The 72089-nt window shown below is 36.7% G+C and overlaps 1 long non-coding RNA gene across 1 annotated transcript; it reads right to left on the reverse strand.

The window, feature by feature from the left end:
• Window positions 1-11431: 11431 nt before the first annotated feature.
• Window positions 11432-42577, reverse strand: LOC121421613. The gene is made up of 3 exons (XR_005971010.1): window positions 42151-42577; window positions 23831-24063; window positions 11432-11514 (listed from the first exon to the last, which is right to left on the reverse strand). It is a non-coding gene; the product is annotated as an uncharacterized LOC121421613 (long non-coding RNA).
• Between the last annotated feature and the right edge of the window lie 29512 nt (window positions 42578-72089).

A 72089-nucleotide genomic window follows, 5' to 3' on the forward strand; every position in this document is an offset into this window, starting at 1 on the left:
TTTTAGCTCCGGGGAAATTGTTTGACTCTGCATGAAAAATAACAGAAAATGTTATACAAGTACAAATATTAAGTGGATCCCCGAGCCAGAAATGGAATGGATATTGTAAATGTCACTATTAAGTAGGATGCAGCACATAAATATCAAAGGGACAACATCTCTAATTGGGTCTCATAGTATGTATTTTCTTTATGTCTGGACCCTTCAGGCATGTTAGGAGGAGAATAACCACTTTTGCCCGATATAACTAATTGATAAAAAGACTGACAGAAATCTAATCCATCATTATATTAACTAAGGGACAATCGCAAATGTCAAATCGAGCAATTTCTTCGACAGATGTATTTTTTTTTTAGATCTGGGCGCCGTTTCATAAAGCTCTTCGTAATTTAAGAGCGACTTTAAGAACAACATGTGAACCTTTCTACGCGCTTAACCATCGCAAATGAATATACCATTTAACACAAGAAATGACCACCAGGAGAAACATTTTATAAGGAGGGGAAGCAAGAGAAAAGAAAGGGGAGCATAAAAAATAGGTAAAGCGCGTTAAATCTACATATTTCCCATGTAATCATATAAGAAAAAAGATTGATGCACCCCGCACACGACTCTATTAAATTACCCTGGCATCGATTTTGTTCGGAAATCTGACACAGCGTTCAGTCATTTTCCGAGAAAAAAATATATTACTGCTGTGGATGCTGCTCATATGAAAAAGAACAAGTAGAAATGGGGGAAGGAGAATAGAAATCGATAATGATGGAGGAGAAACAGACGTCTATAATCACTTGATAATGAACAAACGCTATAAATGACATGAATCAAAACCTGTATTTCTGTTTGATCATTCCGTATAAAATTGAAACGCAAATTTGCTTATTTACGAAAAACAGTAACAATTCTTTGAATGAATAACATAGATTAGATGAAATATAAAGAACATTAAACAACACACATGCACACACATACACACACGTATTATATATTTATATATATATATATATATATATATATATATATCCCGGGGGGGCACTTACATTGACGAGTGGATACCATGCGTGACCAAAAAAAACACGTAAAAAGGATGTCTTTTTCACGATAGGGCACGTTACGTACGTAACGTGATAAGGGTGTCAAAAACACAAAAATAATGAAAAAATGGTATCTATTTCGCTAGGAAAATTACGTGTTTAGGGTCGAATTTGCGGGGATGATAAAACAAAATTAAAATGTTTTATAAAGGATGTCCTTTTTGCCCCAACACTTCGTGTTTAGAGTCCGATTTGCGCGAGGTGTAGAAGGTGGGGTCATACTAAACCAAATAAGGTAAAGCCGACGACCGAAGGACCAGTAACAATAAAACATTCCTGTACTTGTTTAGGGGTTCATTTCAGGGAATATTTGCCAAGAATATCGTTTTGTTTCCAATACTTGTTAAGGGTAGGGTTTCACACGCCAATACTTGTTAAGGGGTGCATTTTCAGAATATGGAAATTACGTGTTTAGGGTGCTTTTCGAGACCCCTTGGTCGCGCAAGGTATCCACTCGTGAATGGAAGTGGCCCCCCGGGATATATATATATATATATATATATATATATATATATATATATATATATATATATATATATATATATATATATATATATATATATACCTGAAGAAGGCCCAATTATGGCCGAAAGCTTGTTGTGAATAAACTTGATGAACTAAACCCCAGAACGTCGATTGCTTTATCCTCGCTGTTTCTACATATAGCATCCTCTCATATATATATATATATATATAAATCTGAGGATGACATTTTCATGTCGAGTGGTACCTTTAAATCTCATTTTCTGACATCCAATACACATAATTCGATAACCTCTGCCAGGTTTCCAAATCAGCACTTGAGGCAGTCGAAAATTACTTTGCTGTAAAGATATAGATAACTCGGGGCTACCTGAAAATTGAAGAATAATTACATGTCGCGAAGGATTCATCGAAACATTAAAACCTCTCCCACGGTAATGAGGTGTGTAACATTGCCTTTCCCGGCGCTGCGACTGCCTCAAAATACAGTTAGAGTTCATAAAACATCTTCACCGTTTATATCCGCTTGGTTCCACATGACATGGGCTAAACCCATTTAGTCTACTGTCAGTTTGGTATAATTGCCTTTGGATCTACACTTTTCCACTTTAGTATTATTCTTATTTTAATAGTGTAACGCCAAGTTAGTTTAATTTCCAATCTATCTTCGTATTATATTTTTACCTTAAAGAAATTGATCCTTAATAGTTCACGAAGCCATAACATGAGCGGTGATAGAACAAGTGAATAATAGGCGAAACGGGTATAGCCTAACTTTAAAAGACAAAACTTGTAAATGGATGATGCTTCTGTTACCAATGTCAATATCCATTACAGCGGGACATTTTATGAGGGTGATTTTTGTCCTACTTTGAATAGGCCTATGCCATTATTTGAAGTAGTGAAATTCTTTATTTTCATTTCCTTTCATTTCTTATACACCTTTAAATTAGAATAGATTCGCGACTCGAGTATCAAAAGTCAAGCATAGATTTTTGTGCACCTTTATGAAATAATACCCTGAGAAAGTCAAGTGCAAACATTGAAAGGGTCGTTTCATAATGATTTCCCAAATGATCGCGGACAAATGGAGATGTATTCTTTCCTTCATGTTCATGTAAATGTACTTCTATCATGTTCGATTCTGGTCTTTCTTGAATTCAGATTATTCCTTTGGGAAATCATTGGCAGGATGTTACATGCAGGTACGTGTACATCTCTGGGATGAAGTGGAGGTGGGGAAATGATTAATACATTTTAAAGTGAGAGAGCGAGGAAAGGATGAGAGCGCGAAGTCTATAAGGGTGGGTGGAGGTAAAAAGGTTAGCCCCCGCCCACAAGCACACACCTTTTTTGCAGCAACCATGTGAAAATTAACATAAAATCATGTTTTTATCCTTGCTCAGCACTCCGCCCTCACAAAACTTTCTACGTAGCTCCTAATTTAACCACCCCTCCCCCCAAAAAAAACCCCGCTACCTTTCGGTGATGGTAAACATTTAGACGTATTTGCGAAGGAACAGAAGGGATACAAAATGATATTGAAAGATTGGTAGAACGCATGAATATGGAAAATATCAAGGAGGAAATTAGTGAAATTATATGTGTATGTGTTTGAATGTGCGAGGGTGAAGGGTCAGCCCCCGCCCAGTCCACAAACACATTTTCTACGAAGCGCGTAACTTTGAAAAAAAAAATCAGCTGCCTCTCGCAATAATGAATAATCTGGGTTGCACGGGCCTAATCACAACTGGCAGGCCATAGATATTCATTCGAGTCAACCAATTGCTCAATTTTTAAATTTGATATTGCTGCTTGACAAAAATGAATGAATATGACTGACACTCTAACACTGATTCTAGGGAGGGTACCTACTGAACTTATTTTTTTCCAAATTGGAAAGATATATCACCACTATGGAACTAATTTTTTTACTGGCGGAAGAATTAGGGTCATTTTACTCTCTCAAGTGATGAATTTGGTCCCGTCAGATGTAGTCTTCGTAAATAATGATTTATTTTCAAAATGAGCGGGTCGAGGTACCCTTTTCTGGTCAGATATGGAATGTCAGACATTTATCCTATCCACTGGTAGTGAACATTCAACCCTCGAATTTCCTCCTTATTTTTTATGAATTCTTATTAAGTGCCACTTTAATACACGAGTCTATGGGAAATGAATTAGGCCTGTGAGCCCTTAGACACATTTTTGAAGGAAAATAAGGGAAACAAAAAGGATAGTAATATATAGATATATTGCATGAATATGGAAATAGAGAAGGAGAAAGATAGAGAAAGTTCTCGTGACCAAGAGAGGAAGAGAGGTAAATTTCCAATTAGTGTATTGCCAACTCGTCCACTCACCACATGGTCTACAGTCTAAATGCCATTCCTTCCATCAACATCTCGTATAAGAACCATTTGGTCCAATCGTCACTACGTCTAATCACCATTTCGTCTCTGCCAATTTTGTCTCATAACTACTTGGTTATTTCATTTTCATTCATTTTCACAATTTAACACTTAGTCCAATTAGACCAACTGTCATATGGACCAAATGGCTATTGGACCGACTGGTTACAAGACGGAATGGTATTAGACTAAATGAAAGTAGACCATGTGGTGAGTGGGCGAACTGATGGTAGACCAAATGATAGTAGATGGGTTGGCAATGAGACGTATTGGCATTAGACGAATTGGAAATAAACCAGAAGGGGGGGGGTAATCTTGATATTATTGCTATTGTCTTGTCTTCAGAAGCGCACTAGATAATGTAGTACCAAGCCTTCAAACAAAATCGATGAAAACATGCCTAAAATTTCCAGACATCAAGCTTTCGGCAATTCTATCCCGCTTGATGAATGTGCCAAATCAATTTAGGGTTCAATTTCGACATAATTCAATTCAAATGAAATAACTGCAGGCAAAGCATGGCCCTGGGCTGATTTTTGAAGACGTATGCTGGCGCGGGGGGGGGGTGGTTCTTTTTTCAAACTAAAAATGACATTGGTCTTAAAATAAAAACAAATTAAAAAAACATGCACATGCACGTGCAAAAAATGAAGAAAAAAGTTCTCGCTCCAGAATATAAGTGCTTGTGGTCTAATTTGGATTGTTTTCATATACCAACCTGATTTCCAGGGGTGCTGAATATAACATACGCAACACCACTTGACAAATCTTGGGCGGCCATGGGCAAATAAAAGATATTTCCATTGTTTTATGGGGGATTTCAGATTTTTTCACTGGGCTGGAGGGTGCATGAATGAAACGCTGTTCTCACAATAACCCGGGCAAAATAAAGTGTGCGTGAGTGATTAAAGTGTGTATGTGGGTAGGCGTGGTTAGCGCTTCACTGCACACATTAAGAAATGTTTGAACCCTAATGAAGCACTTGTACCAACTTTAGGGGTGTCATCTTGCACCCTAAGTGGCAAAAGGTGAAAAATACACCTTTTATCATTAAATGCACCAAGAAATGCTCGCTAATAGGTGCAAATATGAACCTGTTAAGGTGCATAGTACTTGACATTAAAAATGTTTCAAATTAGAACCTTTATCACATTGTTTAATTTCGCACCCTATAGGGTACTTAACAAAGCTATATGCACCCTCAAATGAGCATAACTACTCTCATTAGCACCCCTTTGGGTGCAGCTATTATACCAACGCGGAGGGTTCGAATTTGATCCCCTATTTCTTAGTGTGCAGAAAGTATAAGATTGACCGGTTACCTTAAACAAATATCAAATAACATATAAGGTACTACATGAATATATAACGTTAGATAATCAAGAGACCGAATCCCATCGACTCAAGTCATCTATATTTAAGCAAATCTTTCAACCTGTTCTTTTTCTCCGGACAATTAAAGCAAAATACTTTTCGGAGATGGAGTGATTTATTTATCAGTAATCATGGTAATGATGCAACGAGCATTTTTGTTTTGTCAAACAAGACTAGAAAGACGCCTTCTTTCGTAAAGGAAGAAAAATATCAAATGAATAAGATGGAATGATTAATTATATACGTTAAGACGTTAATGTTTGAGTGATTCGGTTTGAATGCAATGTTCAAGAAAAGAGCCCTTTTAGTATTTTGATAAATAAATATTTCCATGAGCAAAAATAAATGATTTATTACACTCTTTCACAGGTTAATGATAGGTGATTTTGTTTGAAAATACAAACAAAGTATAAACCCATTAAAGTGTCTTTCTTGATTGAGATAAATAGACTGGTCGGATATAATGTGATGCTCGTGTTGGCAGTAAAAACTACAAAATTAATGGAATGTGAACTTGGGGAGTTCGGGAAATTAAAAACAAAAACACATAAGGTCGCGTTCTGAAATCGGTCGAAACTTTCTTGTGGGATGATGTAAAAAAAAATGTGCAATATCAAGGATGGAGGGGGGGGGGGGTAGGGTCGACACCGATTTGTAAATCTGACTACCAATTTTATTTTTCATTGAAAATAAGTGATTGGAATTGCATGTGGGTTCGTTCTATTATTACCTCGACAATGTGCACTTCATCAGGAGGATAATGGTGAATCGGTTTCACCTTATGTCTGGGGACATTGCTTTACAAATTGGCTTTATTGAATACAAATAAGCACTCATCATGATTTCCCTGTGGTCAATTCCACATTAAGAAGCTGTAACAAGAGTTGCATCCCAGAATGTTCCTTTAGAACCTTCTAACCACAATGCCGACTTGCGCCGACGACGTCAGCCACAATCAAAATGGTGATCCACGTGATCAAAGGTGCGCGCGTCGTGTGTGAAAGGAATTCACCGCACGGCAAACTTTTCGCTTGGACGTACCGCGATTAAATATGTTTTCGCTGATTGGGTATGTCAGAGATGGGGAGGTGTGTTGGTTAGGCTAATGGTGCAATCCATTTACCTGTCGTTGCTACGATGAATTCGATATCAAAGGGCTTCCTCCAAATCTTGCGCTCGCTCTGTTGTCATCATATTAACCCCCAATAGAATTGATGCGACGAGAACTGTACTCTCATTTATTAGCACGAAAATACATAGGAAGCAATTTTTCGTGCTTTGAAATTGATGAAAGTTTCTGAACTGCGTTTTTCCGACTTTCGCTACACTCCATTTCCCATCTTCTCGGTTGAGTTTTGGGTTGGTTACGACTTGTTCTGCTCAGTTTTGCATATAATGAGCAAATGAGTATCTGTTTTACATATAATAATAATAATAATTATTATTATAATTATTATTAATATTATTATTCATGTTTTCTTTATGAAAATCAGGATAATAAAACCAATAATGTTTAATGATAATAAAGGTGACTTATTAATCGTCACATCTGCTCTGCAAAGTGCTCAAGGCACATTTTTTTCTTCTTTTCCTATGCCGAAAAACCAGCCAAATTGATAAACAATGGTTTAATCATCACTTGCATATCAAAATAATTTTAATTTGAACAGCATAGCCAAAAGAACAGATGAGTATAATTTCAAGAATGCAAAGGAAAATATACAGATATATGGGGATTTAAAACTATGTTCATAAAATTGTGACATGAAACATTTACAAGGCCTCGGAATGGTTTTCAAAGTGGGGGGGGGGGCTGAGCCAAGAGTGGGGGGACTGACCATGCAAAAAAATGACAATCGTCTGGTCATTTTCACGTTTTTGTACATGGTTTTGGAAAAACGTGAGGGCGCTTCCGCTGCACCTGATTTATGATTACAAATCACGTGGCTACCCCTTGAAGTAAGCTCCCAGCACTGCAGACAGAAACGTGAACCAAATTTATAAGCATCTAATATACATTTCTTGAAAAAAACATCTTTGACACGAACAAATTTACCCAAACGCAATTATATGTACATCGCTCGTTGTAATATGAATTAGGAGCATATCATTTTGATGGCCAGCGTGGCAACGATGACAATGGCGACATTTTTGACGATGACGGCGGGGTTTGCCATATTCATATTCCACGTTCCTTGGAGTTTGAGTATTTGCGAACAGCGATTATTTAAGAACTTTCGTCTAAACTAACCGGGAATCCGGGTTTCGTATTTTTGGGTCACTTTAGATCACGTATAAACTGCCTTTTATATCTACTTAACAATCCATTGAATGCAAGACGAAGATTGCAAGCCGTAATTATCAGCAAATCTGCGTCGAAAGTAACCGAGAATCCGAGCTTCATCTTGTTGCGTCACTTAACGTCGCGTCAAAATTCACTTCATCTTAAAAAAAAACCACTTTTTTAGAGGGAGATTTCTAACCGCAGTGGAGATTGCTAACCGTAATTATCTGCAAAGTTGCATATAGATTAACCGCGAATCCGAATATTTTATAGTTGTTACGTCACTTAAGTCACGTCTGAAATGCCTCTTCCCATCTAATCTATTAAAATTTAATACGAGACGGATATTGCAAACCGCAATTATCCGCAAACTTGGATTCAAGTTAAACGACAATCCGAGTTTCGTCTTTGTTGCGTCACCTCCAAACTACTTCTCCATTTGATCTAACAACTCATTGATTACCACAGGGAGGTTGTATTACATATAAAGTGGCTGTCGGTTTGAAAGCCCGTAGGGTGTGCTCAGAATGGATGATGATGTCTATAATCTACCCCCAAGATGGGTCAAGAAGTTCAATCCATTTGATGTGATGGATGGCACCTCAACATCCTTCCTTCCTTCGATCAATGGGAGAAAAGGACGTCGTCTTCAATTTAGAATTACAATAGAGTGTTTTCGCACCGAGACGCAGAACGCTTTTAAGAACGTACGGTGCAAAATTTAACACCAGCCCGGTATCTATGTCGGTCCACAGCAGAGAGGTGTTGTAGCAACACCGGTTTGGCGTTAGGTTAACGTCAATTTGGCATTTAAACAACACCGATTAGTGTTTACCTAATATCGGTTTGATTGCTAACTGCTGTTGTCTCAACGCTTCCCTGGTGTTGACCGATATGTATACTAGGCCTGAGTTATTAACACCCGCGTTTTTGCAGTGTAGAAATGAAATAATAAGGGCAGGGGCCACCGATTGGTTTCTAAAGTGGGGGAGGGGGAAGCTGGTCATGCAGAAATTAAAAATCAGATTTTGTTTTTACGTTTTTGAACACGTTTTTTTGAGAAAAGTTGGGGGAGGGGCTGAAGCCTACACAGATTCCCCCCCTGTTTTCAAAGTCCCGGAACGTTAAAAATGTTTGTTCTTAAAGTCTGAATACGTCTAGGAACAATACGATTCAAGGTTTTACAAACATTGATCTGATTTCAATCGTAGGATATTAAGGTTTAATAAACAGCCTACCTGCTTGCCCCGCGCTCCTATGTGAATACAACTGACAATCAACTCAGTTTGTCAGTTATTGTGATTATCAATTTCAGCAGAAGACATGAGAGAAAAATATTGTTATAACCTTTTCAATAGGAACACTCTAAAAACACTGAGTAAAATTTTACCCAATATCGGGTAGAAAGGGGACATGCATGTTTGCTGTGTATTTTTTACCCGATATTGGGCTATTTCAACGCAATATTGCGTAAAATTTACAGATATCTTTTTACCCAACCCACGTGTATGTTCCCATTTTACCCAATATTGGGTAAACCTTATAGAGTTATAGAGTGATGAGGTTGGGGCTACCTCACTTAAAGTTTTATTCAAAATCACCCAGAAACGAATAACAGAAGTAACACACGCTATTTTGGTCAGATTTGTACAAATCCCATCATGTTTCGTATGTTGATATTGTAAATAATACACTTGAACTGTACACTGTAAACATGAAGTGCTAATTTAGCACTTACAGTGCTTGTTTAGTGGCTGCACTCCGATTGCTGAATTTCTATGTTCAAATTTAAACTAGAAAATCAGCACTCGTAGTGCAGTAACTATAGAAGCACTGTAAGTGCTCAATTAGCACTTCCTTTATTACAGTGTATAACATCCATTCGCTTAACCCCACCCCCCCCCCCCCCCCACACACACACACACAGACTCCCAAACACAGTATGCATGTAAATGGGCTCTTGGTCTTATCAAACATTCTGTAGGTCGCACGAATTATCAGATTAACTGTGACTGATGGATCGATATTTAATTTCTTTCCATACAATATACATATATCATAAACCATAACACATACTAAATTTACTTTATGCTTAAAAAAATATACAAATATAAAAAATTGTGGCAATAATTCTTCTCGTCAGAGTCAGAATTGTACGCTCCATAATTTGAACGGTTATATCTGATTCGGTCGTTAAAGAAAAACAAAATTTATCGCATGTAACCACAGAATATATCAAATTGAAAATATAGAAAAGACAGGGGCGGATCTGGAATTTTCCAAAGGGGGGGGGGGGCACATTTTTTCCAAAGAAAAATTTGACAACCAAACAAAACAAATTTTTCAACCATAAAATAAGGATATTTCGTGACAAGCAAAACAAAAAGCTTTTCGACCCCAAATTACGGACATTTCGTCCACGAGAAAAATCTGACAAGCAACAAAAAAAATTATAATAAGTATTCAATTTCAGTAGGGGAGGGAGGCACAATTCTGTTTGAACGTTTGAAAGGGGTGAGGGGACGGGCAGTCTGCCCCCCCTGGATCCACCTTCGGGAAAAGAGATACCTTATTGATGAGCTCAAACAATATTTATCTTACAATATCAGAGATGGGATGGGGCGGCTCCCCCCCCCTTTTTTATTTTTGACATGTTCCGAAAACGTTTACATTTTTACTTGTGTTCTGAACGTGTATGTGCAATGTAAAATGGAGTTGCGTGTATACACTGACAACACGTCTTTGAAAAGATGGAACAACATATTAGTTTAAACAACGTTGAATCAAAATGCAACATCCGATTCCATCGCTACTTCTACTAAAGCAACCCCGTAACCTAGTTTTCAGACAGGTGACAAAATCAATGAAAGTTAATAAAAACACTGACCAGCCTACTCGCGATTTCCGTTGTTTCTTTCGTCCTTATCGCAAACACAATTATTCTAAGAGGATAGCGTAGTCTGCTGTGCAGAACCTTTACTCAAGTTAACATGGTTAAGGGTCTGAATGTGCAGTCTATAATGCCTTGCCTATTGAAGTGAAACAGCAAGTTATTATGTGCAAGTCTTAGACTCACTTGTTGATCGAGTTTCAATTGGGGTCTGTGCTTACAGACTAAGGATAGTGCGGTATTAAAGGACAAGTCCACCCAAACAAAAGTTTAATTGAACAAAAAGAGAAAAATCCAACAAGCATAACAGTGCAAAATTCATCAAAATCGGACGTAAAATAAGAAAGTTATGACATATTAAAGTTTCGCCTAATTTCACAAAACAGTTATATGCACATCCTGATCGGTATGCAAATGAGGGTACTAGTGACGTCATCCACTCACTATTTCTTTTGTGTTTCATTATATGAATAAGGAAAGATTGCAATTTTCTCATCATTGTCAAGTAAAAAAAAAACGATGAATTCTTCCCTAAACATGGGAAAGTAGCATTGTTTAATACCATTTTCAGTCAGGTTGTTCCTTATTGTCATATCCGTAATCATAAAATACCGTATAATTTAAACAATAAACACACAAAAAATAGTGAATGAATGACATCATTAATTGCATCAAGACTTGTGCATGTCACTGTTTAGTGAAAAGTAAGCAAACATTTCAATGTCATAACTTTCTTATTTTACTGATTTTTATGAAACTTTCAGCTTTATGCTAGTTTGATTTTTCTCTGTTTATTCAATTCAACATTTTTCAGGGGTGGACTTGACCTTTCTTCTTATTCATCTAGCGATCAATATACAAATTTAAATTTATATAAAAAAAAACAGCAACTGGAAATCGACTCACTGTTGCGACGCTAATGACGATCCCGATGAAGCAGGGGCGGAAATCTCTCCAAAAAGGTAGGGGGACGAGGGGCTGGAAAATGTGACAAGCAAAAAATAAAAAAATAAAATAAATAAGGTTAATATCCCAAAATACATGTTTTATTTAGATTTTGAATGATGCATTTCTTACCATCACAAAGGACCGAAAGTAGTAGAGGGACTATTGATATTGTGTCCCCCTACTATTTTGAGTAGGGAGGACACGCCCCCCTGTCCTCCTGGGATTTCCGCCCATGTGATGGAGAGGCTCTTATAATAATAATATGCAGCATTTATATAGCGCCTTATACAAATGTTTACAAGCGCTGCATACTATTACCCCGGCTTTAGCACGGTTATAAACCCTGATCGGGCGCATCGAGCGTTCAAGGAATTTCTTCCTACCGGGTACCCATTTACTACACCTGGGTCGAGAGTGGCAAATGTAGATAAACGCCTTGCCAAAGGACGCTAGTGCTGCGGTGGGATTTGAACCCCCGCCGGACCTTGTGGTTCACATTCCGTAGACTTATCCACTGAGCCACAACACGTCTACATATAATGTTTGAGATTGAAGCAACAGTGAATCGATTTCCATTTCTTTCTCTTTTTCATTTATATTCGTACACTGTAAAAAAAAAAATTGATAAGATTTTTACCACCACGAGGTAAATTATGTGTCCACCCAATTTTGACAGTATTTTACCCGATGTGGGAAGCATATTGTCCAGTAAGGTTAAAAAAGATAAGCAGCAATTACTTTAGACATGTTAGAATGGGCAAATTATTATCATAGTGGTTAAATAAAAATGCCCCAAAACAATGCCCAATGTTGGTTGGTTGGACCCGTTATTACCCTCATGGAGCACTTTTACCCAATAGTTGTTTGAAGTGTATACTTAACTAAGAATACAGTCATACCAAAGCGACCATAGATTTCACGTTATTACCAATGACATGGCTTCGTAGGTGTGACTGCATCAATCTGGAATCATTTTAAAGAACTGATACCAAAACGGTCCGACCGGATATATTACTGCAGCACTACGCGGAGAGAAGGGGCAACTGCTTATCCATGTTTTCTTTTTTTCAGATTATGCCCCCTCCCGCTCTAAAAATAAAAATGAAAAGAGCCCCCGAAAAATAAGATGGTAAAAATTATGTTTTTAAAAATAAATGAATAGATAAATAAATAAGTCAAAATATTCGAAAATGAGGATCTTAAAATGGAACAAAGATTCATAAATCCTAATTCCCCGGCGAACCCATTGTTTAATATTAAAGTTGATAGGAAGGGAGTGTAGAAATTGAGAAAAGGGAAAATTTAAAGAAAAAAGAGGGAACAGAGAAACTGAAAAAATACTATGGATGGAGATGTGGAAGGGGCGAGGCGGTGGAGAGATTGCAGCCGCCCCGCCCCCTTCGCCATGTCCCCGACACGCACCAATGAATTCGAAATGCGTGTTCCTAGTTCAGCGACACACACACTACCAAACGAAAAAGGTGGAAATAAAAATGCGGTCATCCACGTGATGAAGCTAAAATGGATCGCATAAGCCTCGCATTAACCTATATTGATATCTGTTCTCCGAAACTGCGATTCGCTTTTCACCGATATATCACATTGGGAACCCAATGCGACAAAAGGAGGCCTGCGTCGCGGAAAATGTGCCTCTCGGCGAAAAGGGGTTTATTAGCGGTCAAAATACTCAATCAAAGCCGCGGGTACGTAGTCTCAGGAAGTAGATTACAACGTCAATAACACCTGAAATAGGCGGCGATCAGATTATGCCTGTTACAAGGACTGTGCCTTCATCCATCCTGCCTTCATTCATGCATCGATAGTCAAAACAGTGTGTTCGCCTGCAACGTCGGTCGAAATCGTTAATGGCTTCCATCTCTGAAAAGTACTTAACGACGATAAACTGGTTGTTGATTATATATTTATTAAGATATACGTTAAAAGCAACATGCAAGAAGCTTTTTTATAAGTCGGTGAATTCTTATTTAGTCTTCTTTAGTTTATGACGGAACAAAGAGTGGATTATATGCATGGATGTAAATGGTGGCATTACGAAGTATACGCGGTCTGTAGACAGTAGAGATTCCTTAATTTAAAGTCACCCGATTTAAAAGCCATGATGTAATGACGTAGATCTGATGGTGATGATGATGATGATGGTGATGATGATGATGATGATGATGGTGATGATGATGATGATGTTGGTGACAATGATGATGGTGATGATGGGGGTGGTGTTGATGGTGGTGACGATGATGATGGTGACGACGATGATGTGACGATGATGATGATCGAGCTAGTATGGGGCGCCAAGTGTAAAGACACGTATTTAACAAATAAGAATTGCAGGGTGTGTTTGTCACAAAATCATTGTTTTTGTAACAGAAAATTTGGCGCAACACTTGGTGCCTCATAAGCTGGCTCCCCCTTCTCCACAGCGTGTAAGCGTTTTCATTTTGGATGGATTTGTAAGTCATCGCAAACTGTTGACCTGGAGCAATATATCAGATTTAAACGAAGCCTAATTATAATCGTCTGCTATTCATAAACTTGCTCACATCGTTTTATCTCAAAATCGATTTTCCATCTCTGAACAATTTGATACATAATATTGGGGTGGAGAAATGCCCCCTTGCAGCATGGATAACATTACACGAATAATGACAAACAGATGCCTTAGATATTTATTTAAGGAATGGAGGGGTCCTTTTTTAAAAAAATCCAATCAATTTGAAAAGATATATACGCTTCCATTTCATTTATTAGCCAATCTCGAACCGGACCGGAGATCGAGGCCCTCAATTGGCAATTGCAATTTAGAAAACTCATTTTCTCGGTAAAAGATGAGAATTAATAAAACTGAATGAACCTTGGCGCAGACTTCCTCAAGATCCCTGTGAGTTTGCATGTTTGAAATGAGTCTGAGTGATAAGATCCGTCAAATTCCGGATTACCCCTTGGCTACGTTCCCACGTCATACTTCTGATGCTATTCCCCTCATCCATTTCACGAGGCCTATTAACTGGGGACCTTTCACATCCACGGCTAACAGGAAATGGAAGTGTATTGATGTTTTGACATACTTCTACTGAATGACATGAATGTGATATCGAGGAATTTGAATCAGCGGGGAGGGAAGGGAAAACTTAAGACATGACATCAAACACATGACTTTTGCCCGGGGGGGGGGGGGCACTTCCATTCACGAGTGGATACCATGCGCGACCATGGGGTCTCGAAAAGCACCATAAACACGTAATTTCCATATTCTGAAAATGCACCCCTTAACAAGTATTGGCGTGTGAAACCCTACCCTTAACAATTATTGGAAACAAAACGATACTCTTGGCAAATATTCCCTGATTTGAACCCCTAAACAAGTACAGGAATATTTTATTGTTACGGGTCCTTCGGTCGTCGGCTTTACCTTATTTGGTTTAGTACGACCCCAGCTTCTACACCTCGCGCAAATCAGAATCTAAACACGAAGTGTTGGGGCAAAAAGGACTCCTTTATAAAACATTTTAATTTTGTTTTATCATCCCCGCAAATTCGACCCTAAGCACGTAATTTTCCTAGCGAAATAAATACCCTTTTTTCATTATTTTTGTGTTTTTGACACCCTTATCACGTTACGTACGTAACGTGCCCTATCGTGAAAAAGACATCATTTTTAAGTGTTTTTTGGGTCGCGCATGGTATCCACTCGTCAATGTAAGTGCCCCCCCCCCCGGGGACATCTTTAGCCAAATATTTTGACACCTTTAGCCTATATACTTAGCCTATAAGTTGGTTGCCATTCAAAATCCTACACAAAATCGAGAAGAGCTATTAATATGATTATGAGCAACTGTGAACATGGTGAAGTTGATGAACCAATTTTTTGGAGAGTGGGCGGTGGGTTAAAAAAACGAGAAGTAAACAAAGGAGATATTCATTCCAAATTAAGGTGAGTTCAATCAGATTAGCATACCAACATGATTTCCAGGGGGTTCTGCCTATATATAGCATACGCAGAACACCTACACTGCAAAAACTCCGGTGTTGATTTAACACCAGCCCGGAATCTATATGTCCACACCAGAGAAGTGTTAAACAACACCGGTTTTAGTAATAGTGTAACACCAAATAGGTGTTTATACAACACCAATTAGTATTAAAACAGCATCGGTTTGATTCCAAACTGGTTTCGTTTCAATACTTCTTTTAAATACTTTTCAATACTTTTATCTTTATTTGATTTTGAGAAAGGAATTCTTAGCTCTCATCGAGATCATCAACCTGTTCCAACGAACATTTTTCAACCCATGTATTGTTGTTTATTATCATCAACTTCGTCTTCACGGACATTTCAACTCGTTACAGTGACTCTAATCATCCATCGCGTTTCATAATCAATTTCGTCATCACCAGCATTGTGCACTTTCATCTAAAGAACTCCTTGCCAGCCAAATCGGATTATTTGGACCATCGTTATTTTGGATTTTAAATCAGAACTGTTTCTTCAAAATATGTAAGATAATTTGCTATTTTTTAATTACTTTTGGCTGAAATAAAACGATAATCAAATTTAGAATTTATCTAACTTGTTATTTGTCGCATTATTACTTTAATATCGTTACAGGGATGCTTCAGCAACCCCGGCGTCCCAGTTTCCCAGGACCATGCCTGGTGCCTCCTCAGATTCGCCTCTAACCCTAATTCCCTTTTGAGAAAATTTCAGACGACATGGCTCTGTTGTAGAAAGAGTTACGTTTGAATACAACTAAACGACATCAATCACAAGTCAATAATACGATATTTTCATTGGCTGAAAGTCAAGTTTGTAGGGTTGGTTTTCATTGCAACTCTTTGTGAAAAGGGCCCCAGAAGACATTCCTATTCAGCATGCAGAGACCAGGGAACCGTTACATATGATTTGCTGATTAATCGCTTATTTGAAAGATCAATTCTGATTGGTTCTTAGTCAGTTTATTGAGCGAAATGTGCATGCAACGATGATTCTGATAGGCCAATTCATTTAGCGATTCATCGCTAGTCTTTGTGTTATGGGCCCCCGGATGCTCTTACCACCGTTATGAATAGTTGATTCTACTGTCACTTTTATCACACTTCGCTTTCATATAATACTGTTCAGAATACATAAAGGGCTATGCTGTCGACGAAGGATACAGTATTGTTGAATGATTTACGGTGTGGATCTGTAGCGGGTTTTAATAATGAATGATCATGGAATGAATTATTCAATAGGCAGTTATTATCTCACTCCTCTCTTTACGTATTCTTAGAAATAGTACTTTCCGTCTATTTTCAGTCTATCTTTGAGAAATAAACGAGCGGTTTCATTCTTTTTCTCGCATGTTTTGTTGATAAGTGTACTAATGGGTTTCTTAATTGAAACTAAAAATTTTTTTCTCTCTCTTTCATTCCGTGTTAACATTCGTGCTATGTTCGAGCAAAATGGAATCGAGCAAAACCTACACTGAACTATCAAAACTATATAAGAATGATAAAAAAAACTATAAATAAATAATAATAATATAATATAGCGTATTCATATTGCGGACATATCCACCTTGTTAGGTGCTCAAGGCGCTCCTATATTACCCGGCTAAGCTATATAGGCGTTCATAGCACACACAGTTTCTTAAGGAATTACCTCCTACCGGTACCCATTTACCTCACCTGGGTTGAGTGCAGCACATTGTGGATCAATTTCTTGCTGAATGAAATTACGCCATGGCTGGGATATGATATGATAATGATAAAAAAATGATATTTTTAAACTGAAAAAATGCACGTCCGTTTAAAAGGTGGTCCCACTCCCACATGTTGTGTCCTGTGCCATCTACACCAGAAAAAGCACGCAATTTTGAAATAAATATGATTTCAAGCAAGTTTGGAGTATTTTCAATAAACTATGTTTTAATATACATGTACTATACTGAAGTATAACATACACTTTTGAATTGCTATTATCCTACCATTTCCTATCAAAATTAGATTGCTATAGGCCTACAGGAACTCGAACTTAGCCTTAAATACTTATCCAGTATGACCCACATTTTTTCGAAGGAACGAATCGTATGATGTGTTCCTGGAGGCACATAATATGCACATTAATTACACAACATGTTTCGCTGAAGATGGGCCGTTACTAAAATGCGAAGATTGCCGTAATATATCCGCGCATCATTTGGGGTTCTCTTCTCAGGTACATACATTACCATGGCAACGGTCTGCAATAATGGCAGGTTTCCGTTATCAATGAGACTTTCTTGAATTATTGACGTCCCTCCATCCCACATCCGTTTGCGGGAGAAGACATTTAGCGACCCGTAATGCGACAACATCTCCGGAAATGTCACATCTCCTTGTACCGAATTTCCTTTTCCTTTGAACCACCTGAACCATTAAGGCTAAAACCCGTTAACGGACACCTGGGTCCCGTAACACAACGGTTAGCGATTAATCGTAAGCTTGATTTTTACGATTGATTTTACATTGTAGTCAATGCAATCTATCGTAGAAAAACGTTCTACGATCATTGCTAAGTTCTGTGTTACGGGCCCCAGGGCATGCACTGTCTCATAAAGAGTTTCGATTGATCGATTCACACTCATCTTTTTGCAACTTTTGCTCGTTCTCCGGAAGACGACAAGAACACACTTGTCGAAAAATCGAGTTTGGGTGGTTTTCAGGATTAACAATGTCCACGATATGGACCCCTTGGTAGACGAGCTGCACCATGATTAATGCTGCTGAGGAGGGCAATCCTTCCGTTTTCTTTTGACAATTTCACATGTATTATTAATATTGTTAACAGAAATTCAATTTATTTCAAATACACGGTGTACCGTGAAACCCCTACACTCTTCTTCTTCGCCGTGTAGACCTCCGGAGAATGGATTATAATTCTTCATAATATTTTATACAAAATATTCAAAATGTCCCTTTGGGAAAAAACGAAGAAAAAAAAAGAGGAACAATCAAACGTACAAACTTACAGATTTGTAAAGATAATGATGCATGCATTGTGGAGGAAACCCTTCTGAAAGATGTGTGCATTATTATTATTATTATTATATATTATATATGTAATGGCCTTGTTGGCTTTCCATAGTTGTGACTGATTGGATCAACCGCTACTCTTTGTATTACACGGGACCCAGTGCCGTGTAACATGAACCTCAAGCAATTCATATTTATACGATTTATCATACACACTAATCATTGCAATCAATCCTATAAATCGATTAAAACACCGGTGTGTTGGCTCAGTTGGTAGATCGACCGTCTCACATCCGGGAGGTCGGGGGTTCAAACCCCGGCCGCGTCAGACCAAAAGACGTTAAAAGATGGGAGTTGCTGCTACCCTGTTTGGCGTTCAACGATAGCCTCGTCGATCTGGCGCTGCACATCGGCTGCCGGGCCCACCATTGGGCAAAGCAAATTTTCGGAGTATTTCATTTCATGTCTATTTCGAACAATAAATTATGGATTTTCATTTTCAAATCAACGCACGATCAATCACTAAGTTTAATGTTATGTGGACCAGAAATTTTCCCACCAATGCTAGATCACGAGGGAGGGGGGGGGGGATATCCGAACGTGATGCAATCTCATTTTCGCTCTTTGATGCGATAAAGATAACACACCGTGAAAGGCAATACCTCGAAAAAAGCTATTTCGTTACGTGTCTTCTTTCGCAATTGGAACAATTGACTCGTGGCAAGAATCTCATTAGTTCAGGCTACGGTAAATTAGATCTGTTTGTAAGATGTTTCATCTCAAAGGATGATTAGAACTTGATTAAAAAAACACGGTGATAAATGTCACAGAAATACGATGGAGGTCGTAGTAACCTGGATTTTAAATCCCTTCCTGATTGCAAGTGCCAAGGCAGAAACAAAATTTGGGTTAGGTCATATGATGAAAAATATAGAAGTTTATTATCTCAAGAAAGGCTATGTGATATAAACTACAATATTTCGACATGTCCATCTATGCACAAGTCTTCTCTTTCAAAAAGGAGGGGCACACTTCTGTTTTAATGGTATCTGTACATTGCACATTTTCATTGTGCCTCGAAGGGGGGAAGGCACATCCGACTTGCCCCCCCCCCTTCGAGGCACAATGAAAAATGCACAAGTCTTCTCTTTCAAAAAGGAGGGGCACACTTCTGTTTTTATGGTATTTTTACATTGCAAATTTTCATTGTGCCTCGAAGGTAGGGGGGGCAAGTCGGATGTGCCCCCCCCCCCTGGATTCGCCAGTGTTCAATAAAAAGAACATGCAGCCGTTTCATCATCACCATCATCATCAACAGCATCATAATTATCATCGTCAACAGCATCATCATCAACACCATCATCAACACCATCATCATCATCAACAGCATCATCAGCACCACAACCATCATTATCACCACCACCGTCACCATTATCATCATCACCATCATCATCACCATTATCATCATCACCATCATCATCACCATTATCATCATCACCATCATGATCAGCAGCAGCAGCGTCAAGATCAATTAGAACAATAGGAAGTAGAGTGCGTACGCATACGGAGCTGCATGAACGTGGTTATCGATAAAGTTCTATCCGTGCATTAGAGTTACATGTCCAGAATACATACGACTCTGCAGTAATCACGTCATTCAACGAAATGAGACGTTATCAAATTACAACATAAAATTTGAAAATACCACGAATAACCAAACAAGAGGGAAATAAATGATAATCGGGTGTCAAATCATTAGAATGATTGATCTGACAGTATTGCCATTGTAAAGAAGCGATAGAATGTCGAAGGGGAGGAAATTTGATAGGACTCCAAAAGAGGGAAAATACGATCTGTAAAATGAAGAAATAGTAGCCCAAAAATGAGACAAATCATGAGAGGGGGAGAGGGACGGTCTACAAAGATAGGGTTGTGCATGAGGGGGGGGGCATACAGAATCGGGGTGAGGTTCATGACTGTTAAACCACTGATGGTACCACAGGGAATTTGATAGGTGCCAGGATGACCTCTTTTCGAGGACTCTTTTGATCTTCATTGGGGCGGTAGACCCCCCTCCCCCCCCCCTCCAACTCCACCCTAATGTTGACCACATGCATTACAGAGTTTGATAACACAGAGTTCAGTGGCCACCTTCAATGGCAACCTGAAAAAAACCCTGTTAAAGGGTGCTTTTTGATAGACATTGACTGATTGTTCAGATATGTATTTTATGTTAATAGCTTTTGATGCTGTTCTGCAGCTCTGAAGCGCCTTGAGCATCTAATCAAGATGGAAAGTGCGCTATGCAAGTCTCATGTATTATTGTTATTTATTATCATACGTGTAGATTGACCCTCTCTCCTCCTACACCTGAACCGCCGTCCTCATGTTGACCACATGGATTGATTATCGAGAGATAAAGATCAACTCATTCCTCCCTACCACTTTCGCAACGGTCACCCGTCACTAGGTAACACACTCATTAGTACTAAGTTGTTAATGAATGACCAGCACCTAGTAACGCTACAGTCACACCAACGAAACCGATTCCAAACCGATCGGTGTTATGCCATTCGAAATAACGTAGTAGCTTTGATGGGTCTGGAGTCGGTTTTGAAGGTGGGACTGAACATGATGTTTGCAGAGACTGGCTTTAATTGGACACCTCTGTAGGTCGTTTGAACATGCATGGCCGGATCAGTAAATTGCCAATTCATCCACTCACCACATGGTTATTTAGTTCAATGCCATTTCAACATTTCGTCTAACAACCATTTGGTTCCATAACCGCTTCAATGACCACCAATCAGCACTTCGTCCAATCACCAGTTCGTCTAAGACAATTTCGTCTCATAGCCAGTTGGTCTAATATTCGTTTTATTTTCATTAATTTGGCCCAATTATCACTTAGTCTAACTAGGACCAAATGATATATCGACTAAATGGCTATTGGACCAACTGGTTATTAGACAAAATTGTGAGTGGACGAAATGGCAATTAGACCATGTGGATATTGGACGAACTGATGGCAGGCCAAATGTTAGTAGACAAGTTGGTAATTGGACGAATTGGCATTGGACCAAAAGGATAGTACCCGCAGAATATTTATTAAAAAATGTGACAAAAATAAAACACCGACGGAACGGATTCAATGATTAACATAATGTGACCAATATATCACCCTCCAGTCTTGCGTCAAGCAATGATACTTTGAGCAAATAAGTTGGAATCAGTTATTACTGGTTGGTGTTTAAAAGGCTTATGCTCATGAATGTTCGGATAGATGGATTGAATTTTAATAACTACATTGATTTAAAACCGCGAAGTTGGCCTTCAGAATAATATTGAAATCTTCAAACTATTCGCATATCCAAGTGCTTTTTTTTTCTAGCATAAACAAATATGACAAAATAGGTAGGTAAAACACTTTATTGATAACGTAATGCTGAAAATGGCGTGTATGCACCGAAAACCAATAACTGTAACGTATATTGATACAAGGCTTTTTTAGCTAGAGTACCGATGCGGAAAACAATCAATTTGCCCGTTCCCTAGAATTTGTTGTTTACGAAGAAAATATTTTTTCCCCCAACAGTGTTTTATGATTTATTCAATTTTCAAGCGAGCAGCCGAAACGCCGGCCAGAACAAATTGGATCTTACACGTCATAACTTTCTTGAAACTGTTTGCCTTCGATACGTGCAATTGCCAACGTGATAAGGTTGATGAATATTGATGAATGCTCTTGAAAGCAATATGATGTTGACCATTCTGAGTAAATTGTCCTTTATCATTGTGTTTACAGGAGTTGGTGCAAATAATAAAGATGAGATGGTGCCGAAATAAAATCCAACCAACAAGGGCAAGGGGTAAATGATTATATATCATTTTCATGTACCCATACTTGATAGGGATTTATCTCCAGGATGTTTTTATTTCTTTATGCTGGTATAGTACGTTCTGGTATAATGAATATTCTTTTGCAAGTTTCAATGTATCCCGTTTTATGAGATTACTGATTATGGCTGTATTGTCTTATATATGTAACAACTTGATTTGGGACAAAATGGAGAAAACAGAGACTTTTCTATAGGCATCCAAGGGCAGTTTTCTCTTATCACAACATACATAGTTTGCTTGCACTTACATCATACCAGCCTGTCTGTCGAAAGAAATTGTGAACCTACCCTCGAATATAACCATCCTTGCGGCAGAAAACTGAACAACGCTGTGTCCATGAGCGTTCGCTCCGACGTGAGGGGGGGAGGGCAAAGGAGAGTTACCCCCCCCCAAAAAAAAAAAAGATAATAATAATGACAATAAAATAATACCACATAACTTTTTTTATTTCAAGCAAACAGGTAGCTCTTTCGGGAGCATGGTAATTGCCTGATCATGCTACATGTAATAGTAAATAAGCTCCTGCTAATGATTTGGCCCTATAGAAATACTATCAATCATCATCATCTACGTCATCATCATCACTATCATTTTCATTAATACACAATACTTATGACGCGCTTACCCTGAATGGTCCAAAGCACTCACAATTTCAATTTACCTCACATAAGTAATACAAAAACACCTATAGACAACCACAAACAAAATGAAAGCAGTTGCCCGAAACAACACAAAAAAGGTTTTAAGGAATTCTTGAATGATTCGATTGTTGGGAATATCTTAATGCGTGAGTGAGTTTGATCCATTCCATTGAAAATGCGACAATCAGACAAATATTTTTGACCCAGGTTGATTTAAAGATATTGTTTAACTTTGTGAGCAGCCGATTTAAAAAATTCTCAAACCAAGATGAAACATGTGTACAAGTGCATGTATTAGAACTAATAAACCCTGAAAACAACCATTATTGAGAATAAAAAGCTAAAACTACAAGGCAAACCCCGATTTTGTAAATAGGCGTCTTATAGACACCTAAATAGTACACATAAGTGTATGGGATGAAATTAAGATGGTGTTTCCGGTCACTTTATATTTCAATTTTTGAAGCACTAAATAATCATTTTCGAACGCAATTTTTTCTGGGCTTCATTTTTGGAACATATCACAGACACAGGTGACAAGTGTGACCTTCTAGCTCAGATTTTTTAAAAGTCAAACCAATGTTAACCAATCACTTTAATTGGAAAAAAAATAAATACAGACCCACTTTCAGGCAACGAATGAGTATAACATACCTATAACAGACAACTCCTTTGTCATTATTTTCTTTTACATCCGTGATCAAGATATTTAAGTTAAAGTAAGAGGGAAGGTTAGGTGGTGGGTTAAGTTGTCTCCCCTGGCTCAAATTGTATCGAGAGTGTAGCATTCTTACCTTTGATTAAATATACAGGAAGCTCCACGACCAGATCATCTGAAAGATTTCACCATGCAAACTATATCTAGTCCCTGCGCTACACTTTGGCCACTTGAAGAAGTACTTCTAGACAGATGTATTGAAAGTCGGGATCATCTATCGTCCCTCGCTGCTCATTTCAAAGGCTTGAAAGTTCATGAAAGGTTTTCCAAACTTTCGAATTGGTTGTACACAGTTATATCGATATCTGCCTGGAGAGAGAGAGAGAAAGATGGAAATTAAAAAAATAATAACGTCTTTGCCATGACAAAGGATTTTCAATTTCATAATTAAACAGATGGTGTGATTTATTACTATTATTGTAAGACGTGCTGTATGCTTCTAAAAAAAACTGATATTATTGTATGGTCACAATGTTGCGCATTGCATCATGGGCAAGATCAATAGAGCTCGTTATAACAAGTTTGCAGAAACAGTATTTAGCCACTGAAATCATTCAGTTTGATTGGCTTATTATAGAAACAGAGCATCTGTTATCAAATCAAGCCATTATGAAACGGATCTCAACTGAGGCGCTTTAGGCTAGCAGTGGGCGCTCATCCCCTGTGATTTTTAAAGTAGTATGAAATAAGAAAATATTCAAAAATAAGTTAGAAACGGGAAGAGAGAATGACGTATGGAGGACTAAAGGAAGTTTTACATAGTCATGTAATTCTATGTTACTCATTTAAATCGATTCAATAAAAAATAAGTAGTCTCGGCGCCCCTTCCCCGTATGAAAAAAAAATCCCGATGCCGCCCCCTGCATCTTGAAAGTGCGATATCTTCATCTCGGTTTCTCTGGAAGGGGGGGGGGGGTGGGTACCACAATTTGCAAACAAATTGTACGGTGAGAATGCGGTTAAAAGCTTAAACTAATACCATGAATACATCATGAATGTGACCCCTTGTGTGCTTACTGAGAACATAGCCGCTGCGATCAATAAAAACCGAAGATTGCGAATTGGCCGACGGGAATAAAATTGGATAAGGGGATAACTACGGGGTTTAATGACATTACCAAAGGCAGCTGAAGACGATCGCATAATATAGTGAGAATGCTCCAAGAGGATGAGGAATTTAGGATGAAGCCAAATGAGCTGACAAATTAAGCTTACGCTATCGATTCCTGTGGCTATTCAAAGGTGAACCACAAACGTAGTCCGGAGTTTGAAGTGGAAATGAGTCCAGAATATGGGCTAAAGAATGATAACAACAATAAGAAAAGGGGGACGAATATCGATAAAGATGAGGAAAAAATACGAGACGCCGAAAAGGAATATAAAGATAAAGTAGAAAATGCAGATGACAACAAATTATACGAAAAAAAGAGAAAAGAACATTCCCAATCGTTATAGTCTTTCACTACTGTAGTTGATTGACATACTTAGTAAAATCTAAATATTTTACAAGCAGAGGTATTCCGACATCCGGCAACCAATCATATTCTTGTGTTTTAAGAAAGATGATAAACCATACGAAATTCGTGGTATTATATCCCATTACCCTTAATACTGTTGTTGCACCAACTCAAAATTCCCGAATAAACAAACAAATAAAGGCAAATTAAAACAAAACATAGCAAAAAAAAGTGGGGGGAGAAGAACAAAAGAAAAGAAAAAGAACGGAAAGGAAAAGATAATAAAAGGAAAGTAAATAAATGGAAAAGGAAACAAAAAGACCAAAACAAAAAATGGCAAAACAAAAATGTAAAAAAAAAGGTTTCACATCTACCTAAGCTGTCAAACACAGAAAGCCACATTATACCGTGAAATACTTCAGATTCATCTATGACAAGGAAGAAATCTTGGTTTGTTTTTACCAAACAATGATTAATTCTCCCCTATATGATGAAGGTTTTTCAGCACATGCAAACTAAGAGGAGATTGTGATCTTGGGTGCGGAATTGATAGGGCCCAGCGGTTTTCATAGTTTGAATGCTTTAACCTGATAAAAAGGAAAGGAAAGGAAGGGAAAGGAAAGGAAAGGAAAGGAAAAGGAAAAGGAAAAGGCAAGGCAGGGCAATGAAAGGAAAGGAAAGGAAGGAAGGGTGAATGAAATAAATAAACCAAAAGAGAACAAAACAGGGAACCTCCCCCCCCCAAAAAAAAAGCTATAATGAAAATGTACAAAATAAGCTCCCACTGATTTCACATCTACCTAAGATATCAAGCACTGAAAACCACATTATACCGTGAAATGCTTCAGATTCATATATGAAAAGGAAGAAATACTGGGTTGTTTAAAAAATGATTTATTCGCCCCTGAGATGAATGTTTTCAGCACCAACTGAGAAGAGGTTGCGATCTTGGGTGCGGAATTGATAGGGCCCAGCGGAATTCATAGTTTGAATGCTTTAACCTGATGAAAAGGGAAGTGAGTGGAAAGGGAATGAAAAGACAATTAAAGCAAAGTAGATACATGGAAAAGGAAACAAGTAAACAAAAATAAAACAACATAAAATAAATCACAGAACCCCCCCCCCCCCCCCCCGAAAAAAGGCCATAACGAGAATGTAAAAAAAGCCCCACTAATTTCACATCTACTTAAGATGTCAAGCACAGAAAACCACCGCAAACAGTGAAATACTTCAGTTTCATATATGACAAGGAAGTAATCTTGGGTTAATAGTACGGAAGATATTGATCACCGTGGAAGTATAGAATCGGTAAAGGAAATAATCTGTTGTCTCACGATGTGGCAAACTGAAATTGTCCACTTCATTGCCTGACGAAGACTCGCAGATGCAGTCGAAACGTCGCAATTTCAGTTTGCCGCATCGTGAGACAATAGATTATTTCCTTACCGAAATCTAGGGCTGTTAAAAATAGAAGATATAATCTCCACTCAGATTCAGCACGAACTGAGAGGAGATTGCGATCTTGGGTGGGGAATTGTTAGGGCCCAGCGGTTTTCGTAGTTGGAATGCTGTAACCTGATGAAAAGGAAAGTGAGTGGAAAGGAAAGGAAATGAAATGAAAGGATAATAAAGGGAAAGTAAATACATGGAAAAGGAAACGAATAAACCAAAGGAAAACAACATAAAATAAAACACGGAATCCCCCCCCCCAAAAAAAAAGCCAGAACGAGAATGTAATAAAAGGCCCCACTGATTTCACATCTACCTCAGATGTCAAGCACAGAAAACCACCGCATACAGTGAAATACTTCAGTTTCATATATGACAAGGAAGTAATCTTGGGTTAATAGTACGGAAGATATTGATCACCGTTGTAGTATATATAGAATCGGTAAAGGAAATAATCTGTTGTCTCACGATGTGGCAAACTGAAACTGTCCACTTCATTGCCTGACGAAGACTCGCAGATGCAGTCGAAACGTCGCAATTTCAGTTTGCCGCATCGTGAGACAACAGATTATTTCCCTACCGAGATCTAGGGTTGTTAAAAATAGAAGATATAATCTCCACTCAGATTCAGCACGAACTGAGAGGAGATTGCGATCTTGGGTGCGGAATTGTTAGGGCCCAGCGGTTTTCGTAGTTGGAATGCTGTAACCTGATGAAAAGGAAATTAAATGAAATGATAATAAAGGGAAAGTAAATAAATTGAAAAGGAAACAAATTAAGCAAGGAAAAACAACATAAAATAAAGCACAGAATCCCCCCCCCCAAAAAAAAGGCCATAACGAAAATGTAAAAAAAGCTCAACTGATTTCACATCTACTTAAGATGTCAAACACAGAAAACCACTGCATATAGTGAAATACTTCAGTTTCATATATGACATGGGTTAATAGTACGGAAGATGTTGATCATCATCGTAGTATAGAATCGGTAAAGGAAATAATCTGTTGTCTCACGATGCAGCAAACTGAAATTGCGACGTTTCGACTGCACCTGCTAGTCGAAAGACGACCGCACACCTTACGATTAGCCTGCGACTCGATTTCAGAATTAAATGTAATAGAAATTGATGCTAATATTGAGACTTGGAATATCTTGCTGTGCAATGTTCTAAATCATCGTACAAATACCTATGTTCAAATTTGTGACTATGCTGTCATCCTTCATAAAATAAAAGCGAATTTAATATCTAGTCGTAATGACGTCATATCAGTCGTAAGATTGGCTACGATTTGAAACTAATTTGGCCTTTAATTCAAAATAAAAGCTTGCAATCTTTCAAAATGGTTATATTAGTATTCTTTCAATTGATTTTAACCTCAAATAAAATGATATGTTCCATTCATATTTCCAAAAAATTAGCAAAATGCGATTTGTTCAAAATCGGATCGCGAACAGTCGTAAAGTGTGCGGTGGCCTTCTAATGCGAACGCAGCGATTGTCCATTTCATTGCCTGACGAAGACTCGCGGGTGCAGTCGAAACGTCGCAATTTATGTTTGCCGCATCGTGAGACAACATATTATATCCTTTATCGAAATCTAGGGTTGTTAAAAAAGAAGAAGATATAATCTCTCCTCAGATGAAGGGTTTCAGCACCAACTGAGAGGAGATTGCGATCTTGGATGCGGAATTGATAGGGCCCAGCTGCGGTTTTCATAGTTTGAATGCTGTAACCTGATGAAGAGGTATTCTGCTATTCAGTGATATGACGTTGATTGATCCCGCGCGTGCTCATAATAGTTTTTGCATTATATCCGGGAGTTGTTGTCTGTTTTCAATACGCAGATGAAGTAATGTGTAAACGGTCAGTACTCATTACAATGCACCACCCCCCCCCCTCGAATACTCAGTGTGAACGTTTTATCGTGGGAACTCCCTTAGGTGTTTACGAAATGAATGAAACGATGGGAATATTCATGAGATTCAGAGTTCATATATGAAACATATTTTTCTACCAAATGTCTAGCAAAATTTCACATCCACTTGTTTTACGTTATACCAATTTAACCTTTTGCCCCATTCAATATCCCAAAAATATCTGGGATTTTCTTTTGAATATTTCAATGAATACTAAGCATGATAAGACGCGTCACTGACTTAGAGCTTCGTTGAATTTATAAATATATAAAGGAATAATGATTTGTTTCATATTTCGCGTGGGTTTAATTTATTGAATTTCCATATTGTTTTTCTTTTCAAAATCCGATTTTTTGATTAATTTAACCTCATTTTTCACGGTGCAATTTTGGCGGTGATATACTCAATTTCACAGCAGCCAGGCCCGACATCAATCAATGTCACGCGCGCCACACAAATACCATGAATACAGATATTAATCATTTGAAAGAAAACAATGCCAAAAAGTAATTGAAATTTCTGAGAAAATATAACTTGTCATGCTTTCAAAAGTGTAATATAAAGAAAAGGTTTCTTGAGGAATAGTGCTGAATTTCAATGAGAGGGTGAGATCAAGAGTAAAACAAAGGCACAAATAGAACTTTCCCAACGCCCCATAGCAATCATACCTTTATTTTTCTTGTTGAGCGATCGAGGTTATGAAACAGTACATTTAAATTACGTGAGGAGTCAAATCTAGCACTAGATACGTTCATCATAACTCCGTGAATAAAATATTGAGTATCTGAGACAAGTAAAATGTTGGGGGAATATAATCTAAAATCACAGTCCATCATTCTTGGAAACGTCTTGACCACTTTAGGCCACAAGCGCTATGAGAGGGAGGCCCGGTGTAGTGGTCCAACTGCTACCCCCCCCCCCCCCAATCATTTAAATCAGGAGGAGAGATTTGGGACCCATTGCATAAATCTTTTGCCATACAACAACTCTGGCAAACACTATTATTTCATTAAAACTTACACATTAAAAAACCTTTGCAAAAAAACCCCAGTTTTTATGGCAAAAGTTCTACGCAACAGTCCCCTGGGGTCATAGTGAATCAGTTCGCTTTTTGTCTCTCAGGCACAAGTGACTGCTAATTACAAATAATAAAAACAATAATACTAGTAAATAATAATAAAATAATAAGATGATGATAATAACAACAATGATAGTTATAATGATAAAAGGGATAACAATGATAACAATAATAATAGTAATAATTAAAATAATAGCAAGAATAACTACAATAATGATTTGAATCCCAGTGAGTGTTGTTATTTGTTATCACACCAGTGTTAAAATGATTCGATACCTTTCCCTCTTACATGTCTCAAGGGGTGAGAGCAAAATCTCACACAAATTCTATACTCATTAAAAATGAAATTGGGGAGGAGGCAACGTTTCAAAGAAATCCTACTTTTAATTGAAATGAATAAAACAAGATTGTGTTTTTCGTAAAAGTAGAACTTGAATAAAAAATGCATTAAATAAGTAAAGGAAAGTAATGATATTTTTTTTCTAATACTAGTTTCTAAAATAATACGAAAATACCTTGTTTTTACTCATTACGTCATTCGTTGCCTCGTTACTCTAACTGCCAATAAAGTAAATTTAACTTCCCATAGTGTTTTACAATATCATAGCATCAAAATTAATTAAACATTATGAGGATAATGCCTGAAAAGAACTTCTACCTTAAAATATCAAGGCTGAACAGATATCATTGCTAGTTTTAAATGGAATACAGACTAACACCGAAATCGTTTTCTTGCAATAGCTTTCATGCCATATGTCCTTTTAGTCAAGAAAAACATTCTACCTATTCATCCACTGAATTTCTCCTCATTCGGGAAGAGAAAGCAGCAAGAAGGGAAGCAGATTCAAGCCAGAGGCATTTCCATAATCTCTCATTCATTAATTCATAAAGAATAGGATTCGAGTATTCCATTTACGACTGATTATTATCGTACCTCTATCGTACGTTTCACATACCTGGGGTGAAAATGTCACTTTCTGAATGGAAACTCATATTTCGATTTCATACCTGTATGAAGGGAATGTTGGTGCATGTACATAGATATAAATATTTTTTCGAGAAACTCTGCCTGTTCGAATGAAAGGGACGTAGGCCTATAGTCTCTTTACACGATTCAAGTAAAATGTATGATACTTTAACAAATTTTGGTGAACTTGTAAATTTAATTATTGCAATCAGAACTTCGTTTCGCCAGTAAGGTCAACGATAAAGAAGGAAAATTACTTCACAAGTTGAATTCTATGTACAATAGGTGTAACACCATTGCGATAAAACGCCTGACAAAATGCTTTGCAACAAAGAAGCAGTTTGAAGCAAGTATGGCAAATGCAAAAGAAGCTTCCTTGTCACGTAGTATTTCGGAACATTATCTTTGCAAATTTACGGTGGATCTTTATCCGAAAAGTAAAGGGCATTTGTTTTTTTACAAATAAACTTCTCTTTTGATTATCTAACTGATTTTAGTAGATAATAATCAGTTACATGTCACAGCATCATCTTCAAATTTATCGGAATAAAATTATATACAGAAGATATCGTATTCAAATTGCATTTATTAATTACTTTAGATTATCCATTTGCTTTTTTTACAAAGATTTCAATGTACCCTATCGTTATCTTTTATTCAGACATGTTTCTTAAAAATCTTTTACTGTTTTTTTTTCATGGATTTGAACTTTTCCATAATAGTTCAAAGCGTTTTATTGCCCGATGGTGATAATTCATTTGTCCCTGATCTAAGAAGTGCATTGACCACAATAAATCGAACCGTTTCTAGTTTTGTATACTTAGGAATAAAATAATACAATCGAGTCGTTCCCCCATTTTGACGTATTTTCGGCTATCATGACTATTAGAAAGTGTTATCAATCTACAAACGCGACTGGGCAAAGATTTTAAATCGAACATGGAGTGTGTGGAGTACGTTGACCGCAACAATTGGAGGATTTCCAAGGCAGTTTCATTCGCTTTGACGTATTTTCCAATACCATGAATTTAGAAAGTGTTATCAATCTATAAAATCTAGGAAAACACGGCCAGGCAAGGATGCTAAAATCAAAACATGGAATATGTGGTGTCGTTGACCGCAACTATTGGACAATTTCCTGTTTTGTATTCCTAGAAATGAAATAAAATCGATTTTTTTTTTTCTTCCCCTTCACTTTTGCCGTATCAATTTTACTATCATGAGTATTATCAAGACTAGAAAGTGTTATCAGTGTAAAACATTTACTGATAAACATGGCCAGGCAAAAAATGAAAAAAATAAAACCCAAAACATGGTAGACAAGGTGGACATTGACCACGATAAACTGTTGTATTCCTCAAAACATATAAGAGCGACAAATTTTCCAATTTAACATTCTATCACATTGTTAGGAAAGCAACGACAAGCGAAGTTGTAAAAGGAATAGATGGAAATGATCGATGATTCAGTTGACTTTGTGAATATTGTACATTTGTTGTCGCACTCTGAGGCAGGTCTATATACATTCCCCTTGGGGAATATAAACTGATTTATGACCAGTCATCTATGTCTTCACTGTATAATTACCGCGTGATTGTGTAGTATTAATCATTCATGACATCGGGTTGTGGCCACAGTTCATCATAGGGTAACTGACCTAAGAGTCATCATCTTTTTTTTTAATCCAAAGGATCTCTGTCAGTTTATCTCTTAAAACATTAATTACCATTTTAGTGTTAATATCAGGATATGGCCCTCTGGTATAGCGCCCACCCCATCGCTGGGAGGCAGTGGGTTCGAGTCCCAGCCGAGTCATAAAAAAACTTGAAAATGAAAACTTCTGTCTTCTTGCCACGTGCTTGTCAAAAGTAGAAATGGATAATAAAAACGCCGGCTACGCTGAGATATCAGCTAATAGTTGAGGTTGTTACCACAGGCAGCGGGAACGGGGGGAACTGTCCTCTCATAAATTTGATGTGGGGGACGATCCCCCCTAATTCTTTCGTTTATAACTTTGTTTTTCTTTTTTTTTTTCTTTTCAAAATATTTTGTTGCCCCCCCCACTAAAATTTTTGTTGCTAACCTTTTTTTTGCTTGTCAAAAAAAATTGGTGATCCTCCCCTAAATTTGTGGGCTTCCACCGCCAATGGTTGTTACCTTGGAAAAATAAGAGTTATCATTATCATCATTGTATAAGTTGGAACAAATACAAATCATGTAACATATATTTGCCTTGTGTGACGCTGAAAGTGACATACAGAGGCGATTGCCCCCAACCCCCGTTACGCTACTGGCCCCAATAAACAATGGCAACCATCTATAACACCTTCTACAAATTCAATCAGTGCAACACCATCTACAACTTCAATGACTGAAACAACCTCAATGATATCATCTACAACTTCAATGGCTGAGACAACATCAACGACACTATCAATCAAATCAAACTTCGGGACATCATCAATGACACCATCTACAGTAAAACTTCAATGACTGAGACAACTTCAAAGACACAATCTACAACCTCAATGGCTGAAACAACTTCGCCATCTACCTATTCAATGACTGAGACAGGATCTATAACATTATATAAAAATTCAATGAGTGCAATATTATCTCCAATCATTTGGATGTGACCGATTGTTTTCATGTTATGATTTCTAGTCATATTTCACGGTGTAAAATAAGCTACCGAGAAAGGTCTTAAAGGTAGACAACTGAAGACCGGATCGAGCTGCACATTATTGGCTATTTCAAATGATACAAATCACGATTGTCCATTGACCGCACTGTGACCCTATCCAGAAACTCTGTTCATTCGAATCCATACTATCTAGTCATGAAACGGTTGCTTCATCCCGATAAAAAAAATGATTTCCCGAATTGTCCATGAAAGTAGCAAAATGGAAGTCATAATAGTAAAAATGATGATTGAGATGTTAATAGTTGCATTTACATATTTTTGGCCAGAGAATACACAGAGGATACAAAGCGAAAATCCTATTTACAAAATACACGTATCTGTGTTTCTTGGCGGTCATGGTCGAACCAGATTGACTTTTTGGGTCGTCCTCTTTTGACCCCTCCCCTTTTTTTAGTTTTACAGATTATAGGCTAATCATGATAGGGAGAAAAAATTTATGAATATGAATTTAAAAGTTCCCCACTGACTTTGTTTACATATATCTGTAATAAATCTACGTCGACGTTTCTTGCGAATTGCCGAGTCTTTAGATCCGCAAAATCGGGCTTTATTTAATAAAGCAAGAAGCGCTAACATCAGACATCAATAACTTGAACCCCATTTCTATACTAAGCGTACATCAATAACAAATTTGATTCAATAGGCGGATTGACTGGCAATGCAATATATATCATGTATAATGGACAATACGTGTTTTTACCTCGACCGTGGTCTCGATTGTGTGCAAGAGATTTGACTGAGGAATGTTATTGCAATAAGCAGCGGTTTTGATCTTCATTTAGTCGAAAATCAATTGGCAATTTCAATTATTTAATTGGATCACACCCACATGTCAAATTCAATTGAATGAAACAAATATTAAAAGAAGATGACACTTTTTAATCGCACTCGAAAATAGAGATATTTTATTCTTTCTTCTCTTTAACTGATGATTCCCCATTTTTCTCGAAAATATTAAATTTCTCTATATTCTCAGAGATGATGTTTGATGATTATTGGAAAATTTCATTCGATATCGAATCAATGAAATCTGACAAACAGCTCGTGCTTCACATAATAAAAAAAATTACATTTGCAAAATATATAGTTTCTGAACCCTCATCATGAACACAAGATCATCACCATGACAACGTATATTATAACATACAGAGGAAACGGTGTGTAGGTAGGGTCATCACCACCCTCACCCCCCCCTATAGCAGTGATATAATGAGCCATAAATCTTGAGGGGCGAGATATGGCTATCGGGCATTTTTTTTATTGTTCCATGGAGCGAAGCGAGCGAGCAAAAACTTTAACAATTTCATTTTAAAAAAAATAAAATTTTGTAACGGCCTTTGACATTATTATTCAGAAAATGATATCATATTTCACCCTTCTCTTTTTTTTCTTGGTCGTAGATAAAGCCCCCCCCCCCTTCTTTACGCCACTATCCCATCGCAGCCCTCTTGTGATTTGCATTGTTTGCATTAAATGCTCTGCTAAATTTAGCAACATCTGAAATACCATAACTCTTTTTTATTTCAATGAATCAAATCAACATCTTATTGAGGGGCCTTTTTACACATGAATCTTGAATCATCATTGTAATGATGATTGCAGGCATTCGTGATTCTAATCATGTTATAGCTTAGTTTCACACATGCTAAAATTTCGTCATTAGCCTGGAATCATCATTCAAACTACGATTTTTTTTACCGTGTAAAAGGGCGGTTAGTCACCATTAAGTCATAAAAGTTGGACGTCGTTCTATTATAATTGTTATTTTTCAAGTAACCAATTATGCATGCATGATAGAGGTGATATTTTCTTTAAAAATTTATCGTTCGTAGCTGAGACTCCCTTCCACAAACACACCCACACTCGAGCACACATACACACACACACACACACCCATACGGAAATCGCGCGCGGCCACATCTACATTCCCACACGCACACACATTACATGTTCACTTCTGAGTTTCTGGTAAATCGCCGAAGGGCTTACTGCATGACATTGCCGATGTTATGTCAAGCTTTCCCAAAACACACAATACTTCCAGTCCTTAACCCCGTCATCATCTCCCCTGAGATATCAACGCAGAAGCTGAACAAATATCTATGCTCAAGCATTTTTTTCTCTCTTTTTTTTTGGGGGGGGTCCTCCTTTAAAATTTAAAGGACACACAAAAAATAATAATCTCCGACTTTTTTTCTACATATTTCACGGGCTCGTCGTAGTCTAGTGGTTTTGACTCTCGCCTTTCAAACAGAGGGTCGTGGGTTCGAATCCTAACCATGGGGTGTTTTCATTCAGCAAGAAATTTATCCGCACTGTGCTGCACTCGACCCAGGTGAGGTGAATGGGTACCCGGCAGGATTGATTCCTTGCATGCACTGAGCGCCGGTGATGGAAGTACGAGCTAAAGCCGGGGTAATAATAGCAGCGCTTTGTATCCTCAGGAAAAAAGTGCTTTATTAATACAGCTATGATCATTATTATTATTATTTTCTTCATGTTTATTCTTTATAGTTTTTTCTTTAGTTTTTTTTTGGTAGGGGGAAGGGGGTGATGGATAGCATGAATAAACTGTCATAGTGTCTATACAGTACACCGTAAAAACTGCGGTGTTAAAACTGACACCAATTGGTGTTAATAGAGGACCACACCCTGAGGTGTTAAAATTACACCCTAGAGACTAAACATAACACCAAAGAGTGTAAATGTAACAACAAAAGGTGTTGTAATAACACCTACAGGGTGTAAAACTAACACCACAAATTTAACACCGGTGTAAAATAACTGGTGTGGTCCTCTATGTACACCGGTTAACACCACAGTTTTTGCTGTGTAATGCAATGTCAACGCCCAAATGATCGATTCCCCATGCCTGCTGTTACAGTTAACGGATAGGTAGAGTCACATGATCGCTAAAGGGTAATTACTTACCATGCTTACGACGCTACAAACGGCGTGTTTTCCGTATGTCTTTAATCATTCAACCATTCGGGGGGTTCATTCTCCTATGAACCCATGCTATGGTACAGATAAGAGAATCGCGATTATAAAATCGATTGAATTTTGTGTTTGGACAGAATAATTTCTCTAATATTGCAATTCTAATCCCGATTCACCTCTCGTCTCTTCCCATGTGTGAACGGTGGCTATATAATCCAAAGTTAAATCGCGATTTGAACGGCGATTCAAAATTTTATTTATTTTGTGTGTGAATGTGTCTATTGTAAACGTAGAAGACTCTTAAACCTGTTATTGCCGGTGAGTTATAGACATAGTCATGTCTATAGACATGTATAAACTTACCTTCATTATTCTAATTTATCTGACAAAATATATCATTCATTATTTCATCATTATTATTTCGCATGATCTTAAATTGTGTATTTGTATTTTCGCGACAACCTGTTCTGTTTATGTCTAAGAGGTTGCTATAATACTTTTTCCAACACTCTTTTAGATTCCATTTCCTTCATTATTTCAAGCATGTAAGAAGAAACGTTTCCTTTTTAAAGTACTTCTTGTATATAATAATAATGATGATTATGATTGATATAAACTGAACTCAACTTAACTTGTTTAATTGTTAGACTTACAAGGAGTCGTGTCCTTACAAATAAATTGTAAATCTCTAGAAATGTATCATTTTATGCATGTAATAACACTAAAATAAGGTGTGACCTGATGCATAGTATTAATAGCGCATGGTAACGTGGGCGATGGTACAATATATAGCATAAAAGAACGATTCTCTAGTTTACCAAATATCAATTATGACGATTTTATCATTCTACAGTAAAGATATTATCAGGCATTAGAGTGTCCATAATTTCTATCCACATTTGATTTGAAGCTCCTAATGAATCTGACCATCTTTAAGCGAGCGGGTTATTTTTGGAAGTGAAATTTGAAGCTTCTCCTTGGGAAGGCTTGATGAAAATGGAGCGCAAGTGACTAAGATCTCCATCTATTGGTTTAGTATTTCATAGGTGTCTCATTTTCGGGGATGGTTCAAGGCTTCTAGGGATTGATTAGTCGATGTCTGGAGATGGATTCGAGGGCTGATGGTGTGAAGGCAAGGAGACCTGTTAATATTTTCAAGGGCAACAGTTCGCTTCCTACACTGTTAAAAAAACCCCTGATTTTACAGAAAAATAAAAGAAGATTTTGCAGAAAGCAATACCAGAATCATTCTTTAAATTCATGAAACAGGAATTTTTCTGCAATTTAACAGAACAGGTCTGTTAGAAAAAGGGGAAAAGGGTGTTTTATTCAAGGAAATTTGTAAGATTACACACACCAAATACCAATTTCCTGTAAGATTACGCAATCTGGTAAGATTAAAGGTGTTCTCGAGACTCTGCTGCAGGAACTTCTTTTAGTTTAAGGATAAACTTTCTAACAGTGTACGGTTAAATTGGCGTTCAAAATAAGCCGTTATAAGAATATTCTATAGACAATATCGTATTGTAAAATTGTATAATTGAAGATTCGATGATGTGATGTTTTGATGTTTGGTCACACACAAAAATAAAGAAAGATTGTGGAATACAATCACGCAGTAATTTAGAAATGATATTTTAGACATGACATGCATCGGAAAAAAAAACGAAATACCTTCAATTTCCGAGGCATATACACTGTTAAAAAACCCTGATTTTCCAGAAAAGAAAAGATTTTGCAGAAAGCATTAACAGAATCATTCTGTAAAGTCACAAAACAGGATTTTTTCTGCAATTTAACAGAGCAGGTCTGTTTAAAAAGGGGGGGGAAGGGTGTTTTATTAAAGGAAATCTGTAAGGTTCCATAAACCAAATACCAATTTCCTGTAATTTTACATGATACAATGTAAGATAACGCAATCTGGTAAGATAACAGGCGTTCTCGAGACTCTGCTGCAGGAACTTATTTTATGTTAAGGATAAATTTTCTAACAGTGTAGAGTATCACATAACACAAACATTTGGTAACTACTGAACCTTTTGCTGTCAAAAAAGTATGATGTTTGTATTATTCAAAAGGGTCATACGCAGTCGACAATAAAATCATATCGCTGGTTCTATCTGTATTCAAGGCTAATTGAATGAATACAACGTTCTTTCAGTTTTAACTTATATACAAATAAGCGAATTCAAAAAAGCTAATCAAGGTTACTTAAGCATTTGTAATGTAATTACTTCAGTGCGCTATTGTTTAACTGATGACAGGTTTGCACTCTCAATAATTAGAATACTAGAATATACAATATCACATTTTGTATGATTTTAATCTAGGCATTTGAGACTGCCTGACCTTTTTTCAGAAATCTATATGTAGTTTATACCCTGCACTTGCATTTGGATTAAAAGGATAATCTGGTATCAACTTACGTTGAAACCCGATCTTGGTCAAACATTTGTATCGAACTCAAAACAGTGTGTTTGAACATTGGACTTTCTGTCATTTCATTTCAGGTGTATATGAAATCATCATGTAATTTTTTCCACAGTAGCAAACAAAATATTAGAACAATAACAAATAAAATCTTAGTGAGAACAACATAATAAATCTGTTGAAAAAAATCAGAGTAAAACCTATTAAGAGTTAAAAGCCTAAACACAATTTTTGTAACGTTAAGTTTCAGAAATTCCAAAAGGGGTGATTAGTACATAAATTGCATGACGTTATTCAGCTTTTGGGGTTAAAGGAATACTCCAGGCTGAAAATATCTGTATACCCCAATAAACAGAATAAACTTCATAGAGCAATTTTTTTGTTGTTGAAAATTTCATCAAAATCTGATAACAGCTAACGAAGCTATTGAATTTTGAAATTTAGCAATATTTTGTGAAAACAGTAATCCCCGCACATCGTCATGAATATTCATTAGGTGGGCTGATGATGTCACATTCCCTCCTTCCTTTTTCTTATGTTATTACATAATGCCTCTGAGACCTGATCACTATCCTACTAGATCAATCTCATCACTACAATTGTATAACGCAAAACCAAGAACCGAGTATATAAAGAACAGTCGTTCTTCTATATAGCAGTAAAACTATTTCACTTATTACCAGTAGCCATTAAGTGCTCTGCTTCACTTCCTATCTTCAAACGAATCGTCCGTAAAATTTCAAGCAATCTAATTAATTTCCTACTGTTTTTTTCCATAGTATGTATACGCCTTACCCCCCCCCCCCCAACATTATCATTTGTCATTTGTTTATTATGTATATATATTATTTTTTATTGTGTATTTTAATTGTGTGTGTTATAATTGTGATTGTATAATGTTCGAGCTGTGATTGATAGCAGGGCTCCCTTGTAAAGCATGCCTCTGGCTTGAATGGTACTACCCCGCTTTTTATAAAGAAAACATGAATTAATGAATGAATGAATAAATAAATCCAATAACCGGGTTAATAATATCCTGTAACGCGCTTTGATCCTTTCTTTATAAAACTTGGCTATTATTATCATTATCATGATTATTATTATTGTTTTAAATAAAAATTAGATAAAAACATAACATTATAAGTGTTTCATGTTTTCAAACATATGCGAATGATATGTCTCCCTTAAAATGAAATAAGTTACAGCAATGCATATCTAATGCACTGAATCAGTTGCCGATCCATTCTTTTTTTAGTTCTTGAGGGGAAATTTGAATGAACATGATTTTATACAATGAAATACAAAATAACAATTGGGCATATGACATCATCAATTTGCTCATTAGATATTCATGAAGACATTACAGAACTGTTTGACCGAAAGAATGCAAATCTCTGAAATGTCATAATTTTGTTATTTCTTGTCGAATTCTGATCAAATTTTCAGTATTTTGTTTGTCTGATTTTTATAAATCTGTTTAAATATACTATATTTAGACTAGAATACCCCTTTCAGCAAAGATATCCCTCACCGTTTTGCACGCATGCACCCCCCCCCTCAATTCTCACACACGCACAGACACACAAAATTTTCATGATCACGATAATACATCAAACAATTTTGCAACATCTGGGCAAGGGATGCTCACTTTCCTGGAAAATAATTTGAAAAGAGCAATAGTACAGATTCGATCTGCATCCTTTTCTGGTTTTTAACATTTTTTTTATTAGAATGTGAAACTCAAGTCCCTTTCAATTACGTTAAAAGCATTGGCATTTGTCTTCCCTGGTGCTAATGAGATAGAGACTACTGATAACATACAAATATAATAGGGTGGGTTTGACTGCACTTACTATATATAGTATATAGAGGATACAGCCGAAGAAATAGTAATGCGATTTAAAGTGGAAATGAGAGAAACACAAAAACAAAACATGGAAATGCATCTTCTGCCTCCAAGGTACTATATCTTTGCTGTTTTTACTTTCATGTTCTATCTTACGTGTATGCCTAAAATTAAAGCCAGAGCATGACTGCATATGAACGCATACATTGAATTATGGGATGTTATTTAAGTTTATGTTGTCTTAGAAAATTAACTGGTGTATAACTGAATTATGTTATTCTCTTGGGCTTTGTACAGGGAGCAATTCGCTCCAGCCCACAATGGTTTAAGCCTTCAATCGTTGATGTAAGATCATAGTACCCTAAAGATTCCACTCAATCCAGATCGCCTAATTTGTGGTTTCAAACGTTTAGCTGAATACTTTGTCAGTTTTTGCAAGAAATTACTTTATATAAGCTAAAAAAGAGTAAATAACACAAAAGGGAATTAGATTATTCCCTTAGGCTTTGCTTAGGGAACAATTGGTTACAGTATACAATGGTTTAAGCTTTCAGTCATTAATATAAGATCAGAGTATCCTTGAAATTCCACGCAATCTAAATTACCTAACTTGCGGTTCTAAACGTTTAGCTAAATAATTAATCAGTCTTTGCAAAAAAAATAATTTCTATACACTCAAAAAGGGTAATAAAACAAATACAAAAAATACGTCCAATACATGCTAATAGTTTACGCTCATTTTGTGAATATTCGATACAAACAGAATGTAATTCTTAAGATACACTGTGTCAATATTACACAACATTTGGTTTTCATCTTTCTCAACACATATTCACATACCCTCTTTAGCCATTATCGAACAACATGAATAAAACCCTGTTTTGTCGATTATATCTATTGCCAAGATTTGATCAATCTGAACAATTCTATTTTATATCATAAAGTGAGCCAGTCATGAGTTTCTCAAAGCTTTTTATAAGTTAGTTGAGTTTTGCATGAATTGTTGACAAGTTTGGTGTTATTTCAGATCCTCTCAGTTCTTTTCTATTTCACTCTAAAACAATAAGTGCTAATTTAACACTTAATGGGCTAATTGATATAGTGACCGCACTTTGAGTGCTGAAGTTGTATCCTATCTTATTCAGAATATGTTTGTGTTGTAGTTGGCAGTTATCTGAAATAAAAAAATACCATATTGAGCCCACGTCTTTCATATAGTAAAAAAGTAAAAGCGTGTGCCACGTTCTCACAGTTTCAGAACCAACGTCCAAGTCAATATTATCATTGACATACCTTTGACTAAAATATACAAAAGTCATGCGTTGCCACACAAACTCGACCCACTTTTTCTGATAAGTAAACTATGCCAGTCAAAGTGACAACGTTTATTCCCGTAACCATCCCTTGACATCCTTCTAATGACATGGCAAAATTGGTATGATTATAGTTAATAATGGATATTGGGAATTCATAGGGCCAGTGTCTCCCGAAATTAATGTGACATTCCAAGCGCTAATTACTGGCACCCCGCAAACTATTGTTTTATTCCTGATCGAGGAAAGCCCAACATAATAACAACCAATTTCTTGACAAGAAGTGGTACACTTACCAAGTTTTTGAAACACTTGCGATAAAGCCCTCTTGATTTATTCCAAAAATGAAAGCGAGAACATTTCCTCTCCTCAAATCAACCCCGATATATCTTTCAAAAAAGATTATCGAACGAACACTAAGAGTGGCTGAGAGATGAAAGAGTGGGTCTCCTAACCTGACGGCGCCACGAGCTCCTATGGGACGTGATTGAAGTTTGTAACGTAATAAAATCCTATCTCAATATTAAACGTTCCCAACGTCTGGAGAATAGTCCCCCAAAATGACCCGCATGCAGCCGGCGGGAGCGAAGAAATTACAGAAAAGCGACCTGGAGAAGTTTCGACGGGGAAGGCACTGCACTTTCGATCCGACAGACGTTGAGAAAGAAGATTTCTAAGCGGGGAATGAATCTATATCCGACTCGATGGCTTCCATTCGTACAACTAACTGTAGAAGCAAACACGCGACTGGGTAAAAAGTGTGCAAAGCTGGTCTGCTTGAAACCGTCTGTGACAGAGTGTCAATAAAGTTGGAGTTGGATGTTTGCGCGCGCTGGCGTACAAGCTAACCAAAGCGTGCGGCAACACCGGGAAGGATTGGTTTTGTATGAGGGCTTAAGACGATCTAGGGTAGATAGTCCGGTGCTTGAATCAACAGAGATCGAGTCAGGGGAAATGTTGACGGTTAAGCAAGAGTATTGACCAAAGAAATCTTTCTCGAAAAGAGAAAGAGTGTCTTACCGGCACGCTTTTGTATTGAGTTCAATTTTGTGCTGTATAAAGGAAAGAGAAGTCTGTCCGTATATGCAGGAAGATTTGTAAATTACTCTTGACATTTTTGTGGGGGGAGGGGTATATAATTTAGATACTGATTAACATTTATTTTCAACTACACTCTTACATGGCAGGGAGAAAATATTTACAATCCAGTTCTTAATATTTTTGACAGGCATTAATTTTAAGTAATGCTAAAATAAATACATGTATATTCAAGATATAACGATGTAATTTTGATGATGACACGAAAATGACGACATATCGATTGGGATGGAATATTCTTTCACGATGACGTATCAAATTTGATGGTTACAATATCATGTTTATGGATAAAAGGTGAATTCTTGAGGTGTAAACATGTTATTTTTAATCGTTTGATTGAATTATTAAGCAAATGGACATTATAAACGGCTTGTCATTAATACCACAAGTTTCATAACATAGTAATCGTACAATTTGTCATTTTATCATGTTTACGATGACACAGAATTGCATCATTTTGTTTTAGGATGGAATATATTTAAACTACATCATCCTATGACTGTATACGAAAATGAGAAGTGAAATGTTCACGGTGTTGTTTCATTTCAACAAATATGCGTTACATATATACGTATTTTCCTATAGAAGAGATGATAAAATTCAATAATCATGATAATATAGCGCAGCCTATTAACTAAGATAAACAAAGAAAAATGAAGTACAAATATTTGACTGCAATCATTCTTTCAGAATAATGTACCAACACATCTAACATTACAATACGACCCACGGCTGGCGCCACAGTAGTGCATACAGGAGGATAAACGATTAATTCTGTAAACAGCAGATGTGCAACAATAAGAAACGGCGCGATGGAAAGTATTTGGATTGATATTCATAGATAAATTTCTTATACATTTTATGAGGGTACGGGTGCGTGTATTTGTGTGTTAGAGTGTGTATAAAGTTGTGCGGATGTGTGGGACGTGCATTTGTGTGATGTGCGTGTGCGTGCGATCGTGATTGCAGTGTGCGTGTGACTATTTCTTAACATACTTACATAACTTTGAAGGCAAACTATTATACGTTCATATCCACCATAGACAAGGGACGGTTTGAATTTCAATAAAATCCGTCGATTTCACTTTAATGATGATAGATAGCATTTATGAGGCGCCGAATTATCTAGTTGCATATTCATTGGCGCACTATATTAACCAGGCTGTAGCTCCAGCTGCTAAAGGCGCTTGGTGCATTCAAGGAATTAATCCTGCCGGGTACCCATTCACCTCACCTGGGTCGAGTGCAGCACAGTGTGGATAAATTTCTTGCTGAAGGAAAACACGCCATGGCTAGGATTTGAACCCACGACCCTCTGAAAGACGAGAGTCAGAACCACTAGACCACGACGCGCCCACTTTGTGAGTTTAGATGAAATTCCGATATGCGCATATGAAATGCATTACCAAGAAATCATTGCTGTATACAAAAATAACTATCACATTATCATACTGCAAATAAAGCAGGGAATAGTTTAAAATGTTTAAGATTTTGTGGCTAGCTTCACAAATATTACTGATATGATGAAAAATTTTATTACTACGATAATTTCTACCTTTCCGCGAAGCTCAGGTTGGGATATGTACTGTGAGGGTATTAATTCCGAGTCTTTATATATATATATATATATATTTATATATATAACGTTCAATGTACCAAAAAACTTAATACACCCGCCTTCCAAAGTCCCAAACACCATTCAGTTTAATTTAATTCAAAGTTATTCTAATTTACCCCCGATTAAAAAAAAAGATCCCAAGACACAGTTTCACCGTCATGTTTTATGAGTGTATAACAAAGAAACCCTATATATCAGAATGTATTTAAAGTAACAGCTGTCCACACATTTCATTCTATCTTTCTCTTTACTCTACTTCGCCATCCTGAATGAAATCAAGATAAATGTCAATTATCAATTGATATTGGTTTACCTACGGCAAACGCTATCGATTCATTTCCTGCTCATTTTTCTCACAGCTGTGCAGTAAATATTGTCGCTTTGACTTTGATATTGATACTTTTTTCATCCAACGAACAGATTTATGCGCTATTGATTGAAATTATTAATGAGACTGTCAAAATAAGTGATAGTAGTAACATTTTATAATCGCGTTCTGAATTTATGTCCATTTAATGCACATTGAACAAACGGGTATTGTATATTTCTCTGTATTATAGGGCCAATATATATTGTATATACATGCAAATAAATAAGTGGTTTTACTTGTTTATCTAGATTAAGATTTAAACTAAAAAATCATACTAAACGTGATAATTCTCATAAAAGGTTATAGGGAAAGGTTGGGCTGAACATGTGATTACCAGCGTTTAAAACGTGTTGAATAGATTACGATATAAAAAAGGGGTAAAAGAGAATGTAACACATTCTTTGTTAACGGCAATTATCAATGTTGTGCATGATTTGAAGTGATTCGTTCAACTACTTATAATTCAAAAATGCTTTGCAATTATTTAGGAAAAGTAGGGGTGACAAAGCCTTTATAAGCCAAGCGACCAGTTACTGAACAAGATATCTGCGAGGTCAAAACATGATGACCCACATCTAAAATCCGACGCCAACGCTCACACTAGCATTAGACTTGTAGATCACATGGACAGATCCTGAAGCCAGACATCGTGGCTAAACTTCCGACAAGTCAACCACCCAGAAAATTAGCCACACGGTCCCTGACAGAATGGCCTCGCCTCCACCCTTCCCCCGAGAGCATCATTCCAGGTCAGTTATTAAACTAACGGTTGACATAAACGATGGTTATAGAATGAATCTGGGATATAGATTGAAGGCATGTATTTTTGTCTAGAGGAAATACAATCATAAACGTAATTCTAGTAAGAAAATGGCGTATTTTGGCATCCACTTCGTAGACGCTCTTTGCAATGTTCAGAATCTATCGGAGATGCCCGTAAACGGACAATGGACAGATTATAGGTTATTGTCAGTAATTGGTATATACCGGGACAGCACATCGTTTTAAGATTGGGACGGGACCAAAAAAATGCAACTATGTCGTTTGTCCGGGGTCACCAATTTTCGATAAAGGCTATATGTTATGACAGGTTTGGGGCAAAAGATTCTCTGTGTTGTAGAAAGCGTCTATGAAGTGATTGCTGAAATGCCATAATATCATTTGTTGGTCGCAGGTTTGAACTTCGCAATGAAGACCTGTCGATGCAAAAATGGTATTCAAACGAATAAAGGCTGGACGAGTTCCTATCTGGAGTAGATCTGAACATGATTGTGGATTTCACAGACTGTTGCAGCTTTAATGCCTGTCTGAAAAGAAAATGGGGGGTAAAATCAGGGCATTAAAAAGAGAGGAGAAAGAGAGGGAAAGAGGAGGGAAGGGGAAAGAAAGATCATGCAGGGGCGCGGTTTCATGAAATGACGTGTCGGACGTTTTATCCGATACGTCTTGTTGCTGTTTTTTCTAACAAAACAAATACATAGCAATCCTGTTTATCAGCAAGTCAAAAATAAGGAAGGATGTTGGATCTGACAACTTGTCGGATGAAAATGTTGATGAAATACTCCCGAGAGGGACAGGAAATATCACAGGGGTGATTTCAAAAGATAATGATGATAATAACAGGAATAACAAAATAATAATAATACAGGTAATGATGATAATAATAATGATGATTATAATACCAATGATACTAATACTACTGCTAATAATTATAATAATAATAATGATAATGAACAGAAGAAGAAGAAATCTTATTTACCAGATCAATATCGATATTTGATAGATGGATAGATAGATAGATAGATGGATGGGTAGATGGATTGATGGATGGATGGATGGATGGATAGATAGATAGATATATAGATAGACAGATAGATAGAGGTAGATAGATAGATAGATCGAAAGATAGATAGATGGACAGATGGATGGATAGATAGATAGATATATAGATAGACAGATAGATAGAGGTAGATAGATAAATAGATCGAAAGATAGATAGATACACAGATACATGCATAGATAGATAGACAGATAGATAGATAGATAGATAGATAGATAGAGAGATAGATAGATAGATAGACAGATAGAAGTAGATAGATAGATCGAAAGATAGATAGATAGATACATAGATACATATATAGACAGACAGATAGATAGATAGATAGATAGATAGATAGACAGACAGACAGACAGATAGATAGATAGATAGATAGATAGATAGATAGATAGATAGAAGTAGATAGATAGATCGAAAGATAGATAGATAGATAGATACATAGATAGACAGACAGACAGACAGATAGATAGATAGATAGATAGATATGATTTATAACACGCCTTATCCACTCTGCAGAGTGCCTAAGGCGCAATAAAGTTGAAAGAGTCAGAGAGAGATAGAGAGAGATTGAATGAGAGAAACATTAATCATGCAAAAAGATAAAAGGAACGGAGTAGGGAACATCTACTTCATGTAGATAGGTCTTAAGGCAACGTTTAAATGTGTCATCGGAAGTGCATTCTCGGATAACCAGGGGAAGATCGTTCCAGAGAATAGGGTCGGCATAAACATAGCCCGTATCCGCCCCCCCCTGATTTTTTTTTAATATTTGGGAATAACTAGGGAACCAGTTCAACGGAAGTACATTTTCGGATAACAAGGGGAAGGTCGTTTTAAAGGACAGCGTCAGCATAAGGAAAAGCCATTACCCCCCCTGACTTTATAGATTTGGGAATAACTAAGGAACCGGAGTTGAATCAAACGTTGGGGCCTTACAGGAGTGTTGTCAATTAGATTAACATTGTATTGAAGAACAGAATCATTAGTCGAATGGAACACATAGAATATTTTTTTTTCAAGATGATCTAATTACTGTTTGAGGAAATTAACACTTTTGCTCGGAGATTTACATGTATAGGCATGCGCTTGCGTTTCGATATGGCTTTTTGTTCCGAAGACAGTAGGAATTATGCTTAGGATTGATGTTAGGGGGATTGAAGATGAAAACGGGGAGAAAGAGGGGGAAGTGAGCAGACAGAAAATAAATAAGGATCGAGAGAGGGGTACAGAGATGAAAGAGAAGGAGAGAGCGGACCGATGGATGGGTAACAGTTTTGATAGTAATGAATGCCCGGGAATGAATGATGCGCATGACGATGCTTGGACAGTTATACATCTTTTTTTTGCGCTTGTATACATGGGTGATAAGTCGGCCACATGGGGGTATTATCGTTAATCACAATGTAAGGGCCTCCATTTGTTCTTAAAATCATTGTAACTTACGAACAGTTTTATGAAACGATTGTCATGAGACGTATTGAGGTGTTAGAGGGTTTGTTGAGAGTGAAAACATGTGGTACCGTAGGGCATTCCATTTACCGAAAAACAAATCCGATTTGGGAGAGAATGCTCCTTATTCTACGAATAACACACTTGATGGGAATCGGAAAGAGAGGTATTAGAAGTGAGAGGCTGCACAGGCGATATTATATATATATATATATATATATATTCGATTACACTTCGTATTTCCGAAACACGTAAATTTCCTATACCTCGATGTTCGTTAATCCGAACATTTGTGGCGTAATTCCGATGGTTCGTTAATCCGAAAACGAAATGAGGTTCGTAATTTCGAAGGTTCGTTTGTCCGAAAACGAAATGAACAACGAACGTCATTTCGTTTTCGGATAAACGAATCTTCGGAACAACGAACCTTATTTCGTTTTCGGATTAATGAACCTTCGGAACAACGAACCTTATTTCGCTTTCGGATTTACGAATCTTTGGAATATCCGAACCTTCGGAATAACGAAGCTTCGGAATTACGAATGTATGCGTATATATTCTGCATTGTATCCAAGTATCTGTTTGATATACATGGACAGTTTTGCTGAGGTATGCTTACGTAATAACATGGATTGTTGGGATTTTATTGTGGAATTCTGTAAATCATGAATGATAATAAAATAAATAAGGTTGTAACTATAAAAAAATATTTGAATGGATACACAGATTGATAAAGAAGTTATATATACAGTTACTTAATGAGCTTAAAAATTCGAGGCGGTACAACATGGGATATGAAGAAAATTCTCGTTAAAGAAACGGCTAAGATAACTTCAAGCGAGCGAGCGAATATTCTTGTTTTTTATTAATAGAATCTAATTTTGAAATAGAATTTAAGATTAGATTCAACCTAATTGTCAAATTTCACCCCTTTTCCTCTTCTTTTTTCCATTGGTCGTGTAATTGTTAACAGTGACCACGATATTCACTGCAAATATACAAAGTAAGCAAACGAGTACAGATTAGATGTCAACTTGTATCACCAAAAAGTATATTAAACATGATTCCTGTACTGGCAGTTCTTACCGATTTTTGTGGCACAGCCTCAATAATGTCAGTACGAACATCACTAGCGTACTATAAGGGCAGTCAGGCTCCCCCCCTGACGAGTCACAACTGATCTCTGTCGAGCCACAAGTAGTCCCCTCTTTTGAACTTGAAGACCCTTTCTCTCTCTCTCTCTCTTTGCTTGTCAATTTTTTGTCTGGTATATACGAAATCGTTTATTTGTGGTTGAAGATCTTTATTTTTTTTATTTTTTTTTGCTTGCCAATTTTTTTGTCGGACGAATTTGCCCCCTTTGGAAAATCATAGGTACGCCCACTGACGAACACCATTGTGTATGACATTGTTTATGAAAAGACATCCTTTAATATCCAGTGTCATATTCCTAAGCCAGGCATATTCGCTAAAGGCATGCCCTGGATTTTGCCATGCAGTACATTAAGTTGTAAATTAATTAATTCCATTTATTATCTAGCTCCCGTTGCTCCGTGATCAAGCTGTTTCGAGCAACTAGCAAAACCACTTAGGCTTGAGCTATTTTAACAAGACTGTACAATGTATTCAAGCATAAAATGTATGCGATTTATCACTATAAGTATTTTGGTATTGTCTGTTATTATTATTATTTATTTGACCAAATCATGATGCAACCATAAGTGACATTATACATGGTAATAACAAACAATACAGAATGGAGCAGTGCTTCCAGCTGGTCAGGGGTGATAAAAGCATAGCTGTTGCTCGGAAGCATGTCAACCTAGGATTAAAAAAAGACACGCCCTATATCATTTAACTGTAAATGATGATTATATAGATGGCGTCTTAAAACTAAGTGTTAAAATGACATGGAAATCCAACTTAGTTTTCCGCGTATCAAGAAAAGTGTACACTTTGAAAAAGCCCTGGAAATTCAAAAAATATACAACATGTGGGTAGTTTTTTTTTCACATATAATCTTGGGTTTGTGTCTCATCTATCCAATAAAAGTAAAAGTTTTGACTGAATGTTACACTTGAGTGCCCACTGTCCACTTTTGTAAAGCTCGCAGAAATCTGTTTGCACAGAAATGCTCGTTTTTCACGCTGTGTCAAGGGGAAAGGACGAAATCAAACTTGCGAAATATTTCTCATACATATCCATTGCACTTTTAGTCAATTTAGATAAATAATAAAATACATTCAAGCAGTTTGTAACAATTTTGCCAACCGAATTGAAATTTCAACATTTAGTAAGCACAACCTTTACCCTTTTTGTGCCAGCTGGATCCGAGGACATAATTGAAACTGAACAAAAGTTTATATCAGACATCTCCAGCATATTTTCACTGAGTTTTTATAATTTAAAGTGGGTTTACATTTCATTTTTCATTTAGTACTTGTTTCTCCACACTTTTTCCCAAGCTTGACATTGATCAACAAAATTAAAATCAAGCCTAAAGCCATTTCAAGTAAAACACAGCTCAATGTAAAGCAAATATCGTCTCGATGGCCTCGGTGTGTGGGGAGTGGGATGGGGCGTAATGCATTCTTCGAAGTGTTTCGGGCAAGGGAACAAGTTTAAAAAGGTGAAATATATCTTCAAATCAATTTTACTAGCTAAATTCCACGTTTTTTTTAATAATTAAAGGAGAATGAAACCATTGGCACAAGATAGCTTGTGTGAAAACAGAAAAATCAAAGAAACAGATCAACGAAAAATTGAGAAAAATTGGACAAATAATGAGAAAGTTATGAACATTTAGATGTTGCGATCACTAATGTTATGGAGATCCTCACATTGGCAATGTCACAAAGTTGTGTGATGTAACTTGTGAACAACATTACTCTCCCCATTACTCTAGTATATATTACACTTAAACTGCTTCTTTTATCACATCTATCAGTAGATCATGTGTTCTTTCTATAGGAGAGCATGTAATACAGATTTTGAAAGAATACATCATGGATAAAGAGTTTGTATCACCATAAGAAAAAGCAAAAAGAGACATTTTGAGGGTATTTTACAGTCCACCAAAGGGAAAGTTGTTCATCAGTGACATCACATATCCTTGTCGCATTGCCAAAGTGAGGATCACCATAGCATGAGTGATTGCAATATTCAAATGCTCATAACTTTCTCACTATTTGTCCGATTTTTCTCAAACTTTCTTTATTCTTATTCTTTGATTTTTTCTGTTTCTACACAAGCCTATTTGTTCCAAAGGTTTAATTCCCCTTTAAGGTCTACTTTTATTTGCATAACTATTTCAAAGTTCTTCGCAAATAATTTTTCTCTAAATTTTCAAAAGTATGTGATTCTCACTCAACAGAAATATTTTTCGACAGTTATATCGTCATTTGCTTAAATGGATCTGTACCAAAGTTAACATGAGGAATAATCTTCAGGATATTACAAAAGTATAATTTTACAGGATTTTTTTTATACGTACTGTATAGAACAGGTAAAGAATAAAGGAACTCATTTTGTGTATAAAAGGTATTTTTGAAGATGTCCTGGAAACTATTTCAGACTGAAATTCCCTTCCTCGTTTATTAATCGGATCTGCCGTTACAACATTTGTAAATTAATAATATTCTTGTTCTTGTTCCTCATGTTCATACCGGTTTTTGTAAGATCATCTTTCTACCTCGCGTATAATCATCATCATTAAGAATTGCCAACACGAATTGAAAATACCTACATCACAGCAAACCTCCAACTTCCCCCAAAGCATGAATACCTTGACTGTGTCATTTTTTATTAAACGGGTAATTGAAATAAAACCATTATTAGCGATAACTTAATAGCTTCCTGGCTCCATTATTCATACACAGAATGGAAAGAAAACGATGTGGAAAAAACCTTGCTTCAGTAGTTTTAATTGCGAAAGAGCCATCATCATCAACACTAATTGAATAGGAGGTGTGTGTTGAGGAACCTTTGTTTCATATTGTCTCTGACTGAAATGCCTCGACGTCTATGCTCATCAGTGGTGTAATTAGCCAACTATTTTGAGGGTTAGGTATTGCGTTTGGGGAAAATTTCTAGAAAGAAAGATGCAAGAGAGTGAAACGAGAGAACAATAGTCATGAACTTTTCAATAAAAAAGTGTGATTCAGTACTGGATTTTTTTTACTGTGTTTAAATTGTTTGTTTATTTTTTTTTTTTTCTACGTGTGGATGTTATCAGGAATGACGATAAGAAACAGGTCACAGGTGAGGAAATATACGTTGCCTTAGCCAAAACGCTCAGTCTAGACAACATAGTGGGAATCCAGCAAATTCGCCGTTTATGGAGAATTTATTTGAACTCCCATGAAGACCGCGTCAATTTGATATCCAATGGACTGGTAATCCGCGGAGCAACCGTCGCAATCTACGATGTGAATCCTTTCACAAGGTCTAGGGACGAAAACCTCACCAGAGTGACCGTGAAAGATATCCCGCTGTCCGTCAGCGACGAAGTCATACGCAGTGAGATAGAAAACCGGAAATGCGAGATTCAAGGAGATATCTATCGCCAAAAACTGAGAGTGAACGGTCAACTTACAAACTGTCTAAACGGAGATCGGGTATTATATATTACCCCACCAACACAACCGTTGCCTAGGAAAATGTTATTCGGGACCAACTTTATGGGACGCGTGTATCATCTTGGACAACCCGAGCACTCCGGTGCAGCTGGCCCAGTCACATGCTCCAGATGCCTTGAATCGGGACACCATGTATCCAGATGTCACAATGATGTAAAATGTCAACTTTGTAAAAACACTGGTCATATGAAGAATGCCTGCCCACAAAACAACCGCACACCAGGTAATCACATAGCAACGCCTCGTGCTTCACCGCTACGACAACTCAAGGATAGCGATTCAACGCAGTCCATCGACTCTGCGAATCCAAGCAACAGGACGCGACAAACTCGTCTCGCGGACTTCATCAATAAGCTTGTTCAGCAACCGTCAGAGAGCAGAGATTCGGATACATCCGAGGCCATCGATCTTCGATCACCGATGAGGACGCGATCAGCTTCTTACAGCGCGGGAACCGCATCGAGAAATCCACATGGAGCAACGTACGGGACGCGATCACAGGTGAAGGCTAGTGGAACAACGCCAAAACGTAGCGAAGACGAACAGCGAGCAAGGCAGCAAACATACGGAGAATATGATGACGAAACATGTAGCGTCTACACGAATAGCGAGGACGATGAATCTACGTTGTCACCAGAGACCTCTCCATCGAAAGCTGCAGGGAAAAACAAAGAATCTAAGACCAAGAAAAGGAAAATGAAACCAGTAAAGAACAAGAAGAAGTGAGTTCGAAGAAATATGACTATGAAACATTTGGATCTTGATAATTAATATATGACAGAGTCTATTCACTTTGTATCGTTAAACGTACGTGGAATATGTGACACACTTAAAAGAAAGAAAGTATTTTTATGGTTAAAACGTCAAAAATGTGACATTGCATTTTTACAAGAGACTTTTTTGTCAAAAGACATGGAAAATTTTATTTCAAATGAATGGAAAGGTTTAGGAATTTATGATCATGGAACGAAACACTCAAAAGGTGTAGCTATTTTAATCCGAAAGGATCTTGACATTAATATCATTGATATGTATGCCAAAGGTGATGGTAGGTCCATAGCATTAAGATTCATGAGTCATGATCTTGTTTATTTTTGCCTGAATGTATATGCTCCTGCTAAAAATGCACAGGAGTTATTTTATGCGTCACTGTATAGTTGGGTGAACAGGTTAAAGAAACAGAATGATATTATGATTGCAGGAGACTGGAATTGTGTGCAAAATAAAAAGCTGGATACAAGTGGAATGTCATATACATACTTACCTAAAAAATGGTTTGTTAAATTTCAAAACTGTAATAACTTAATAGATGTATGGAGAAAGAACTTCCCAGAGAGGAGACAATTTACTTGGAGGCAGTTATCACTCAATATATATTCACGGCTTGATTATTGGCTAGTCTCCAAGGCATTTGTTCCGTATGTGCATTCTCTTGATATTAAACCAGTATTAAAGTGTGATCATAATGCTGTTTCGATGAAAATTCAGGTGACAACAAAAAAGCGGGGAAAGGGTTTTTGGAAATTGAACAATTCCTTACTTGATGATGAAATGTATAAAAAAGGCATAAAAAATGTTATTAAAAAGATCAAAATGGAATATAGCAATTTTGATAATCAATTGAAGTGGGAGATGTGTAAAGTTAAAATAAAGGAGTTTAGCATTAAGTATGCTTCTGATGTGTCAAGGAAGAAGAGGGAACATATAACATACATTGAAAAAAGATATAATCAACTTTGTGAAAAACTAGATAAAGATCGACGTAGCAAAGATGTAGACGAAATTAGTCGTTTAAAACGTGAGATCAATAAATGGTATGAATATCAATGCAAAGGTGCCTATGTTCGCTCAAGAGCAAGGTGGCTAGAGTTTGGAGAGAAATCGTCTAAATATTTCTTCCAGCTTGAAAAAGCAAAAGGCAAAAAGAAAGAAATAGACTGTATTGATATTAATGGAAAGATTATTAAGGAAGATGAGAAAATTTTGTCAAATATACATGAATTCTATACTAAACTGTATCAAAAAGATGATGTAAGAAATAATTTTAAAGAATATATAGGTAACTTAAAGTTATATGTTTTGAATGATGAAGAAGCAAATATATGTGAGGGAAAGCTTACAGAAAATGAATGTTGGCTTGCACTAAAGTCAATGAATCTGAACAAGTCACCTGGTAGTGACGGCTTAAGTGTTGAATTTTATAAATGTTTTTGGGAGGACTTGAAACAGATGGTAGTTGCCAGCTTGAATCAGGGATATGACAAAACACAATTGTCCTCAACTCAAAGTCAAGCCATCCTTACTCTTTTGTATAAAAAGGGCAACAAAAATCTTCTAGATAATTGGCGGCCCATATCACTTCTTAATATAGACTACAAATTAGCAGCTCGTGTTTTGACTGTTAGATTGAAGAAAATTATTCATTGCATTGTATCTGAAGATCAGTTTGGTTTTATGAAAAATCGTTCTGCACCTGAATGCATTAGACTTGTACAGGACATAATTGATTTTTGTCAAAGTACTGAAACACCTGGTATCATTATGTCATTAGACTTTAAGAAAGCCTTTGACACCGTTAATCATAATTTCTTATTCACTTTACTAGAAGAACTTGGTTTTAAAAATTCGTTTATTAAATGGATTAAGACTTTGTATAATAACGCCAGTGGTAAAATAATGAATTATGGTTGGATATCTAAAAGGTTTTCGATTAACAGGGGTGTAAGGCAAGGATGTCCATTGTCTGCCCTTTTGTTTATTATTTTGGCAGAAGTTTTAGCAGCAAAAGTTAAACAGAATTCAGAAATTAGAGGTATTCAAGTACCTAACCCTGAATCAGATTGTTCAGATTTCATAGATATTAGCATAGTTCAGTTTGCAGATGATACTACAATTTTTGCAGATTCTGTCAACTCTGTTAAAGAAATAATGAGAGAAGTAGAAAATTTTGGTAAAAATGTCGGTCCCAAAATTAATTGGTCAAAATCTAAGTTCATGAGATTAAATATCAATGTCCAAAACACTGAGGATTTGGAATTTACAGAAAATGCTATAAAATGTCTCGGGGTTTATGTTGGAAAATTTCATAGAGAAGTTGAAAACTTAAATTGGGAAGGTAAAGTGAAGAAAATGAAAAGTACTTTAGATTTATGGAAAATGCGAAAACTAACTTTGTATGGGAAGGTGACTGTCATAAAGCATTTAGTCACTTCTCAATTAGTATATACAGCAACAGCAGTCCCAGTACCATTGAAAATAATTAAATTGGTAAATAGATTAATATACTCTTTTTTATGGAATTCCAAAGCTGAAAAGGTCAAGCGAAATGTATGCTGTAATTCTGAAATAGAAGGAGGCCTTAGAATGGTCAATTTAATTTACAAATGTTCTTCTCTTCGTTTATCATGGATTCAAAAATATATCTCAGGTGAAAAAACATCATGGAAAATTTTATTCAATTATTGGATCAGTAAAATTTCTGACATTCCTATGTGTTTGAGATTTAATTGCCAAAAAAATGATATGATAAGAATATGCAAAAGAAAACAGTTACCAGTGTTTTACATTGACCTTTTTAGATCGTGGTCTGAAATAAAGTATATTCACATGTTTAATGTTTGCAATGTAAACCAAGAAATTATCTGGTATAATAGTAATATAAAACATGAGAAAGAAACGTTATTTTTTCAAAACTGGATCAAAGAGGGGATTTATACAGTGGGACAGATTATAGAAGATGGGAATTGGAAAGATTTTTCGTGTATTAGCAACTATTTTAACCGCAGACAATTGCTTACTTCTTTCGAAATGTCAAAACTCAAAAAGGCATTTCCACACTTCTGGTTAGAGAAATTACGTAATACAAGAACCCCACAACGGCTACAAAAAGAAGAACCCAATGTGATTGAGTTAGCAACAGGTGACTCAATAAATGTCGAGAAAATGTCAGCTAAACACTATTATAGTTTGTTAGTGGATAAATATAAAGAAGAACCCGTTTGTTTACATTTTTGGCAAGATCGTTTAGACTTGTCAAACGAATTTGATTGGAGTGAAGTATTTAAATTCAAATTTCAACAAATTAATGACAATAAAATAAAACAATTTAATTTTAAACTTTTTCACAAAATATTGCCCAGCAAAGACAATTTATGCAAATGGGGAATTTTGAATGATAATTTATGTTGTACTTGCAATTGCAGAGAAACTATTTGTCATTTTTTATTGACATGCAAAAAAGTGAGGTTATTTTGGAAAATAGTTTCGTGTCTTATTCGGAATATTTTTGGCCTTGATATTGACATTAATGAAAAAATTATTATTATAGGATATGATATAGGCAACCGAAAAACAAAACTCGTCAATTTCATCCTTAATTATGCCCAATATACTGTATATAAGAATTATGTCAAAGAATGTAATGATAAAAAGAAACATGTGTTACATGGAAACTATTTATTGAAAGATCTGAAAGCAGAAATAAGATTTCACCTAAGTTTAAAGTATAATCAGAAAAGATTTAATGAAACTGAGTTGCGGAAGATACGTTTTTACTTTGAGTGAATACACTACCAGTCGCGGTTTTTATGGTCCGCTGTTGGTTGGCCTGTTGGAGCCGGAGAACAATGGATTCAGTCCACTGAATCTATTGTTCTCTGGTTCTCGACGGGTGACAGCGGGCCGAGGAATTGTGACTGGTAGTGTAAGAAACATATTTTATTGTATTTTTTGTATTTCTTGTAAAATATTGTCGTGTGATATGTGAATTTTGTTAATGTAAAAACCTGTATCTTTTGATATTTTATGAATAATAAAGTACCTCAATTGAGGATAAATAGAAAAAAAAATTGTTTCTTCATTGATTGATTGATTGATTGTTTTATTGATTAATCGGTATATTTAATTATATCCATGCCTTCCCATACCCGCTTCCCCTCCCTATCTGTTCGCCAGTGATGGAAAATGTATGCCCTGTCATGACTGGTGGAGGAATAAATGGGCTACTCCTAAAAGAGTGTTCCGTATTCCTAGTTTGACAATCCCCCCTAAGCACGTTACTCTTTGAGTGATGCATCTCTTCCTCTTAAAACAAAATGTTATCGCAGATAGTGGAGCGAGAATAATATTTTCCTCCCGCTTGCACATTTTCGAACATTTTTGTTTCAAGAAAGAAACAACCCTTCCGTAACGAGAATTCCCGTCAAATCTATGATGGAAATTTAAAGAGTAGTATTGCCATTCTATATATCTTACTTTATTGCTATAATAGCACTTCCATTTCACTTTTCTATTTATCTGCTTTATGCTTCGCACTCCTCGATCGGTGCAAATTAATTGATACGATGTCTCATCAACACAGTGACTGCTGTTTTACGGATTTTGTCAAAAAAGGAGCATTCGTCGAGCTCGAATCCTTTCTTTACCTGGTTTACAGACGACGATGGCACTAAATGGGAACACTTGTAACTTTGGATTTAGTCAAAGCCTAAATTTTTATCGTTTGGACATCCGACTCAATCTCGACAGATGCAAACGTTACCTTTAAACACCAGTAGGCCTAATGACCTCATAGAAACGTTGTTAGCACTGACAATGCACTAAAAGAGGCCCTGTTACAACCGATAATGAGGCGGCGATGCCCAATGTTACAATTCATTGCTTACGCATTGAAATAAATGTTTGGACTGAACAATCCGAAAGATGTGACTAAGCTTACTGCGCTCTGTAAGCTAACAACGTTTCTCTGCGGTCGGCACTGGTTTTGACACGGGGTCTGTTTAAGAATGAACAGGGTTTGATCGCAAAGCAACAAAAATAATCAATCGCAACTCTCTTTTTCGAGCTTCCAATTGGTTAGAATCAAGTTGCAGTTGATTGCAACTTTCTATGCAACGGGCCAAGGATGCATGCAGCAAAGAAACATACACGCACAATGTTTTTTCATGTATGACTGGCGGCAATGACATATTCAAGGTTGCCTACTTGAAATGGGAGAATCTTGTCACTTACATCTGAGTTTAGGGTCATTCTCTCTGTTTATTTCGCCTCGGATTCAGATGATTTTCTAAGCTATCCTAGCAAACTGCACTTAGCCATCCCATTCACATCATGTGTGTTTTTGCATCAGGACATCTCAAAACGGCTTCGGGTCTCGTGCCATTATTTGTACTAGGTTTAAAGCTGTATGATAGTAGTTGCAGTAAAACACTGATTTCGTGAGAAAGTCTGTAAAACCAAGTTTAGGTACCAATATACCATCGTGGATCTAGATCTGGTACAGTTACATAAACTGAACTTTGTGAAATCATAATATCTAGCTAAGAAACGATCACACTGAAAATCGCCAACACAGATTGGCACACGTGGGACAGTGTATTATTATTGCTGGAATAAAGACCCGACGGAAGTGACCGAATCCGCGCTTATTTTGCTTATTTCTCAGCAATTACAAAATTTTTTCCAGAATCTTTTGGCACATATTTTGTATTCATACAAACAGACACTTTGTTGATCATTATATTAAATTCTGTAAAAAGTCATTTTGAGATCGTTCCCACAACTGGAATTTATCTTTAAGAGTTTTAATGTTTCTTGCTAAGCGATTTGTATTGACACAGCTAAGCTAAGAGTTGGTCGTTTACTTTGAATACATGTTTTTTTTGTCTTGAATTATTTAGAATCTCCACCCTTTCCTGTCATTGGTTTTCTCCCATTTTTCAGGGGGTCGTAACACAAAGCTTACTAATCATCGTAGAACATTTTTTACGATTGATTCCATTGACTGCAATGTACAATTAAACCTAAAATCCGAACGTACGATTAATCGTTAATCTCTGTTTTATAGTTCCTATCCCTCAAGGGGCGTGAAATAATTTTGTCCCATCGCAATTCTGGAAGCAAATATAAAGCTTACATCTTCGATTACCGGTACCCTTTTTCCAAGGGGGGGGGCAAATTCGTCCGCCCAAAAAATTGACAAGGCAACAAAAAGGTCTTCAACCGCAAATAAAGGACATTTCGAACCAGAAAAAAAATGACAAGCAAAAAGGGGTCACTTGTGGCTCATCAGGGATCAGTTGTGACTCGTCAGGGGGGCAGGGGTACGTCCCTTGCATGAGTTGTGACGCGCCAGGGGGCAGTCAGCCCCCCCCCCTCTCTTAGGTACGCTAGTGCCGATGAGCTTGGTCGCCTTGGTTTAATAGGTCTTGTCCGTATTTAGATCTAGTAAAAAACGCAGTTGCCGATTTGGAGCACAGGATATAAAAAAGAAATGAATAATTGGACAGGAAAATGCAGATCGATCTATGAATACTTTGTTGATCAAGACGGGGATCAAGATCGAGAGTTTACTCTGCGATTGCAGTATGTAGAGCCGTGCGCATTGCGTTAAACATAGAGGCCCGTATTCTGATAGCAGGTTTAACTTAAACTCAGGTTTAAAGTTGTGGTTTGAGTATGGCTAGCCAATTGTTACATAAATCACTGACAGAAGACATAACATACTCTAGCTCATTTGGCTTTCAAATCATTCATAATTGTTTAGGAAGTATAAATAGACCATTGTCTTCTTTATCGATGACTCAGGAAAGAGCACAGTAAACATGAGAAACATACAACTTAATAAGAATTATGGTCTTTTGGCTTCCCATACTTAAACCACAACTGTAAACCTGAGTTTAAGTTAAACATGCTATCAGAATACGGGCCAGACAGTTTACGTGCATGTTCTGCTTAATGACGTTAATCTGTGCCTGACGTTAGAATACGTTCGATTCTGATACTGCGTAGATTCAAGATCGAGAGACAAGGCCTACTACGTTTGTGTTAATGTGGGTATATATGTAGAGGGGTGCAGCGGGTGTATGTGTGCTGTGAGGGGGGCGGGGTGAGTGTGTGTGAGGGAGGGTGTGTTTGCGGTGTGTGGATGAAGGAAAGACTGGGTTTTGAAATAACAATTGTGTATAATCTTGCTGGCGAGGGTACTTAAGGGATGGTATGATTGGTTTGATCAAAATCCCCCTGGTTTGATGTGGATTTATTCAGTGTGTCGTGACAAGCTCAAATCAATTAATTTCTCTCATAAATAATTTATCTAATCTAACCATTTTTCATTTTATTTTCCATATTGCGACAGGATAGTCCTTTATTAAATCCATGGATATTACTCTCTCATTAATTGCATTTAAAGTCTGTTTAGAATCTTGAAATTATTTTCATCCGCTTATTGCGGACTAATACAATGAACGTGATAAATAATACGGTAACTGTATGCGAAATCCAATATAAAACCAATATCCATACTTATAGTGTTAATACATAGAGGAAGATCCCCAAGCAATTACGAAATCAATTGAGGTAATCCTGCCCGAAATGATTTCTTAGGCCAACTCTGTTGATTTGGGGGTGTTTTATGGAATAGAATTTGGTTCTTTCTTGTTCTTAAAACTTCAGCTACTGTTTTGAACTTTAAAAATGACCGAGGTTGAAACCAAAATCATTCTAGAGCTCTTTTAGTCAAGCGCGTCGAAATTCGACAAAGTCAGCTAAAACATTATAGATTTTAGTGAGTAAAATTACAACAACAAAAAATCAAGATGACCGTATTCATGCTTGCTTGCTAAAGATAGAAGAGTGGAGGATATGCAGCTTTTCCGGACGAAATAACTCAAACTCCCAATGCAGTAGAAAGGCGTCCATAACAACTTATTGAATTTCAGCGGTCGGTGAAATGTAAGCGTTTTAGTTTCTCCTCCTTATCTCTGGAAATCATTATTTTACCAAGGGATATATATATATATATATATATATATATATATATATATATATATATATATATATGTGTGTGTGTGTGTGTACATATATATATATATATATATGAACATTTTTCTTATTAATGTAAGCCACCTTCTTTATACGCAAAAAGTCGTTTGATTGAAAAATTGAAATTTTAAGAATAACAAAATATAATGAACGATGAGCGTGCGAAGAATACTGATCTGGCAAAAATGATGGAGCATTATCGAAGGCTTCCAAGGAAGATGCTCCCCTCTTTAATGGTTTCTTATATACATGCACGATATTTTCGTCGCCGCTCCCCCCCCCCCCCCCCTTTTAATTATAGATGTTTCACAATACTAGATTAATGTTCCGATTCACATGAGTCTATAACTAAAGGATAATTTAAATAACTAATGATGTGATTTCGATGTTGCTTCGAGAAATGCCTGGCAATAAAAACCAAAAAATGACTGTTTTCGCCAGAATCTGTTTTTAATGCGAGCACGGCATTCAATTCATTTGGGTCAGAACATGACTGATGCCTGACGAAGGTTAAAAAATTTAATCAACGGATTTTTTTATTAAAGAAATTAGCGTTCGCTGAATGTCTATGCGAAGGGGTTTAAAAACTTTTTTTTCCTAAATCACACTTTACAACGAAGCCATTTACAGAATACCGGAATTGTTAGAACAAACTTCAAAAAAGGATATAAAGAATTCATACTCAGAATTAATCAATAGCACAAAGATCGATTTCAAATTATCAAAGGCCAAATCGATAGTATCGTGTATCACTTCGTGATATCGATATCATGAAGAGTGGGTACTGATTAATTGATCGTAGCCCAACAACAGATAATATTTCCTGTAATTACAAGGATCAATCGCCTTGTAATTTATTGCCGAATATCGGGTGTTAAAGAAAACACTTGTTATCGCCTGCGGTGAGAACGAAATGTCGACTGAAATGGATGATTTTATTTTGCAAAGTGGGCATTTGATGATGTTATCAATCATTGACCAATTGGGGACCTTTCTATATTCAGCATTTTGCAAACAGTAATCATGATTATTTTGCTAGTCAGGGAATAAAATGATCGATTTCCATTTCAATGATTTTGTAGGAAAATGCGAAAATAATGTGTGCCTTTTGAGAGACGGCAAACTCGCTCTGTATTCACGGAAGATATCAATTATTATTTGTATTATTTGTATGGTTCATGAAAAAAAATATCCTTCAATGCAAATGACGTACAATTCATAATGCCCCTTGACTGTCAGCCAGAAGGTGCGGACCGTCCGTATTCAACTCTTGTACATCGTATTCTGGGATTTCTCCCCCGGTCGTTGTTTCATAAAGCTGTTCATAAGCTACGAATGACTTTATCCACGGCAGGTGACCTTTACTTGTGCTAAATGAAAATATCCCACTCCTGCATGTAGCAGTCGTACATCACGTTACGAACAGGCTTTTAGAATACCTACTTGGTCATCAAGGCCATCATCATCATCATAATCATCATCACTACCATCATCATCATTTTATTCGCCATCACCTACTAACGTAAATAACAGATGACAATAATATTAATTATAATAATGATAATAACAATAATAATAATAATAATCATGATAATGAAAATAGTATAACAATAATAAGAATAATAATAATAATAACAGTGATAACAATAATGATAATAGCTAGACTTATATAACGATTTTTTTTCCCTCGAGTAACGCTGCTTTTATTACCCTGTCTTTATCTCGAGCTATCATTTTTTCGACGGCGTTTTTAGTGCATTACATGAATAAATCCTACCTGGTACCCATTCCCCTCACCTGGGTCGAGTACAGCATAGTGAGAATTGATTTCTTGCTGAATGAAAATGCGCTATGTGGCAAGGATTCGAACCCACGATCCTTTATACGAAAGGCGAGAGTCAGAAACATTATAGACGACGACGCGTCCATCCTGTCGATTCCTGGCGGTCCAGATGTAAAACCTTACCATTTGATATGTTGTTGTTCTACATTTGACCTTTTAAAAATTCATGTAAAAGAAAGTTCTTATGAATCTATGTCTGGCGTCCGCCACATATTAATGCCTCAGTTATCATTCACTGTGACTGGGTTTGCAAAGAAAATGCAGGAGGTTTTTTTTTCGCTCTTTGTCTTTTCTTGACCAGAACTTCACTTCCTTTTGCTTTTTCGTAAAACATTTGATTGATATGTGACAGGTGTGATTATGACTGTTCGTGTTGCATTTATATACCCAAGCCGGCGGAGTGCGATAGCAAATTTCTAAAACCCTGTGTTGTATAATGTTTTGTGTATACGTTATGAAAACATGGATAAAGTTCGTTTTGTTTATCCACGCTTGCAGAAAGATATGGGGATGAAAGTTGACGAAAATAAAGAAAAGGATCATGAAAATGAGAAGAAGAATATTGAAAAGAAGACAAAGACAAACGAAATAATGACGATGATTATGACAATGGTAATGACGGTGATTATGATGAAGATAACAAATAGAAAGAAAAAGACAATTGGCGGTTTTTGTATAATAATACTGTATATTTTTCTAATCTGCAGCTTAATGTGTTAATGTTTTCTAGCTCTAGGCAGTGTATAATGGAATACGATCACTATGATAGGCGAATAACGGATCGAATGTAGGTATCGGTTTTCAGAAGATTTCTTATATACCATCTATCGAGATAATACAGAACCTTGAAAAAGAATCCACTTAGATTTTGTTTGATCCGCGAAACCTGATATCGTTGTTATTGAAAGACAAACGAAAAGTGATATTAAAAAACCCCAATCAGGCAAAGTTACATTGAAAATGGTTCTTTTTAGGTTTTGATTAAATGGACGTCATAGCCAGAAGCATCCGAAGTAAGGTGATTCCGCCGTTAAACCATCGTAACACCTCTTACATTTTCAAAGAGTGAATACTGCACCTTTTAGAAGAATCTCGCTGAATCTAGCTTTCGACATGTTCTAAACGCTTGTAAGTATATATGCCCGTATGTATCCGAATTCCGGCTTAGTTAAGTCTGGTTCTAAGTTTGGTAGCCAGTTGTGACGCAATGCACTGAAAGGACCCGTTCTTGAAAATTAATCAAAATACCCCCCCCCCTCCATTGAACCAACGAGAAAATACCGCTATCAAAATAAAACATAATATTATGCACACAACTTTTTTTAACTTTTTGGCTCCCCATAGATATAGCACAGATTAATATTCTGCGGCCAAAACTGGGCCCCGTCTTACAAAGAGTTACGATTGATCCAATCGATCGTAACTCTATGGAAATCCATTAGTGTCATAATTTTTTCTACAGGAAATTTGCAAAATGTCCTCTGTAAGCAAAAAAGTACTCACCAATCAATGAATTTATGGATATACATTCATACCTAGATTTTTTTTGTATATTCATGAATTTTATATGTTGACTTTGCTGGCTTTCCATAGTTGCGATTGATTGGATCAAATGCAACTCTTTGTAAGATGGGCCCCAGATCTTCAGAAAACGGACCTATGTATATTAGATATATGAACCTCATCAAATCATTATGGTTTTCTGTTTCGAAACCTTTGGAACAAGATAGCTTGTTTGAAAACAGAAAAATCAAAGAAACAGATCAACGAAAGTTTTAGAAAAATTGGACAAATAATGAGAAAGTTATGAACATTTAGATGTTGCGATCACTAATGTTATGGTCTTATCATGCTTATGGAGATCCTCACATTGGAAATGTCACAATAAAGTTGTGTGATGTAACTTGTGAACAACTCTCCCCATTACTCTAGTATGTATTACACTTAAACCGCTTCTTTTATCACATCTATCAGTAGATCATGTGTTCTTTCTATAGGAGAGCATGTAATACAGATTTTGAAAGAATTCATCATGGATGAAGAGTTTGTATCACCATAAGAAAAAGCAAAAAGAAACATTTTGGGAGTATTTTATAGTCCATCAAAGGGAAAGTCGTTCACACTTGACATCACACATCCTTGTCGCATTGCCAATGGGAGGATCTCCAAAGCATTAGTGATTGCCATATTTTAATGAATGCTCATAACTTTCTCATTATTTGTCCGATTTTTCTCAAACTTTCTTTGTTCTTATTCTTTGATTTTTTCTGTTTGACACAGACCTACTTGTTCCAAAGGTTTCATTCCCCTTTGATATACAAAACGTAGTCGATATAATCGACTTTCCACGGTTGATTTTGTCGACGGGGGACTGTGTGTGCATTTGATTGAAATTTATTAATATGAGCATTTATTGATGAACCTATCTGGTTTTGTCGTAACTAATATTACATCTGCATGTACATTTTTATTGTTTCTTTGGAATTTTCGCTTATTTTTTTGCTTTTCATTTCTACTTTCTTCATGCTTTTTAAAAAAAATGTCAATTTAACAGTCAAGCTGTGATCATTTTTTAATAAATCCTGAATTAAGATATCGATGCTTATTTTCTCTTTTTTCACTTTTTTCAATCCAATAATTATGATGTCAATAATGAAAAAAATAATGAGTAAAATTGTGATTAATGATTTGTTTAATAAATGGACTATCCTTTTTTTGATACATCATAAAAGTGTGTAAATAACATGTTTGTCATTGGTGATTTAAGTGGTAAAAACGTTTCGAATTCTCTGAAATATGGCGCATCCAAGAATAATAATTATTCTTGCTTACATGTATATAGCGCTTAATACTTACTTTGTCAGAAGTCTCTAAGCGCTCTACAGTATATGCAGCATAATCACCCTGGCTTTAGCAGTGCAGCTGTTACGCGCGCTGCGTTTCAAGGATTAAATTCCTGCCAGGTACCCATTTACCTCACCTGGGTTGAGTGCAGCACATTGTGGATCAATTTCCTGCTGAAGGAAATTACGCCATGATTGGGATTCGAGCCCACGACCCTCTGGTTCAAAGTCCGGAGACTAATCCACTGGGCCACAATGTTTATGATATTCAGCGTTTTGGACAATGATCGCTCAAGGCGAAATTAAATTTTAAAACTGATGTGGGGTGGGGCTAAGCGGGGCCTACGGCACATCCCCCAATAAGTCGGGTATCTTAACGGATTTTCTTCTCTACAACTGAAACTAGTTTTGCTTCTTTCATATTTTGTTGTTATTGAAGAGGCACACAAAACCGGAGCGTTAAAGGATCGCACTGCAACTAAAAGGATTTTCTAATCTATATTCCCTTTGAGTGAAACATCTGCTAACCTTTAAAAATGACAAATATTCTCGTCATTTGTTACATTTCCTGGGATTTCCGGGATGAATTATTGTCATAGTTCCTTCATTGACCTTGCTTTGTATTTGAGGAGAGGGATGGGGTAGGAAATTGTATCTAACTCTGGAAATCATCAGAAATCGACAATAATATCTACAGCGATCTAGGGTTACTTAAATCGATTTTAATAGAACTCCCTGTGGGTGGGATACATTCTATAAATGATCAAAATAGGCCTACTACCGTAGAAGCAAAACAAAATAAAGAAGAAGAAAGAGGAAAAGAAACTTTCGTCGAATTACAATCACTTTTTAATTAAGAATTGTATTTATTATACATTTACTTTTTATTTGGGGGGGGGGGTGGTATTTTACAGCCAGAAATCATTCTTCGCACCCTTAAAGATGCAACTCTGCAGCTTTTAGGGTGCACAATAGTGATTGCACCATCAAAAAGCGGTTGATCACTGCACCCTCTTTGACGCTTCGCTGTAGAAAATTGATCGCTTGAAGGTGCATAAATGAACAAATTGCACTCATTCATATTTCAACCACAATCACAGTTAAAGAAAAAAATGGACGGGGAAATAGGTTGAAAAGTAGAAATGGAGGATAGGATCGAAAAGGGAAATGTCTTAACATTGTGATAACACAGACTTCCCGACCTACTTTATTCGGTGGAAGAAATAAGAAATCGTATCCAGGCCAAAAAAAGGGAATTGATAGTAAAAAAATTGAAGAAATTTATGAAAAAAAATAAAGAGTGAGAGAATGGAGATAGGACACTGAAATATGGGTGAGGGGGGAGGGGGGCAGAAAGGGACAATATGAATAGAAAATATCAAAGGATATACACTGTTAAAACACCGTGATTTTACAGAAAAGGAGAACATTTTGCAGAAAGCAGTAATAGAATCATTTTGTAAATTCATATAAAAACAGGGGGAAATGTGTTTTATTTAAGGAAATTTGTAAGTTACCATAATACCAATTTTTTAGATTACGCAATCTGGTAACATTACAGGTGTTCTCGAGACTCTGCTGCCGGAACTTCTTTTATTTTAAGGATAAATTTCCTAACAGTGTACAGAATTAGAGAGAGAGCGCATACATTCGTAATTCCGAAGCTTCGTTATTCTGAAGGTTCGAATATTCCAAAGGTTGGTTTTTCCGAAGGTTCGTATTTCCGAAGGTTCGTAATTCCAAAGGTTCGTTAGTCCGAAAACGAAGTGATGTTTGTAATTCCGAAGGTTCGTTAATCCGAAAACGAAATGAGGTTCGTAATTCCGAAGGTTCGTTAATCCAAAAACGAAATGATTAACGAACCCTATTTCGTTTTGGGATTAACGAACCTTCGGAACAACGAACCTTATTTCGTTTTCTGATTAACGAACCTTCGGAACATCGAAACTTATTTCGTTTTCGGATCATCGAACCTTCGGAATAACGAACCTTCGGAATAACGCCACAAATGTTCAGATTAACGAACATCGAGGTATAAGGCAATTTACGTGTTTCGGAATTACGAACCTTCGGAACAAAGAACCTTCGGAATTACGAAGTGTAACTGAGAGAGAGGGGGGACAAATAAACCGGGAATGGCGGGAGCAAATAGATAGAAGAAACGGAGAAGAGGGAGAAACAGAGAGAGAGAGGGGGGGGGGAAGCGCGCAGGGAGAGAGAGAATGGAAGAGAGGATGGGGTGGGGATAGGGACAAAGAGATAGAGGAAGATTTGAGGAAAGTAAAAATCAATTGCTGTCATGCCTCTGGATCGAATTTCCTTTGTCTTTAATCGAATATCCTAAGATATATGATCGTTCCCTGAGGGTCGTATCAAATCTTTGCCGGCAATGTAAGTTGAATTTACAAGAAACAGGTGGGGTCAAAATAAAAAGATTTGAAAACGAACTAGATATTATAAATTAATAACTGCAGCTGCTGAGGAGGAATAAACTCCTTGCTTCTTAGTCAATATTAGACAAAATCAAGGAAAACTCAAAAGTGACATCAAGGGGGTTCTTAAGATGTGATAAATGGGATGAAATACACGTCGAAGAAACAGGAAAAGTCACATTGTGGTGAATTTTAAGAGACATTTCATTTTGTGAAGTAACATAAGATCGCGTCCTCCGTAAGTAAGAAATGGTTGCCACTTTAACAAGAGAGAACAAGAAGTTTACTTTCCGGTGAGTTACAGAACACACTCCTTGAGCAAAAAGCTCAATTATCATTGGCGTGTGAGATTAATACCCGATTTCAGGAAGCTGATTGCAGGTTGAATGGCAGAAATGTAATTTTATGAATACAACCATTCTTGGTATGGAAGTCATGTTATTCTGCTATTTAAAAAAAAATGAACTTAATCATTGAGAATTATATCCTGCAGCACTGTAAAATCTGCGGTGTTAAAATTGACACCAGTCGGTGTTAATAGAGGACCACAACCTGAGGTGTTAAAATTACACACTAGAGATTCAACATAACACCAAATATGGTAAATGTAACAACCAAAGGTGTTGTAATAATACCTATAGGTGTTAAACTAACACTGTCAATTTAACACCGGTGTAAAATAAGTGGTGTGGTCCTCTCTGTACACCGGTTGACTCTACAGTTTTTGCTGTGTGCATGGGTTATTGTTAACGAGAAAGGGGATGATGATAATGTTAGATTTTTTAAATGCATAATATAATTGACACCTAATTCCTCAAGTGCGGTACAATAAAATTGGAATTACCTTATGAACCTAAGCTTAACAACAATATTCTTTTAGGAGGAGGATCTTGGTTCCCCTATATACGTATTGACAATAATCAGACATCAGAAATGCAAAAGAAATGATGTTACGAGTAATGCATTTTTCATTGCTAACAAGTTCGTTAATACGTCCCTCTTAGGCGGAGGGATAGAAATAGAAAGAAAGAAAGAAAGACAGACAGACAGACAGAAAGAAAGAAAGAAAGAAAGAAAGAAAAAAAAAGAAAGACAAAAGAAAAAAGGAAGAAAAAATAAAGGAAGAAAGAAGAAAGAAAGAAAGAATGATGGATGGATGATTGGATAGATAGATATATAGATAGATAGATAGGTAGATAGATAGATATATGGATAGATAGATAAATAGATAGATAGAGAGATAGAGAGAGAGAGTGGTGGAGGGAATAGAAGGGGAGGACAAACATCGAATTCACAAAAACCTGTCTTTTCAGACGATCGCATCATTTAGTTTGAAACTGTATCTGATGCTCCTCAGGCATCTCAACAGAGCATTCAGGGCCGCGGCGTCGGAGAGTTTTAACACGCATGCGACGTGATTTCATGAAGTTTTAGGTGTGGGGGTGGGTTGGAGAAATTGGATGGACGATCTACCCCCTCCCCCCCCCCAGATTGCCACGTGTGTTAACATCTGTTGGTGTCAGGGGTCCCCGGAACGGTTTTGAAGGGAGAGCTGACCATGCAAACAAAATCACATGGTCAGATGGTCATTTTTTTCGGGGGGAGGGGTTCACGGTTTTATGCAATGATAATCTGATAGTGGTTGTATGAAAACCTACTGATCAGCTAAGCAATCCATATAGCATGTTTAGGACCATTAGTATTTTTATCTTGTTGGGTTGTCTTTAATTGTCCAAACTATAAGATTGAAATTATTATATGGGCGGTGGTCGTCCTCTTTGTCCACTTCTCTGTAAAATGGACTCTTCGCACTTAGGGTTCCATGGGGATATTACTGCCTTACTCATGGTGCAAAGAAGTGGACATTAGTATATGCCCGGGCAGATATTACTTTTCGTTTAGTAAAATAAATATAACTGATACTGGAACACCAGACCGTGATTAACACGAAGACTTCTGTGAAAAGATTGACAGTGGTATACATGGACAAAAATATGCTTATTTTCAAAATGGACCTGTACCATTCTTTCCCCAATACCCTTCTCATAATAGTTCCTTTTGTTGTAAGTTTACACTTAGTAATTCCGAAGGTTCGTAATTCCGAAACACGTAAATTGCCTAGTATACCTCGATTTTCGTTAATTCGAAAACGTAAAAGGTTTCGTTAATCCGAACATTTGTGGCGTTATTCCGAAGGTTCGTTATTCCGAAGGTTCGATAATCCGAAAACGAAATAAGGTTCGATGTTCCGAAGGTTCGTTAGTCCGAAAACGAAACACTGTTCGTTATTCCGAAGGTTCGATAATCTGAAAACGAAATAAGGTACGTTGTTCCGAAGGTTCGTTACTCCGAAAACGAACTAAGGTTCGTTAATCATACGTTTTCGGACTAACGAACCTTGGAATTACGAACCTCATTTCGTTTTTCGGATTAACGAACCTTCGGAATTACGAACCTCATTTTGTTTTCGGATTAACGAACCTTTGGAATTACGAACCTTCGGAAATACGAACCTTCGGAATAACGAATGTATGCGGTTGTGAGAGTGATGATAAAACATATAAGTTCATGACAAAAACGCAAGTGTTTATAGCTTTCGCCAGACAAGGACACGCGCTGACCTATCCCATTTTTCAAGTATACATGTATCGTCGATTCGTTGGTTGTTAACAGATTGGTGAGAAATGAGACTTGTTATATTTGTCGATCTTTTATCTGAGAATAAAGTTCTGTATTATTACATCCATTATAGTTTGAATAACCGATTTTTTTTCTTCAGAAGATTCATCTTTGCGGTTTCAAACTGAACGATAGTGCGATTGCTTTTTTTTTATTAGGGTATATATTGATTTCAGCTTGTACTGTATTGCAATAGATAGCTTTGTTTACACATACCCATCAAAACCACTATGAATTAAGAAATATTAAGTTTGCTGATATCAGAAGTGTTTGCATCTTTTGTATCAATTCAAATAGAGCCTCTGAGAACGTGATCAGAAAATCGATTTGAAAATGGAAATAAATAGGCCCATGTGGTTCGTGTTTGATACTAAACAGACCTTTTTAAATTATGGCGTAACGTGTGGCATTTCATTGTGACTCGTATGTCATTTCCAAAGTCCCTCGGGCACATTTCTCTAACTTTTATTGAACAAACGCTGCGCCCTTGTCTTGAAATCTAGAAAATATAAGTTATCGACACAACTTGCCCCTGGGACTCGGTAAATGATGCGTTCATGGGTCTTTTAGGCGTTAACAGATTATCTTGATATTTAAGAAACAAGGATA

Source organism: Lytechinus variegatus, chromosome 9, assembly GCF_018143015.1.
Source record: "Lytechinus variegatus isolate NC3 chromosome 9, Lvar_3.0, whole genome shotgun sequence".
In the NCBI taxonomy this organism is placed as follows: domain Eukaryota; kingdom Metazoa; phylum Echinodermata; class Echinoidea; order Temnopleuroida; family Toxopneustidae; genus Lytechinus; species Lytechinus variegatus.